At 41.1% G+C, this 66,346-nt stretch overlaps 1 long non-coding RNA gene across 1 annotated transcript; it reads left to right on the forward strand.

The window, feature by feature from the left end:
- The first annotated feature begins 15,391 nt into the window (after nt 1–15,391).
- On the forward strand, nt 15,392–58,554 carry LOC140497366 (uncharacterized). Its single transcript, XR_011964642.1, has 3 exons — nt 15,392–16,017; nt 38,417–38,562; nt 46,771–58,554. It is a non-coding gene; the product is annotated as an uncharacterized lncRNA (long non-coding RNA).
- The last annotated feature ends 7,792 nt before the right edge of the window (nt 58,555–66,346 follow it).

Below are 66,346 nucleotides of genomic sequence, written 5' to 3' on the forward strand. Positions count from 1 at the left end.
ACTCTGAATCTCTAAAACCCTAATTTCTAAACCCTAGGAGAAGACCCTACACCTCCTGATTTCTTTCTGGTTCCTGAGCTCTGACTCTGTGGGATTTGAGATTTTTCATACATGGTCCCTAGTCAGAGACCGGCTGGCCACTTGTTGGAAAAGAGGATTCCTATTCAGCTGTGGGTTGGACCAGGTGACCCCTTGGGTCCCTTCCAGTCCATTTGGACAGCTCTAATCATTAGAATTCACATACTGAGCCAGTCCCTGGATCCTTCCTCTCCCCCTGGTCCAATTTCTCTCCTGTGGAGCCTCATAGAATGAGCCTTCTTTCTTTGCCCCATGAAGGTTTGAGGGAGGATCTGGATGTTGGCCTTCAGACTAGTTTATCTCAGTCAGATTCCCAGAGATTTCAGCTCCTCCTTTGGAACCAGTCCCAAGTGCCTTTCCCTGGGCCTCAGGGGCTTTCTCCTTTCATGAATAATCTCTAAACTTGAGCAGGAGACTATAAACCTCCAGAATTTCCTACTCTGGAGGTTCCTTGACTCCCAGGTTTTGGAGATCTGCCACACCCAATTCCTAATAACTTATTTCCCTTCTTCTGCCACTGCCCTAGTATGGCATCCTTCTCCCTTCTTACTCCTAGCTCCAAACCCTCCCAAATTGGAAAAGGAGGTAGCTTGCTGCAGGGAGTAGAGTGAGATAGGAAGACCTGAGTTCAAATCCTGCCTCTGGAACTTATTAGATGCCTGACCATGGGCAAATGATTTAACCTTTGAGCCTCAGTTTCTTTCTCTATAAAAATGGAAAGAATGTAGTTAGTATCAAGTAGGTAGCCCACAGATTTGTGGTTTAGGGCCCATGAGATAAGATTTGTAATGTACTTTGTAAACCGTAAGAGTGCTTTATGAATGTTGGCTATTGTTATTAGGCTTTACATACCATGAGGAAAAGTGTGTAGATTGTGAAAGAATAACAGGGTAAAGTAATGGGAAGTATACATTTTACCCTGTGATATTCCTTCTGTCTTAATCTCAGACTAAAAAAGCTAGCCAGCGTCTTCTCTGTTTTCACAACCTCCTCTAAAGAAATATGGCTTCTGCTCACTTTTAACCAATCAGGAGTCCTCTGAAATCAAACTAGTTTGCCTGTTCTGTATTCTTTGGCTCTCTCTCTGCCAATCAGCAAAGCTCCTACTTATGTGCTGGACTCTTGGGTGTTCCACTTGCATCCATACTCAATCTTAGGTGTCTAGCTTTTCTGCCTTCAAATTAGGGAAACAAGGAGATAAAACCAAAGACAGTGATCCAATCACCTAGAAATATAGCATAATGATACTCCTGATGCAGTCAAAATACAACGCACAATAACACATAGCCATGAAAAAGCAATGTGAGTATTAAACCTGTGGCAATGTGACTTCTGGCCTTATCTCTTAATTGAAATTGCCTTTTCTGGGTCTCTGAAGTGCCAAATCTAATGGCTCAGGGAGCAAGCAGGACTGGGGACAGAAGGCACCTATAAGGGGGCATGGTGTCAAATTCCAGAAAGGCAGAAGCAGAGTCAGGGGAAGAATGATGTTTGACTGGCCTGTGCTCCTCTATAAAATGGAAATCCTAGAAGGAAAGCACCAATGGGAGAAGGAAGATGGCATGGTAGAAGGATATTCCTGGGTGAGAACTCCACAGGGAATGTGGATATTCTAGAGTGAAGACACCTGAATTGCTAAAGAAAGTTCCAGGGTGAACCTACAGCTGAGACAGTAGTAAAGTCAAGAAAATCATAAGTAGAGGCAAGAGGAGCATGAAATTGGGAACTGAAAAGAAGGATGTTTCAAGACAACTATCTTGTCCCTATGAAGTCTCCATTTTTCTAAGTTAAGCATTCCCAATTCTCCCAACACATCTTTGCATGACATAGCTTCTAATACCCTCCTGCTATCCTGGATGTCTTCTTTTGGGCACACTTCAGCTTGTCGATAAATATCCATTGGAATATGGTATGGTCTCATTCACTTTCCCTTCACTTTTAGCCTCCCAAATCCCAACCGAAAGTGACAGGAAAGTCCAGGTCCATAGAGCCTTTTAAAGCTGCTTATGACTAATTTTCCTAGGTTCTAGCTTTAGGCTATGTAGTTGTGCAGCAGGGACTAAATACAATGAGTCTTTAGCTTTTAGGAACGCGTAACATGGAGCAGACACTGGGGTTATTAGGGAATTTTAATAGGATAACCTCTAAAGACAAAACATAGATATGATGGTTTAAGTTGAAATCTTGCACACCCAAGAAAAAATAGTGCAGTGGAAGATCACTGGCACTGGAATCAGAGAACCTGGCATCAAATGCCACCTGTGACACTTAGTACCTTTGTGATTTTTTTATTAATCACTTAAATTTCCTAGGCTTCAATTTCCTCATCTATTAAAACAAAAGCAGTAGGACTAGATGGCTTCTGAGGTCCTTTCTCACTCTAGCTCTTGCTCTATTATACTAACTAATAGGACTCTCATGAGGGAAGATCCTCTTCCTTTTATCATCATTACTTATAAAGTAGGAGCTGTTTGTGTAGTATTCATGCCTGTACCCAAACTATGAAATTGAGCTTAAAGGAGTACAAGAGTCTGATAGTCTGGAAATTCCAAGTAGATTCATTCATTAAATGAATATTTATGGGACATTAGCTACAGTCAAGGCCTTGTGCTAGACTGTATGGTAGGTGATGAATGAGATACAATCCCTGGACTTAAGAAGGTGATCATCTAGCAGGAAGATGACATGAAGTGCTTCAATATGCAGGGTTTTCTCTTTCTTTCTTTCTTTCTTTCTTTTTTTTTTTTTTTGCCTAACCTTTCTTTCTTTTGGTCACAAGGGAGGGTTCAGTCTGGGGTAGTGTGATGATGGGAAATGACTACAATGTTAAGACAAAAGATATCTATAAAACATAAGTATTTTTTTAAATTAATAAATCTGTTACCTAATCATTGTGGACATTCCCTCCTCCAGAATGGATATTATCTACACATATTTGTAGATGAAGAAACTAAAGTTAAGAACTTAAGAACTCAGTGAGGCTCTTCAAATTATATCCACGTATAATTTAAAACTTGATGACTTCAATGCAAAGGTAAACATAGGGCATAATGGCCAAAACAGTGTAGAATTTAGTGATCCACCAGCCTCCAGATTTCCCCAGTAGCAGGGACTACAGGCATATGCCACCATGCCCCAAATAGTTCAGTTTTAGAAATGAAAGCAACCAAAGGTTTTTAGACTAAACAGAAGTCTCACATCCTCATCTTATGGATCCTTTCCTTTCCTTTCCTTTCCTTTCCTTTCCTTTCCTTTCCTTTCCTTTCCTTTCCTTTCCTTTCCTTTCCTTTCCTTTCCCTTCCTTCTTCCTTTCCCTTTCTCTTTCCCTTCTCCTTTCCCTTTCCCTTCCTTCTGGAATTAGGTTTTCCTATCTCACCCAGGCTGGAAGTGTAGCAGCCACTCATGGGCTCAATCCCAGTACTAAATGGCACAGAAGCTTTAACCTGCTCTATTTATGATTTGGGCCAATTTGCCCCTCCTTTGGCAGTCTGCAGGCCACTAACTTGGTGGGGGTGGGCACCATATTGATGCTGGACGTAGTACAGATACAAGATTGACTTTAGCTCTACCATAGTTCAGAACTCCAAAACTCAAGTGATTTACCAGTTTCAGTCTCCCCAGTAGTCAGGACTATAGGCATGTGCTTCCTTTTTTAGGTTAAGAATAAATTCTTTAAGAGGAGAATCAGGAATACTGTAGATAGTGAGTATCAAATTTTATTTAAAAAAAATTAAACTGTTTCTTAACAAACAGGGAGTGACAGGTTATCGATGTGGTAGCCATTTTGAACTATTTACAATTAGATCATTGACATATTAAAGCAAAGATCAAAATTACCAATAATTTAAAAGAGTGGAAATGAGAAAATATAAGTTACAATAACTCCAGCCTGAACTATTTAAACAAGCTATTGATGCCACAAAAGAGAAATAGATAAAAGAATGGACACTGAAAGAGGCTATTTCTATTTCCTAAGGTTAAGTAATGTAATCATCATGAAGTCAAAAGACTATAGAAATCACTTCAGAGTGCAAATATCTAATGTCTTTGTCATGAAGAAAAGTAAGACTGCTAAAGACAACATGAACTACAGTACCAAGAGCAATATCTAACACATTAGATGACAGAATCAGACAGTTCAGATCCAACAAGATTTGAAGATGTTAGAACACTGGGCTAGACCCAAAAAGTGAAATTCAATAGGTATAAATGTAAACTTTTACATGTGAACTGAAAGATTTAACTTCATGAGTAGCAGAGAGGAGTCACGATTAGAAAAACAGCTTGTCTGAAAAAAAAGGTCTGAGTTGTTTTGTTTTGTTTTTGACAGACTGGAAATTCAATGGTATATAGAATAGTTAATAGAATATGGAATATAATTCAATAGATGTAGAACAATAGTATGTTATACAAGTCAAACAAAAACAACAGCTTAATTAGAATGAGCTGTTTTGAGCAGCATAGATTCTAGTAATAAAGAGACAATAGTCCCATTGAATTCAGACCATATCTGAAGTATTGTATGCAGTCCTGGGCATCCCAGTTACGAAGGCTATTGATAAATTAGAAAAATTTCAAGAGAGTATAACCAGAATGATTATGGGTCTCCTGTTCATACAGTGTAAGTATTCATTTAAGAATGTGGAGTTAATCAGCCTAAGGAGAATATGACATGTCTTTCACCACCACCACCACCACCTCGTATTGTTAACAAGCTCCCCCAACACAATCACAATCTTTTCATTTTTTGTGTGTGCTAATAGAAATGTGACTCTCTCTGGAAGAGACTATGCCCTGACCACACTCTCCACATTAAGTGGTCCTTCTCTCTAGACATTGGGTCTTAAGGAGGAATAGGCATACTCTTCTTTCCTCTGCTACTTCCAGACCAGTCCCTTACCACCATAATAATGAATACTAGCTATAATAATAATTCACGTGGCCTTTTAAGATTCACAAATATTGCCATTTGATCTTCACAACAACTCTATGAGGTATTACAATAATTGTTAATATTTTCATTTTACAGATAAGGAAACTGAGACTGAGAGAGGTTAAGTATCTTGCCTAGGATCACACAATTATTTGTAAGAGTTTTAAAAAATAATGTTACATTTACTCTTAGAAGACAAAACCCAGAACAATGAGTAGAAATTGCAAAGAAACAAATTTAGACTTGATTTCAGAAAAGAAATTTTTCCCCTACCCATTAGAGTTAAAGAAAAGTGGAATATGTTATCTCAGGAGACTATGGGTTCTTTCTTGGTGGAGGGTCATTTGTTAAGTGTATTGTGGTGGAGGTTCTGTTGGATTAAGTGGCCGCTGAGGTCCCTTTCAACTCCACTGGTCTGTGATCCTGTCTTAATATATGAATTAATTTCCTAAATGTTATAGAGGAGAATGAGAGAAAGTTATTAGTTGCATCTCCTCATAAAACCAGAAGGCAGTGGTAGGAAAACTTGTTTACAGAAAGTTTGAGAGACTCAATCTAGATCATTCTAAGAATATTTAAGTACAAGACTGGAAATAAGACAACCAACAGATGAAAAAAGCATAAAAGATGTCTGAAGTGAATAGATTCATTCATTAAATGGGCATTTATAGAACATTAACAATGCACAACAATCAGTGTCTGTCAAGATTTCTACAGCAAATTATTTTCTCCATCAGTGATGGTGGAGGCATCTAATTTGAGCTTTCGCATCATAGTACCCAATGTGCTATGTGAGGAAGTAGAAATAGCCTGAAAGAAAAGACAGGAAGGGCAGCTGTGTAAGACCAAATAAACCCAACAGAGTTTTGTAATGGAAGTGACAATTTTAAGGATGTTGAGGGATTGATTCTCAAGATACCTAAAAGAGTTAATGAAATATGAAAGAATTACCCAAAACAGAGCACCAGAAAGATCAGAAGAGAGACAATAAGGGGAATGTTTATACTACCATGTTAAATATAATATATTCTATTAAAAATAAGCTATGCAAAAGAGTTGAATGGACATTAAATTTAAATAGATTGTAGATTCAAAGCTAGATGGGACTATAGCAGCCATCTAGTCCAACGAAGAAACTGAGACCTGGAAAACCTGAAGTGACTTTCTGCTCAAGGTCACACAGGAAGTAAATAAATAGCAGAGCTGGGGATTTGAGTCCAAGGCTTCTTACTCTAAGATCAGAAGTCTCCTTCCTATACTACATGGTCAATAGTTGTATGGTATCATATCTTCTTCAATACTTTGCCACATGCAATATCTTCTTTTATCCCTCCTTGCTGTTCCCTTCATTTGACCTCCTGTCTTCCACCTCCATGTCTTTGCATAAGTTGTCCCTCACGACTGGAATGATCTCTTAGAACCTGGAGCATACTTCAAGGTTTGTCTTCAGCTCTGCTTCCTTCAAGTTATGTCTTGATTCTCTGCGTCCCACAGTTGTGTGTCCCACTCCATCTCTAACCCAATCACTAGGTATTTATTTTGTATAAATTTTTATTCATCATCTACCAGTATGTTGTGCCTTCTAGTAGAAAGAAAACCCTCTGAAGACAACTATCTCACTTTTGTATTTGAATGTCTGATATCTTGCGTATTACCTGGCATCTAATAGAGATTGAATAAATGATTGTTAATTGATTGATTGATTGATTGATTCTCACATTAACTCTATGAGAATGGGAGTAACAGACCTACCTATGCATATTTGTGTTGAGTTCCTTCCCATCCCCCATCTTCTGGGTATGCAAGTCCCTTAAACACAAATTTTCTCACATATAAATTGAAGAGTTTAGGGTTGCTGCTCTCCAAGGTGCCTGCCTTCTAGGGTCAACATTTTATGATTGATTGGAATTAGAATTAGAACTTTGACCTCCTGATACATAGTCCATTGCCCTGTTACCTTTGAAGGAGTGTGTGTGTGTGTGTGTGTGTGTGTGTGTGTGTGTGTGTGTGTTTGAAAGTGAATTCATCACCAGTCTGAGGCTTTTGATGTGGCTTCCAATACTTTGAGCTCAGGATAACATGGCATCATAACATGATAACATGCTCATAGAAGGTAAAGAACTATCCATTGACGGACACATGAAGGGAATGCTAGATGTCCTATTCTAATAATGGTGATGATGATAGAATTTATATAATACTTAATGTTTTCAAAACATTTTCCAAATATCATCTCATATGAACCTGACAACAACTCTGGGATGTAGGTGCCACTATTACAACCATTTTACAATGAGGAAACTGAGGCAGACAGAAGTTAAGTAACTTACCCAGAATCATACCAGCTAATAAGTGTGTGAGACTGAACTTGAACTCAGCTTTTTCTAACTCTAAACCCTGTGATTTATCCACTGTGTCATTTAGACTCAGCACTGAAGTAGATACCACATAGTAATCTCAGTCATCACTGATGACACAGTGCAATGCTGACCCTTTGTCTATGTGTTTGGAATTCTGGAGTTTTTTCCCTGTTTTTTACTCTGGCTATGAGTTCCGTCTCCCAAGGTATCACAACACTGGCACATTTGAGAAAACCGAAGAGGGCTCAAGAGATTTCTCTCAAAGACGCTACTGTCTGACAATCTACCAAGTGGGGTAATTAGCAAATGCATCATGTAGATAGAGTTGAAGCTAAGTCTTCAAGGGAGGTAGGGATTCCAAGAAGAAGAGGATACTTAGCCGAGGGATGAGAGAGAGTCTGTACAAAGCCACCAAGGTAGCAGATGGAGACCCATGTACAGAGAATAGAAAGTAAGCCAGTTTGGTTGGAGCTTAGAGTATGTGAGGGAGAATGATGTGCAAACAGCCTGGAAAGAGAGGTTAGAATCAGATGGTAATGGACTTTTGTCCACTTGCGTAGTGTACCGAGTCCATTTTGTCAAGAAACACAACTCAATGCACAAAGTCTTTCCCAAGGTCACACAAAGCTGAGAAACAAACAAACAAAAAAGCACAGACACAGAGAGAGAGAGAGAGATACCTAAGCAAACAGACTCCCCAGGGTCTTCTATGAGAAGACACCTGTCTTTTTCTCTGTCTCCCAAAATATGCAAATCAGTTGCTGCATTATAACATACCAACTCAATCATCAGCCTACGGACTTGAGTTCTCTATGTTTTTGCCTACTGATTACAGGGACTTTTAGACTAGGAGAGTGTCCTAGTACAGTGCCCTCATTAAGGCTATGAGTAGTGGTTGCTACATACCTACTCCACAGATCAACTTCGCTACCTTCCTAATTATGGTAAAAGCCTAACCCTAAATGCCTTCAGTTTACATCCAGACCCCATTCTGCTGGTGAAACATGACCTGAAAGGGGCTATCTTATGGGGTGGGGGATCCCTGTCCCTGGAAGGCTTCAGGCAAATGTTGGGGAACCTCTTGCTGAGGATACTAGAGTAGGCTTATGCTTCAGGTAGATGTAGGCTTGAGTTATCCCTTTCCATTCTAGGGTCAGAGAGGCTGGATATATGAAATAGTGGAAAGAAAAGCAGGTATAAATCCTGGTCCTGTTCCTTACTACCTATAAGATCATTTATTTCTCATCCCTAAATCATTCCTCCCTAATAGATACATAAGTGATAGCTTGATAAAATATTTATTAAGCACTTACCATGTGCCATGAACTATACTAAACTGAAGGCAAGCAAGATAGTCCCTACCCTCAAGGAGCTTAAATTTTAATTCGGAGTTGGAGGATGGGAGCTAAGGTGGGCACCAGAACTTGGATATGGGGAGGAGCAGACCATGCAGTGTTGTGGAGGTGTGAACCTTGGTCAGATCTCACCCATCAAAGCTGAGGGATCCAGATCACCAGTGGGAAGGAGGTCGAGATGCGATTCCTTTAAGCAGGGAAGGCATGGTGAAACATGTGTTCTTACATGCCTGTCTTCGGTATTTACCTGTGTACATGTTGTTTGTCCACAATAGAATATAAGCTCCTTGAGGACAGGGTTTGAGGATTTGTTTAGTTTTTGTCTTTGAGTCTCCAGCACCTAGCACAGTGCCCAACTTATAGTAGGTACTAAGTAAATGACTATTGTAATGGATGAACAAATGATCATTTCTGGGTTTTAGTTTGCTCATTTGTAAAATGAAGGTGTTGGAACTCAAAGGTCTTTTTCAGCTCTAAAATCTTATGAAACCTCTATGAGTTTTGAAATAGGAGCAGAGGAACATACCAGGGTTTGTTCTGGGAGTGTGTGTGTGTGTGTGTGTGTGTGTGTGTGTGTGTGTGTGGTGTGCCCTTCCTGTTGTGATTGGCAGTCACTTGGTGTATCTCTGCCCCCTCCTCCCTCGGTGATGTCACTGGGCAGGAATAGCTTTTGAGCTCATCTTCTGGATTGATTTCACCACGTGGTGTGAAGTAGGTTAAGTGAGTTTGAGACACTCCATTCAAATAGCAGCAATGAGGCATTCAGAGCTACCAGAACATCCAGTCCTTTGTCAACAAAAGCTCTAATAGAGGGGAAAGCCAGCAACTTCCCCAAAGAGGAAATGACATCCTAGCCCCTGCCTCAGAAAAGCCTGACTAGCACAGGGCACACTACAGTCAGTGGGGATCCAAGAGCCAAAGGATTGGTACCACTCACTGGGGCTGTCTGGCTTCTATAATGTAGGAGCGTGGGAAGGTTTTGAGAAGTGTCTATTTGGGACAGAGGTCTGTTTCAAAGAGATGGCTGAACTTCCTGTTCTGACCTATGAGAAGTAGAGCACTGCCTCTCTATGGTCAGGCAGGGAGTTTGGCTTCTTACATAGCCTGCCTCTGTCTCTGACTGATTGCCGGGCACACTTTGCCTCCTCTAAGAGTTACTATCTGGGTGGTTACCAGGTATCTTTCCTTGGAGCTTTGGTGTGTGGCCTTGAAGGCAATTGTAAGAAAAAGAAATGATCATGATCATGTCTTGTCAATGACAGGATAATGCTGGTGGGGAACCAATGGGGACCTTTGGTGTAGGATGGGTGATTGTGACAGGTCCTAGCTGTAGACAGTAGATTGACAGCTGGCGTGAGGGAGGCCCAGGAATAAGCAGTGAAGAATTAGAGTTAAAGGGTAGGATTCTAATCCTGGACAGCCCTTAGTGGAACAGAGCTGGACAGTCCAGGGGGATGGAAATGAACTGAACAGGGAACCTATTTAGAGACAGATACAGGAACACAAAGCAATTAATGAAAGGTATATAAAGTGGAGGCAAGAAGTTAGTTATGGGAACATGAAGTTAAGGTCAAGTTAGACCCACAGCAAGTTTATTGCCTATTTGAATGTATAAATTATTGGTCTAGGTCTCCTTTTCTTCCTGCCCAGGAGGTATTATGTTCCTACTTCTGAGAGTCAGGACAGAATTAGGAGCAAAGGGTAGAAGCTGCAGAGAGGGAAATGTAAACTTGGTGTCAAGAAAAGCTTCTAATAGCTAGGGTTTCCCAAGAATGGGATGGCTAGCCTTGGGAAGGGGTGGGGGACAAACATTTATTAGGTACCTGCTATGTGCCAGGCACTATGCTAAGCTTAAGGGAGGGAGAGCTTGTTTATTTTACTGAATTTCCATGAAACTTTGAGATCAAAGAAAGTGTGGTCTAAAGGAAGCAAATAAGGATGCGCTGTCGAGGAAGGAGTCTGAAGTAACAGTTTTTAAAAGAGCATGAACTGGGATAGGGTGGAGTAAGAAGAACCAAGAAAATGATATACATAATGGCTAATCATTTAAATTAGAAATATAAAGTGAAGCTCAATATTTTGAATTTTAATTGATCCTGGTCTGGAGCAGAAATGAGGAAATGCACCGTTCTTCTTTTGTCAAAGAGATGAAGGACTAAGGGAGAGAATACTGGATATGTTGTCAAACGTGGTGTCATTTGGTACCGCGTCACTGGTTTTTCTTAATCACAATGGAAGTTTCACTAGAAGAGAGGAGTATTTGTGTGAATATGTGCACACATGCATGTATATATGTGTATATTTATATGCTTATACATAAAAGATTGCAATGTAAAAGGTGTCAACAAAACAACAAAAAACCCAACATGATTTTAAAATATAGTCAACAAACATTTATTAAGCACCTACTATGTGCCAAGTTCTGTGTTAAGAGCTGAGAATACAAAGAAAAACCCCAAAATAGTCCTTGCTCTCAAGGAACACACAGTATAATGGAGGAAATGACATGCCAACAAATATATACAAATGATATTTACATTGTACAGGAGAAAGTTGGAGTAGTCAGGAGCACAGGGGATGCCAGAAAAAAGAGGAAAGAGCTGGAGGAAGGAAGAAAAGTGCAATGCCACTCCCTGCCTTGCTAGGGACTTGGGAACATTGAGATTTTCTCTCCCACCCTTGCCATGATTGAATTTTGGGTACTGATGCAGCTCGTGGAAGTTTCATCATTCTTGTGGCTGTCTGGCTTGATATGGAAATGTTCTTCCAGTCTTTAGAGACTGTTGCTCATCCAGAGGCGGGGCAGAAGTAGCAGATGTCTCATCTCTCAGCATTCCTGTGGTGAGCTGCCATGATGACCCAAAGGTCAAGAAGCAGTACCTTTTGTGATCATTCAAGGGGTAACCCATGGTGTCTGGCTCTCCTGGTATGATGCTGTGGGGCTGGGACCAGGCTGAAATTGACATTTTTTTTGTCCCTGCAGGTGAGTAGTGCTGAAAAGTGTGCTGTGCATGTGTTTCCTGGAATTTATATAAGTTCTATTTTTAGTGAAATTGGTGTGTTTAGCCATTACAATGTGTCATCAAGTAATTAAAATTAAAATTGCTTGCTTTATCTTAGCTGAGGAAATTCAGAATGGGAATGTGAGCGCTCAGTTTATAAGAGACTGGAATTAGGTAATGGGTACCAGGTAGATGATTTTGAAAGTCCCTTCTAGTTTTGACTTTCAGCATTCTAAGTTCCCTCACAGCTCTGACAGGAGATATTCTAAAGTGCCTTCCAGTTTTGCCATTCTGTTCTAAGACCCCCTCTGGTTCTATGTTTCTTCCCATTCTGTGTTCCAAATGTATGAGCCTACTGAGGAATCAGGAAGAGGGCGTGATGGTTAATGAACTCCTAGGATCTCCTCAGGGAAGGTGGTGATTGCCAGGGTTTGGTAAACGATGGCATCAGGACCAAATACAGCCTGCCATCTGCTTTTATATGGCCTACAAGCTGGAAATTGTTAATATTAAATTAACAAAAAATACAAATGCACACATATATACACATATATGTGTATGTATATGTGTGTATCTATATGTACACATATAGATAGATAGATAGATAGATAATGTGTATGTATGTATATTCTTAGTTCACTGGGCCATTCATGAAGCTGTGGGTTTGGACCTCAGGCCATAGCTTGCTATCCCATGGATATTGCATGATGATGTACTTTGTCTTTACCATCTTGCTTTTCCTCAAGTGATCCTCTGACACTCTCATTACTCTCTCTCTCTTTATCTCTGGCTTTCAAGACTCAGTTCAAATCTTTTGCAGACTTGTCCTGGTCATCCCAGATGCTAATTCCTTCCCTTTTCAAATTACCTTCAATTTACCCTGTATACACTTCCTTACCTAGTTATTTAGATGTGGTCTTTCCATTCATCTATGAGTCCCTTGAGGGCAGAGACCATGTTTTTGCCTTTTCTTGAATCTCCAATGCTTCACACAATGTCTAGTGCATAGTAAGCATTTACTAAATGTTTATTGGGTAAAAACTAAAAGTTTATTGAGTTTCTTGGCTGACTCAATAGGGATTTTGCAAAGGGGATACAACACGGAAGGATATAGGTGAAGTTGGAGGGGTGAATAAGTCATGTCAACAGTGACTGAGGCAGATTGAGGAGACAGGTTGAGTCAGAGGAGTGGTCAGCTGCCTGAAGCTTAGACCCTAATACAACTCTTGGATTTCAGCCCTACTCAAAGCCCCTGGCACTGACCCGGCCCAGACTTCTAAATTTCTTATTGCTGATGCAAAGATCTGACCTACTCCTTTCTAACACCCCTCCCAAGTCACCCTTCCCTGGCTAGGGATTAGTCTGAGTTTTAACTCTATTATTTTATACCTTTGCTAAGAAAAAGCTTTGTCTGTACCCTATTGTCGTTCAATCTTATTTTGGAAAAGGCCAAAGGCCCTTTCCAAGGGATGGGGGAAGGGGAAGGTTAGGAATAGTGGAGCAGTGAGAATGGCCAGCCTCCACATCCCAGACCTATCCTCAGTCAGACTGGGAGGATCATGCACTTTGAGCTCGAGAGGGCACAGTCTCATCTTAGCTCCCATCACAGCTGGAGTGTGGGCTCTTTGCTCCCATCAGTGAGCAAGGCACTGGAAGAGCTCTCAGCCTTTTGAAAGGGGATTATAGAGGTGACAAAGCTGTTCAGTCCTTCTGTCATTTTTATCCTATTTCAGGCCTTCTTAGCTCTTTGCAGCTCCACCCCCTGCCCAGCTCTGCCCCCTCACTCAAGTCATCAGACCACCTGGGTTCCATTCTTCTCTGTTGTAGTTCAGAGACATCTCCCCTTGACAATATCCACTTTCAGGGATGCACCAGGAACATCTGTGGGTGAAATATAAGCACCACTTTCCCTGAACAGTCTCCATTGTCTTCCATTGGTATTAAGTCCCTCAGTACCCAGGAAAGGCAATGGGAACGTCTTCTGGAAGGTTGGGTTTGTCTCTAATTATGCAGATGTACTTTCAAGTCTTTCTATCTTGGTGCTGAGTAGTCTATGAACTACACAGTTCTTAGGTTGCATTCTTTTAAATGCTTGAAATGTGTAAAAATTTACATACTTTAGCATAGAAACAAACAGATGGAGCAGCCAAGGGGAATGACTGCAGCAAGTCATAGGATCACTGGGGCTCTCCAAGTGAAAATCACTTGTGGGAATGCTATAGAAGGCAATTCTGGGCAGGGCCAGCTTTAGCAAGAAGGGAAAGAGCCCTGATTCAGAAGCAAAAGGGCCAAGTTTGAATCCTAGCTCTTCCAAATGGGTAGCCTTGGGCAAGTCTAGACTCAGTGTCCTCAGTTGTGATGCTATTAGTTTAGATGATCTCTAAGTTATGTTTTAGCATCCATCATCCTATGAAACACTGAAACTCTTTCCAACACCAAGATTCTGTGACTTTGGGAATTCCTAGATCCCTATCTGTGGTCCTCCTTAGTCAACAATCACTTGGGAGGGGCGTAAAGGTGGTGGAAGGAGCTGAGAGGTGAGAAATGTTATATAACAACTGCAGAGTCAATCATTTTAATTTCCTGCACCATATTATGACAATCTCATGTAATCACATACTTCTATGGATAGACCATCGCTTTGAGTGGTGATGATGGTGATGATGAGGATGGTTATCTTAACAGTCCTTTAAGGTTTGCAAAATGCCTTGTATATCACATTTCATTTGATCCTCACAACCAATACTTCTTAGACTGTGGATCTCTACCCCATATGGGGTTGCATAACTGAATGTGGAGGTCGTGAAAAAATTGATAAGGGTAAAAGGTTTCTGAAGGCACAAGGACCAAAAATTAATTCAAAATCAAAGAAGTTACAACCCGAGGTGTTCTTGATAGCACTTGCTGTGTTGCATTGCACAACTTCGTTGAGGCCTTGGTTCTAAACACAGCATTGATGATCATAAAATCAAAATACCAATCAACTCTGAAAAACATTGAAGATGCTCTTTATCCTACAGTATCACATATTTCAAGACTTAACTCTTTATATAAAAAAAATAAGCCCATCCATCTTATTAGTATGCAAATTTGCTTTTGTCTTTAATAAATGGTAAAATTCTATGTATACCAAAGAATTTATGATTGATTAGCAGTAAATGTTTGATTTGTATATTTATTTTATATACCTATATACCCAGGGATGAGTAAAAATTTCTTAGGTGAAAAGAAGTCATGAATGAAAAAAGTTTAAGAAGCTCTTCTCACAACAACCCTTGAGGTAGATTCTCTTATTATCCCCATTTTATAGATGAGGACATTGAAGCTGACAGAAGATAAATGACTTTTTCAAGGTCTCACAGCTAATATCTGAGGCAAGATTGGAACTTACATCTATCTTCCTGACTCAGAGTCCAGTGCTCTATCTACTACATGACATAACTACCTCTAGAGATCTTCTAAATTCTGCTCTCTCATTTCACAGATGAGGAAACTGAGGTCTAGAAAGGGTGACTTGCCCAAGGTCATATGACTAGTAAGTTTATATATCTATACACACACACATATATATAATGTATGTATACACATACACGCATACATATATATATGCATACATGTATGTATAAATATATGTCTATATAAAATAAAATCTAGAACTCCGATTATGGAAAGACTTTCAACTTACCATGTTGTCCCTTGTCTATTGTGCTATGCTACTTATATCTTGGTGTCTTTGCTGACTTTCCTGGACTTTGATAGCTGCCTGCCTGCATGGTCTACTTTGTTTCTCCAACTTTTATTGGATGTCTAAGACTTAAGGTGCTACTTATCTACCTGTGCCCATATTATTCAATTGCTGCTTCCTATTTGAGTTGAGACTTCTATGGAGACTGTGGCTTTCCTTGTGCTTGGATTCTCCATAGCATTACCTAGCACAGGACTAGATAATAGTGAGTGTTCAATACAGTTGCGCTGGTTTTCCTCATATGTTCCATGGGATAATGTGAAAGCCACCATCCTAAGATTAGAGTAAGTGGTTATCTTGTCTTCATTAACCTAGTGAAAGTAATGACCTCTGAGACCTCACACCTGGCAAAAACAGCCTACTTTATAGTCCTCCTGGATGCCCATTCCTCTGGACACCATTTTTTTCTGGTCTAAACTTTTACAGAAATACAGGACATGAGACCTGGAAGAGATCTTATAAATCACCTAGACCAGCCCTCTCATTTTATAGAAGAGGCAGTGGAGCCCCGGAGCAGTGAGGTTCATCCATGTGCACATAGCTGGTAAGTAACAGAGCCTGGTTTTGAACAAGGTCTTCTGATTCCAAGTCCGATGCTTTTTCCACTATATTACTGGACTTCTGTTGGCTATTGGTGGTAATTCTCTTCTCTGAGACCTCCCAGAGTAGTCTGGAGCTTGGGGAAGAGTGCAGATTCATTTTTATTTAGCTTATTGAGCATCTACTATGTGTCGGGCACAGGGTATGCAAAGGAAAACGAATGAAACTGTCACTGCTTTCAAAGAGCTTACATTCTATTGAAGACAAAAAAAACCATATACACGTATATGGTGCATCAAATAATCATTCTCCACCAATAAGAAGAATCTTATGCAAATGGACTCCCGGATAACCTAAACTCAAAATATGTACAAAATAATTAGGGGCAATGGAGCATTAACAACTATAGAGAATTAGGAAAGCCTTATTGTGGAAGGTGGCATTTGAGCTGAGCCTAGAAGAAAAGTAAAGTTTCCAAGGGGTGAAACTAAGGAGGAAGAGCATGTCAGGAATGGGAAGTAGTTTGTACAAAGGCACAAGGGTGGGAGGTACAATTTTGTACTTGAGGAAAAAGCAAGTTGAGTGAGTGTAGAGTGTAGTGACAGGGAGATGGATGTAACATTAGCTGAGTGACTGAGTGAATCCTTCTGAACTTCAGTTTGCTCCCTGGGGCAGGTTGGAGTCAGAATATGAGAGGCTTTAAATGTCAAAAAGAAAAGTTTGTATTTTATTCTAGAGTTTCTTAGTGGCTTCTAGAGAACAACTGGAGCTTCCTGACCAGGATCCTAATGTGATTTTTCCTATGTGGAGGACAGATTAAAGGGGTTGGATGTGGCCTCTCCTAATTATCTGGATACCCATTAGGAGGCTATTGCAACAATTCAAACAAGAGGTGATGAGGACTGGAATTAGAAAGGCAGGATAACTTTGTCAGTAGAGAAAAGAAAAGAGATTTGAGAAATGCTGTGAAGATAGCATTGATAAGACTTGACAAATGATTCATTGCTTAACTGATTAGTTAAGAGGGGAGTGGAGGGAAGTGAGAGGAAAGAGTGGAGGATGCCCTTAGGTTTTGAACCTGACGAACTAGAGGAGTGGTGATGCCTTGCTCAGAAATAGGAAAGTTAGCAAGAAAGGGTAGTTTAGGAGGAAAGAGAATGAGGTCTGATTTGGATGTGGATGAAGACTTAAGGACATGAAGAAAATAAGTTTTTACCAATTCTTATGAAGTTCATTGATGGAAATTCCTTGAGCACCCCTCCTCTCTATTTCAGAATTTGTTTTCCCTGCCCCCCAATTATCTCTTTCCTTCTTTTCACAAAGAAAGAGGTGGCCCCTCTTCCTTATAATACTAACCCCTTTACCTATGTCTTTGACCTCATCCTCAGAATGGAAGAAGGAGTAGCTTTGGGCTACACTTAGGGTTGTTGGAGTTCAAGGATCATATGGTTTAAGAGCTTGAAGGAATTTCAGAGATAATCTAATCCCTTCATTTTATAGAAGCAGAAACTAGGACCCATAGAGGTTAGGTGACTTCCCCAAAGTCACAGCTAGAATTACTCCTCCTTGACTAGTAGGCTATTCTACTTGAGTATTAAGAGAAAGATTTAACTGTATCCTATTTCCCCTGGGCTACCCCATAGGCTAATCTTCCCTTCCTTTCCTCTCTTTCCTGTGCTCTCAACACCCAGGGCAGAGTGAGAATTCACAAGAGAGAATGAACACACCCTTGTGTTTCTAGGAATGAAACTCCCCAAGGCATGATTGATCACATGGTTCATAGTGTATTAGCTTAGTGTCTTAGGGCTCCCCAAATTCCTCTGAACCTGAGACCAACCAGTACCCTAAGGGTGTACGTATGACAGAAGGTGGAGGCAGGGAATGCAGCAAATTCTCATTAATTTTAATTACTGTCATTCTCTAGGAGAGTTACCATCCTGAGTCCCCATTCTCCAGCCTGAACTGGGATTCGTGCCAATTGTCTTCTCCATCATTGGGTCCCTCCAGCACTGTTTAATTATGGAAAGTTTTAATGCATTTTAGACTTTAAGAAAGAGTGGGAGAAGGTAACTATGGGTTTAAGACATATAGATGGAAACAGACACACCTACAACATGAATACACATATGCTCACAGAAACACCCACCCAAAGCAATACAAACACACTTCCTTACACAAGGTAGTCCATTGAAAAGAAGAGAAAAATTGAGTTTCAGGGCCCAATTTGACACTAGCCGGATGGTTAAGTAAATCATTATATACTTTGAGTGTTCAATTCTTAGGTGCTGTTTTGGAAAATGCTGTGTTAACACATACAACACAACACAACACACACACAAAAGATAACCCAAATATATGCATGCATATGCAGACCCTTCCCTACTCCCCACAACACACAAAGCCACATACGTATACAAGTACACACGAATTCACACACACACTCTGATGATTCTGGAGGTGAGAGTGAGACTGATGACTTTGCACAGCCCTGCCTCACTTAAATCTAATTCCCTTGCATGTCAAGACACCACCCTCCTGATACCATTGGTCCTCTTTAAGAATGAAGAATGAACAACAATACCAACATACACATAAACACATACATAGAAACACATTGATCAGTTCGTTGGCATGACTCAGTTTGGAGACAAACTAACCAAGCTAACTTAAAAAAAAAAAATCTATTTGGTTAATTCAGTCCAACTAAATTTTGAAGGCACATAGCAGATATTTGCCAAATATTTGTTAAATGAATGGATGGATGGAATAATGGACAGATGGACGGATGGACAGATGGATGAATGGAACTAGGTAACCACTTATTTGTGGAAAGACAGATTATAATTAATAATAATCAAGATCGGCTAGAAGATTTCTCTCTCCTCTCTGTCTCTCTTCTCTGTCTCTCTGTCTGTCTCTCTGTCTCTCTCTGTCTGTCTCTCTCTGTCTCTGTCTCTCTCTCCCCTCCATGCTGCCGGAGCACTTCATTTCTGCTTACCTTGTAATATTTACCACTTTCTATTTTGTATTTTTTTATATTTTAACTTATTTTATTCCCCACTCCTCCATGGGCTCTTGGAAGTTCTATCTCATTTACACTTATCTCTAGAGATTGTAAAGCATCTAATATAATTGTCATACGCAATAAGAATGGAGAAAAGAAAGAAGGAAGAAGAAAAGAAGAAAGGAAGGAAACAAACCTTTACATGGTGCCTACTGTGTGGCAGGCACTATGCTAAATACTTTACAAATATTATCTCATTGGATCCTCACAACAGTTCTAAAACATAAATGCTATTATAATTCTTATTTTACACTTGAGGAAACTAAGGCAAATAGAGGTCAAATTGGCCAGGTCACACAGCTACTAAGTGTCTGAGGTCAGATTTAAATGCAGATCTTCCTGACTCCTCTCTCAGAGCACTATTCACCAGGCTGCCTAGCTACCTCAAAGGGACTAACTCATATGGAGATTGAACCTGTGACCTTGGTGTTATCAACACCATGATCTAACCAGCTGAGCTAACTGTCCTCTCCATAGGCGCTCGCTGAATAATTATTCAATAAGTGCATGGATTAATGAATGATAGGCATGACAGATTCAAGGTCAATGTAATGATAGCTATTGTAACTTTAATTTGCCATTTATAGGTGTTCATGATGGGCTTTTAAGGAAGCTATTGAAAGCTTATGATGTGTTACATTTCTGACAGCTCCAGATGTGTAAGCCATGGCTAAAGTGTAGGTTTTGGCCAATACCAACCTTAGCTAGAAAAGAGATCTGGCAAATGTTCAAACTTATAATGCGCAAATGGCTTCCAAATTCTGTTATTGTAACTTAACACCTTTAAAATGTGTATATGTGTATGCTCAAAGGAAGGAAACCTACTATGTGCCAGTAGTAGATAGTAATAAGACAGAAGTAAGTGCCTGCTATGTGATGAGCACTATGCTAAGTGTTTTGGAGTTATTATTTTATTTAATCCTCAGAAACACTGGGAGTTGGTGCTATTGTGATTCATCCCTTTCCTATTTTACATATGAAGAAACTGAGGCAAACACAAGTTAAGTGACTTGCCTAAGGTCACACAGCAAGGAAGTGTCTGAATCTACATTTGAAATCAAGTCTTCTTTATTCTAGGCCCAGCCATTTATCTATTGTGCCACCTTCCATCCACTGCATCTCTGCAGAGAGACAGTTGTACTCAGGCACAAGGTTCAGCTAATGAGGTAGTGTCTTGTAATAGAAATAGTACCAGATTTGGCATTGGATGATGGATTCAGATCCAGTTTCTTATACATAAGAGCTGTGTGGCCATGGGAAAGTTTACCTCTCTGAGCCTCAATTCCTCATACGTAAAATGGAAATACAGCTCCTAGGTATGAGTTACAAGGAAAGCATGCAAATCATAATGTGAATTATTATTCATGGCATCTCAGAGTTCATAGGACCATAGATTTAGAACTGAAAGGAAGTTTACAGGCCAAATGGTCCAAGCCTCTCATTTTACATATGAGGAAACTGAGGCCCAAAGGACCTGCCCATATTTATACAGGTGGTAGAATATGAAATCAAACCTAGGTCCCCGGACCCCGAATTCATTGGTCTTTCTATTCCCTTCAATGCCCTTAAATGACATTTAATCCAACTTATCCTAGCCCCCAGATTCCTTCTATATCTGCTAGTTTTCTCTATACTTCTCTGGATTTTACCAGAATATAATCATTGTGATAATTCCTTATGTTTTCATAACATATTAAAATTGATACAGCACTTTCATAAGCATTGTCTCATTTGACCTTAATAGCTATGAGATATGGGCTGGGTAGGGATTTTAACTCTATTTTTCAGATGGGGAAACTGAGGTGAAAAATGTCCAATATTTTCCTTGAAGTTATAGTCCTAGTAATAAGTGGATCTTCAAAGAGAAACCAGATCATCTGACTCCAAGGTCTAATGCTCCTTTTATTCTCTTGAGTTGTCAATGAAATAGGTAACTGGTGTTTTGATGACTCAAAACATGAGTCTGAGTTACAGAGAAGAGTCAGGGAAATTCAAAGTTAGAAGGTCATATAGCCCAACTTATCCCGGAGCAAGAATCCTCTCTACAATATCTCTCACAAATGGCCACCTGACTTCGGCTTGAATCAGTCACAGTTATTGGCAAGACATCTGCCGCTGCTTCCAAAGGAAGTCCATTCCCCTTGGAGATGGCTCTCATCATGAGCACATTTTTCTTCGTCTCAGGTTTGATTTTGCCTCTTTGCCAATTTCTGTTCATTGCTCCCAATTCTACTCTCTGGAGACAAGCAGAAACAGTTATCAAATTTCCTCTCTCCCCACTCCCCCCATCTCCTCTTTTCTAGGCTGACCATCCCCAGCTCCTTCAGCTGATCATCTAATGATCTTTCAATGTCCTGGTTACCTTCCTTCAGTCAATCCTCATATCAACGTCCTTCCTAAAATGCGGCATCCAGAACTGAAGACAGTATTCCATTTTTGATCTGATGATACATGAACACTGTCACATCCTTGCCTCTCTTAATACAGCTAAAGATTTCATTTTGGTTATGTGGTACAGTGGACAGCACACTGAACCAAGAGTCAGAAAGACTGACTTTCTGAATTCAGATCTGGCCTTAGACACTCACTAGCTGTGCGATCCCAGGCAAGCCAATGAACCTCTCTCATCTGGTCCTTACAACTTCCATCCCTATGAGATAAATCAAATTAAATATATTTATCACCAGTTTACAGATGAGGAAACTGAGTCTAAGAAAGAAAAACAAGGAAAAACAGTTAAGAAGCCATATTGGTGTAACATGACCCAAATCTGGGTCTTCTGACACCAGATCCAGTGGTTTTTGTTGTTGGTTTGTTTTTACTTTTTTTTTTTTACATTCTTGGAAGTAATCATGTTTTGACAAATACAAATAAGCATAATATAGCATAACTGAAGGAAAACAGGTGCCACTAGCAACATCTGCTGTGACATGTATCTCTGCATGGTCTGCCCTATTCAGATCACAGGAAGGATAAATACTGAGGTTTGTACTAGGTGACATACTTTAGGAAAGACATTGATGAGTTGGAGAGCATTCCAAGAGGAATCTGGATGGTAAAGGGCTTTGAATTTGTGTTCTATGAGGACTGGGTGAAGGAGCTTGGGATATTCAGTCTAGAGAAGACAAGTCTTTTGGGGAGATGTGATCACTGTCTTCAAGTATTTGGAGACTTTCATGTGGAGAGAAAATTTATTTATTCTAATTGGCCTCAGAGGGAAGAACTAGGGATAATGGATAGGAAGTTGCAAATTGGTTCCATTTTGGACAATCTTCCTGACAAAGGCAACCATCTCCAAGTGGAATGAATGAGCTGCCTTATTATCGGTTCCTCCTCGCTAGAGGTCTCCAACGCAAGAAGAAGTGAGATAGCATGGGATAGTAGATACAGCTTTGGACTTGGAGTCAGAAGCTCTGAGTTCAAATTCTGCCTCAGTTACTTACTAACAATGTAACCCTGGGCGAGTCAATTCACCTCTCTCTGCCTCAGTTTCTTTATTTGTAAAATGAGAATAATAATAGGATCTACTATCCAGGATTGTTGTGGGGATCCAATGAAATAATGCATGTAAAGTACTTTGTAAACCTTGAAGTGCTATATAATTGGTAGCTATTATTAATGATGTGATAATAATAATGATAAAGGCTGCATCCCCACTTGGGTATGCTGAAGAAGTGATGCTTGTTCAGAACCCTGTTGAATTAAATGGTATCTGAGTGAAGTCAGGGAGGCAGATGCCAGTCAGGCAGCCAGGGTTTCAGGAATTAGGCAGCGTCCTGTGGGAAAGAGTACTGGATTTGGAGTCTGAAGACTTGGGTTTGGGTCCTGCCTCCATTTGTTCTTGCCTCAGGGATCATGAACAGATTGCTAACTCTCTCTGGGTCTCACTTTTCTGCTCCATAAAGTAAGAAAATTGAATTAGAAGATCCCTATAGTCTTTTGAAGATTGAAATCTGTGATTTGAGACAGGTAATCTCCATTCTTCCATGTAAATGAGTGGTGAGGAAACTGGGGGCTGTGGGTGAGGATCACTAAGTCAAAACTACCATAAAATGCAGGAAATAGAGAGAGATTAGGAGACGGTAAGTCCAGTAGGGTCGAGGGATGGGGAGACCTAAGCAGGTTTGTGGGCAGAGACGGGGAACAGTGAGCTGAAAGACTGAGATTAATGATCATAGATCAAAACTGGAACTAGAAACCATTGAGACCAATCTGATCATTTTATAGATGAGGAAATTAAGGTTAGAGTGTCATGCCTCAGGTCACACAGGGAGTAAAAGACAGAATGAACCATCCACCAACTCCAAATTCATTGCTGTTTTCACTATACCAGTGCCTTGCCTTCAATAATAGCCCAATGTTCATATTCATATTTCTATGGTGCTGTAGTCTCTATATAATAAAAAGATTCTTTTGTTATCATTTTCAGATAGTCTCATGATTCTTAGATTATCTCTCTTTGACTTATTTTCCAGAACTTGCATTTAAAATTATTTTTCAATCTTTTGAATTTGTTCCAGTATTTCTCATCATTTTACAGTCATTGACTTTGATCAATTCTAATTCTCAGTGAATCTACTATTTGAACTTGGTTTTGTATCTCCCGAACTAAGCAGTTTATTTTCCTTCCAGTTTTTTCCTTTACCACTCTCCTTGACTCAACAGTTCTTACCCCTACAGCTCTGATTTCATTTGTAATATTGTTTTAAAATTCTTCATTTTTTCCAGAAATTCTAGTAGATCTTGTGACCAAGTGCTTTTCTTTAAGGCTTTGCTTGTAGATCTTATTGAGTTATTTTCTTCTTTTGGGTTTTGAGTATCCTGGGCTATTTATTTCTCACCAGTTTCAGTTTACTCATTTTTATAATCTTATAAATTGAGAGGTTGTATCAGAGCCAGGCCCTATTCCCTCCTGGAAAGAATGGTGGAGATCTATTTGGTGCTACTATTTTTTATCTGACGTCCTTCCATGAATTCCTCTCAGGACAGAATTCTATGTTCTTCAAAGATCTCATTGAGCTACAGAGTCCTGAAGTTTAAACTGATTACTGGTTTCCCAGTCTGATTTTTTGTTTTCTTGACCCTGGTTTAGGATCAATACAACATAGCTCTATGTTCTAGGTGTCCCTGTGATCTATACTCCCATCTTCTTAATTACTCAGCACTTGAATCATCACTGGTCCACATAGCAGAAGGGTTCCTTACACTGTCCTCCAAGGACTTTCTGACTAGACTCCTTTTTTTTTTTTTTTTTACTGGCTGAAGAATTCTCTCTTTGTGCAATTCTGGGCTAGAAAAACGCACTTATTTAATACATTGAGAGGATTAGCTTTCAAACCACTGACAACTTTTGAGTTATCTAAGGTATAAACATCTAGCATACAAGTAATTGGGGCTCTCTATGACTTCCCATTGACATTTAGGTCAACACACCCTTCTGACCAGTTATAATATTATCATAATTGTGGAGATGAGGGGAGCAGTGCACAACTGGACCAACACTAAATCTTTGCTGAACATCTTTTCCATTCTCTTATCAAGTAAATTTCCCTTTGTTAAATGTCTACAGTGTTAAAGGTCTACTTGTCTACAGTCTGAACTACTAGACTTGATACCTGTGGAATTCACAGTTCACTAAAGCCCCCAGATCTTCACCCCATAAAGATGTCTAGCTCTATCCTGTTCCTTTGCAATTGAAAAAAAAATCCAAGTATGGGACTTTATATTTCTCTCTTTTAAATTGCATCATTAGTTTATTTTTCTAGAACATAAAGGCATATTTGAATACTAACATTGTCATCGAAATTGTCCCTCCCAGGGTTGTCATCTGAAAACTCAAAAAGCATGCCATGTAATTCTTCATCCAAGTCATCTATAAACACATTGAATGGCACAGGGCCAGGAAGGGAGGCTTCTGGCATCTCACAAGAGACCTTATTCCAGGTTGACATCAATTCCTTAATCTCTGAGTTCATTCATTCAATTAGGTCAAGATCCACTGAGCTGTACTATCATCTAGACTGCATCTCTCCATCTTCTCTGTCATGAGATCCTTTGTTAAATGTTCAGATGAAATTCAGTCTCACTATGCTTATCACATTGCCCTCAGCTGCCAGTCTAGTAATTATGTCCAAATCCCTCTTCTCTAAACTCCTGCTTCTACCACATATAGACTGAAACATCACCTAGCACTTAATTCCAGCTCAGACATTCTGTGTTCTGAGTTCCCTTTTACCTGTTACATTCTGTGTCCTAAAGTCTCTTCCAGTTCTGGTATTCTAGGCTTTATAATCTCACCATCTCTGATATTCTATGTCCCCAGATCTTTTATAGATCTGACATTCTATGTTCTAAGGTTCTTTCCAGTGTTTATATTCTATATTTCAAGGTCCCTTTTAGCTTTGACATTCTATGTTCTAAGGCTCCTCCCAATCCTTACATTCTTTATGTCAAGGTTCCTTCCTGCTCCAACATTCTACATATGAAGGACCCTTCATAGTCTGATATTTTAGTGTTCTAACATTCTATATTTTCCAATCCTTTCCAATTGGATAGTTCTATGATTCCAAGGTCCTTTCCTGAGCCCGTATAAAATCTGAATGTGCCCTCAAGGGCACATTTGTTCTTGGCTCTTCAAGTTGCCTTAGGCTAAGAGACCCTGAGAACTACCAGGGCAGGAACTCAGCTATGTCAAGGGCTGGAGGAAGTGGGGCACAGGAATGTGTAAGCTGGAATTCTCTGCCTTAGGCTAATTTGTTGCCAGAGGCCCAACCTGGCTGGCTGGCTGTCTGTGGCTGTCTGTCGGGGCAGCAAAATAAATTACAGTCTCAGAAGTCCAGGTCTACTCTGTGCTAGGAAATTATTCACCCACCACAATCACCTTCTGGAAATCATTCACCATGGGAAGAATTACAAACAATGCATCAGCTATTTGTCTCGCATGGATACGTTCCAATTAGACCAGAGTCCGTGGTGGGAGCGGCAGAAATTAGATGGAATCCTGTATCATTCCAATGAAATACATGAATAAGATTATTCTGGGGCTTTGAATATTAGCGCTTGAAAAGCAACTTTAGAGGCCATCTAGTTCAACGCCATTGTTTTTGAAGATGAATAAAAATGTGACTCCAAGAGAAGAAATTACTTCTCCAAGGTCACACAGTAAGTTAGTGACAGAGTCAAAATTAGAAAATGTAATTTGAGTCTCCTAAGAAACTTTAGAAGTCATTTAATTCTGCCTTCCTCCTACCTCAACTTCGTAGATGGGATAACAGAGGCCCACAGAGGGAAAATGATTTGTCAAAACCAAACAGCTAGTTAGTAGACATCCTGAAACTTCTGTACTTTCTGCATGTTATAACAAAAGAACCCACCCATCCTCTCGTCCCTAGGACGCAGTACTCAGTATACCTGCTCCATCTCCCCCAAAGTCATACTCTTAACTACAGAGCTAAATGACTCTCTCTTCAAAGTTTGACTTTTAATGCTAATAATGTCTTTTCTCTGTCACATTGTGTGAGATGTGTGTTGTGGAGTGAGGTGGGTAGGGACTCCCTGGCTCCTAAGGCTGTATTTCACAGATAGAATTCCTTGGACCTTAGCTCCAGATAGGGCTGAAGGATCTGAAAGAGACTGGGGAGGTAGTAAAGACTTGGGTGACGTCACCCTAGTTAGTGGATCTCCCCTGGGGCTTTGGGGAAAATAGAAATATCACAAGATGAGGGAGGGGTTGGGCATAGGAAAGTTGAAGGTTGTTGACCTGGATAGTGGATACCTATCTACATTCCATTCCATGGGACTCAGGTCTAGAAAGGATCTTAGAGAACATCTAATCCAATCATCTTTATTTTACAGATGAGAAAACTGAGACTCAGGCTAGTTGACTTTCCCAGGGTCACATATAGGAAGTGTCAGAGGTAGAACTGAAGTCATGTCTTCTTGGTTACAAGTTCAGCCACTTGCCTCTCTACTTAAATTTTGCCCCTTTTAGAAGCCTGGGATAAAATATCAGAGAAAATAAAACCACAAAGGGTTTTTGCACATTGTACATTGAAACACTTGCTACAGAGTAGAATGGTCTTTCCCTAATTGTCAAGAGAATGCCCACGCCTGTTTTAGAATTCAAAGGATCACAGAAAATTAGGTCTGGAAGGAGCTGCATTGATTATCTAATCTAAACTCCTTATCTTCCCAAGGAGGACCATGAAGTCCTCAGAGAGGGAGTGATTTGGCCAAGGTTACAGAGAGAGTAGGACGGCTAGGTGGTGCAGTGGATAGAGCACTGAACCTGGAGTCAGGAAGATCAGAGTTCAACTCCAGTCTCAGACACTTACTAGCTGTGTGACCCTAGGCAAGTCACATAACCCTACTTACCTCACTTCCTCAGTCAGTGGAGAAAGAAACAGCAAACCACTCCAATATCTTTGCCAAGAAAACCCCACGGACAAAATCTAAGGGGTAAAGTACAACAGCAACCACAGAAAGAGTAAGTGGTAGAGCTAGAATCAAGCCTCATAGGATCATAAGCATTGGAAGGGACATCAGACCACCTGATCCAATCCTCTTTCCTATTTAATATGAGGCACTTGAGGCGTTGAGAGACTCTAGAGTAGTGATAATGTGGGATAATAAAAAGCAGTGTTGGTTTCTTGGCAGGAGAGACTTGAATGTGAATCTTGCCTCCACCATTTCTATCCATGTGGCCATGTGTGAGTTACTAACTTCTCCAAGACTATTTCCTCGGATCCGAAATGGGAATAACAATGCCTATACATTACTTAACTCAGGGTTGCTATGGAGATTAAGTCAGAAAATGGATGAAAAGTGCTCTGTAGACCTTGAAGTGCTATATAAACACATGCTCTTCTTGTTAGCTGGTTTGCCAAAGATCACACTAGTAAATTAAGTTGCAGAGCCTGGATTTGGACCCAGGCTCTCCGACTCCAAGCCCTGGGCTCTTTTCATTGCTTGTGCTGCTGCCTTATAGCTGTGGAAATACTGAACAGTATTCCTAACCCTTCTAGGGAGATATTTCCTAATTCTATGTGAAAGGTGGGGGTTCACTTAATCAACTAACCAGTTACCCCACCCCCATTTAAAGAAAGGGACAAGATGTTATTCCCTGATACCTTTGTCAGGGGAAACAATCAACCAGCTGGTGAGAGCAAGAACAAGAGAAGTCTATTGAATCAATTAATCAATCTATCACAGGCTTTAAACTAAGTTAGAAAAGGGTTTCATCTATTCAGATGTCTTGGAAAGCCATTGGATGGGCTAGGATGATATCGCACAGGAAGTACATTCAAATTGGTTGAGGAAAATTGGTCATACTCTGTTGTTTTTTAAATGGCAGACCAGTTTAGCACCAGAGAGTTGAACTCAGTGATGGAAACCTCCAACCAAGCTCCTGAGAATTAGTCTCTTGGGGCAGGGGGAGGAGAACCTCTTTGCTTCAGTCTTGGCCTCAGTCTCTTCCCCTCAACCTCTTTGACCAAAAGACAACCTTGTGAATTTCAGAGGACTGGACGAATAGAACTTTAAAAAACTGATGTCCTAGCAGCATCCTCAGGACAACAACAGCTGGTGTTGGTGTCTGCACCTGGAACATAGGATAGGCTGCACTTCTTGAGGAAAGGTAGATTTGAGAACCTACAAAGAGCCCAGCAGAAAAGCTCCACTCTTCCTAAGCAGAACATCTTGAAGACTCTAGTGAAAGAACGTCCAACAGTTGTGTTACATCTGCCATAAGTGCTCTGCAAACTTGATCTCACTTTCCCCTGGACTCTGGTAGAACAATATGTCAGACTTTCAAAGTGAGGATGTTTTGTACCAATTCTCTTTACTACATCACCTTAGTAAATACCCCTTTCTAAAAGCTAATTAAGTCTGGTTCATCATTTGATATTAGCTGATAATGGGGAAAACACATCAGTTGGGGTTCCTGAACTGTAGTGTTACAAAACCACCCCTTAAACTCCTCAGGGCTACCCCTAAGACTCTGAAGGGTGATCTAGCAGTCTAGCTCTGGACACCCAACTTGTCAGTGTGAATGTGGATGGAGAGAATAAATCCAGAGCATGTCCTTCTTTTGCAAGAGGGCAGGCTCAGGGCAAGCATGCTATGTTAACTTCTGGGAACAGTATTCCCCTGGGAACCTTTGCACAAGTCAATAGCTTTCAGTATGCCAATTTAAAAGAAATGACATAAAACCTCTGTCCCTCACCTGCCACGGTAAGATTATCATCATCTTTTTTTTTTTTTTTTAAACTGGAATGCTTCTGAATGCTTTTGGCTTCTGCAAAATCTCCTGGAAGATGTAATTCCTGAAAGTGAACATGGTATTTATGGTCATGATGATTATTCAAGACATAGATGACTTGTATCTTTTGTTCTGTTTTCCTCTCTCCAGATTGGGATGAGGATGTTGTCATCCTCTCCAGGAAAATCCTCCTGGATTCTGCAAAAAAGAAAGAAATGATTTCCCCTCCATCTATGGGAGGAACCATCTCCTTCAGGTCTCTGGGGAGGGTGTGCCCCTATCATTGGCATAGATGGATGAGAAGAATTGGGATAATTCCAATCTTTGGCACCTCTTCCCAGTGCTGACCCTCCACAAACTGGCAGACTCAGTGAAATCTGTTTTCATTATGTCCTGTTTCTCCTTTTCCCTCTTTCATCATTGGCTCTCACTGGCTTCATGCTTGTGTTCATGGTCTCCCCCTGTCTTCCTGCACCCCTCCAAGCCCATTCTCCAATCAGATCTTCTCTTCTCCTCTCTTTCTGTGAAAATTTTCCACCCTGTTCTTTATTCCTCCAAGGCCCTACTCTTTCTACTCACTAAGATGCCAGCTAAGGTGCTCAGATGGGAATGACTGAGGGATTGAAAGGGGTGCTGGGTTTGCCACCAGAAGCCCGGAATCCATGCCAACTAGCTGTGTGACCCTGGACAAGCTATTTGTCTTCTCTGAACTTCAGTTTCCTTAATTATAAAATGAAGAAAATACTATTTGGCAGTACTTACCTCCCATGGTTGCCATGAAAAAAGCATGTCATAAACCTTGAAAAGCTATTGAAATATGAATTGGTATTCTTATAAATGGGAAGTTAGGTGGTACAGTACATAGAGTGTTGGGCCTGCAGTCAGGAAGACATATTTCTGAGTTCAAATCTGGCCTAAGACACCTACTATCTATGTGACCTTGGGGAAGTCTTAACTTAACCCTGCTTGCCTCAGTTTCCTCATCTGTAAAATGAGCTGGAGAAGGAAATGGCAAACTAGTTTTTTTGCCAAGAAAACCCCAGACAGGGTCACAAGGAGTTAGAAAAAACTTAAATGACAGAAAACAGAATACTTACAAATAGATTTGTGAGCCAGTCCTTTTAAGGACAACCGTATTTTAGCATATACCTTCCATAGAGAGGCAGCGTGGCTCAGTGGAGAGGCCTCCGGAACTGGTGTCTGAGGATCTGATGTGTGGGCAACCTTGGGCAAACTCCCCCATCTCTCTGGGTTTCTAAAGGAAGAAACCGTCTGCAGTGAGATGTCAGGCACTCTGAGAGAACCACTGGGAAAGGGATATATACATATCTGTATTTTTTGGCCCGGGAGCTTTTCCAGTGTCCCTCAAGTCACAAGAGGGTAGGGTCTTCCTACTCTGCTCCCATGGAAGGTTAGCTATACTTAAGGCAAATATAATGGAAAGTTCCTTGAACTGAGAATCAAGAGACCTGAATTCAAAACCTTGGCCTGTCATTTCTCAGTGCACAGTACTGAAAACATCACTTTTCTCTGAGCCTCACTTTCCTGTTCTGTGAAATGAGAGGTTTGGACAAAAATAATCTCTAAGGTCCCTTCCAGCTCACAGATCGTAAGATGCTATGATTCTCTTGATCCCAGTAGAGGGACGCCCGGGGGTGATCATTCAAGTCAGAAGACAAATATAGCATCTAAATACCTCATTCTGTCAGGTCACTGTCAGCTAGTTAGTCAATAACCACTTATTAAGACCTACTATGTGCCAGGCACTGTGTTAAGTGCTGGGGATAAAAAAAAACAGACAAAAGACGGTTAAGGAGCTCACAGTATAATGGGGAGAGACAATAAGCAAATTGTCAAAATTGCTAAGATATTATGGTTTGCTCATAGATGGGCCACTTGACCTGGATTCCAGTCACATTCAGAGGTCATTGCCCACTGGCTCATCACCTCTCTCTGAAGGACAGTGTTAGCTGATGCACCATCATACTTCAACATAGGATCATAGGAGCAGAGAATTCAAGCTGGGAAAGACCTTATGGGTCATCTAGTCTACTCATCTCATTTTACAGAACTATCTGGGGCCTAGAGGGGCAGTTAGGTGATTTGCTCAAGGACACAGTAAGTGATGGAACTGGGATTTGAACTCAGGTCCCCTGACTTTAAATCCAGCATACTTCCCACACTATTCATATTCAGGATCAGGAAGACATCGGTTCAAATCCCACCTCCAATATTTAATGGTTGCATGACTGTGGGAAAATTGCTTAACACCTCTGAACTTCAGTTTCTTCATTTGTAAAACAAAGGGGTTTGAAATAGATGGTCTCTGAAGTCCCTTCCAGATTCATAACTATGACCTTTCTAAACTTCACAGCCATTCAGTTGACCCCAGAGACCCAGGACTCCGAGGGTTGGACAACTACTTTTGCTCTTCCCTCAGTCAATTTCAAGGATGAGACTCAACAGACAATAAATGCGGGCAGCTGTCTGAAGTCCTGCATGGAAGGACTGGAATGGGAGACACTTCTCCACATTGCTTGTTACAAATGCAGATATTTTAATGCCAGAAAACTCTATCTTTCATGGCATGTAAAGAACTTGGTTTGTGGGGGTTTTTTAAAGTTATATATTAAGGTGAAGGTTCAAAACCTCTGGTAAATGCAGCATTTTGTGTGTGTGTGTGTGTGTGTGTGTGTGTGTGTGTGTGTCTTTGTGTGTATTTGTGTGTCTGGGTGGATCTCAGTCTGTGTGTGCATCTGTGTGTGTCCATGTCTGTGTGTATATCTGGGCATGTATTTGTATATGTCTATACATGTCTATCTCTGTGTGTGTGTATACAATTTTAAAATCTTACCTGGAGGGGGCACATATCCATATTTGAGAAGTGGAGCCTACTGGACTCATTTTCTTAACTGTGTGGCAGACAGAATGGGGCCTACAGTCTTGCAATCACAAGTCTTTCCAAAGATCTAAATGATTGGTTTCTCCTAACTTTTTATTCTCTGGATAAGCTTAAAAATCTAGCAGACTTCCCCCTCTCTGTAAGTATTTACATGTCATTTCTCTTATTAGAATGTAAACTCCTTGAGGGCAGAGACAGCTTTGCTTTTGTCTTTGTATCTCTGGCACTGAGTAAAGTGCCTGGCACGTGGTAACCACCTAATTATGCCTGATCATTAATCTGATATTTATTATTAGTAGTATTTATTATTATTAATTAATCTGATATTTATTATTATTAATCTGATCGTTAATCACAGCATCTTGATACATAGAAAAATATTGCACATCGATGTAGAAGGATTTTAACGTCCATAGAAGGTACCTTTGCTAGATAATGCTAAAAATTGACTACGCTTGGTGTACCTGTGGATTAACAGACCCCTTACAATAATTCCTAACTCTATGGAGGTCTTAGGCTCACAGGTAGAAGGCAATATTCCAAGTGTTCCTAGCGCTAAATATACCAATTTTAACAAATATTGTGAATGACAATAAAAAAAGTTCTATGTAGTGTAGACCACTGGCCTTGAAGTCAGACTACCTGGATTCACTTCCCAGGCTAAATTTCTACTTCTGACACTTGCTGGTTGACCCTCGGCAAGTCAATTAGTCCCTCTTTGTTGAGTTGTCTCCTCTTTAAAGTGGGGAGCACAATAAATGCCTGTGGCAATGGGTCATCCTGAGGAAAGTGTTTTGTAAATATTCAAGGATTATTTAGATGTGAGTTGTTGTTGTTTGTTATTGGAAGGATTTAAGAAAGAAGAGCATGTTCATTGAATTCTGTCAACTCACCTGGGAAATATGGCACCAGGACAACTCACCATTTCAGTCAAGTAATAAACAATTATTAGCTTGCCTAGTTGCCTCAAAGGTTAGTCTTATCAAAATTATCCACTAGTTTCTTCACACAGAAGAGAAAAAAAGGGATTAAACAGACTCAGACCTAAGTTCTTAGCTCAGCTCTGCCATGAGCTAGCTGCGTGACCTTAGGACAACCAACTTACCCCCATTTAACCCTCAATTTCTTCATCTGGAAAATGGGGATGATAATATTTCTGTAACCTATCTCTGGGAAAGTTAAGTTAAATAATATGTGTGTTGTAACTATAAAACACTATTTAAATGTTGCTACAGTGACATTCTTCATGAGAAAAATCACTGCATTCTGGAGAATGCAGATCAACCACATATGTTGGTCATGTTAAGTAGACTCTTCTTACCACCATTGTGAAAAGGAAGAGCTTCCTATTCTGACAAGTATTTTTCCAGCTGTCTTCCATCTTCTGCAGCCACTCACTAAACTCAAGGACAATTTGATGATTCGAAGCTCAGAGATTTCGAGGTAGAAAGTGCCTTAGAGGCCAGCAAGTCCAACTCTTTTTTTTTTATAGATGAAGAAACTATAAACCTCTTTGTGACTACAAAGAGGTTTAGTGACTTGACCAAGGTCACACAGCTAGTAAGTGTCTGAGACGGGATTTGAACTCAAGTCGTCCTGACTCAAAGTTAAGTGCTGTATCCACTGTGCCACTTACATTGGACAGGAGATATCTTGGCACCTTTGTGCCTCTAGAAATTCTGAACCAGGGCCAAGCCTAGAGGAACTAAGCTTGACTTTGATGGATATTTTGGGAGTTGGGTGTTGCATTCCTAAGAGACAGAAATTCAAGAATCCTGGCTGGGGGGCAGGAGAGAGGGGAGGGGTGGGCCAGAAAATCAGAGCCTTGTTTGAACTATGGAACTAATGTGGGTTGGGGGGGTGGAAATTGACTCGACCAAAGGAACATAAATTAAGGGTAAAAACATGTAAACAATAAGGTTTAGAAAAATCATTTTCCATGAAAAGCCAGTTTCCCCAGGTCAAATACATTTCCAACAACATTGCTTCCCAGTAGACCATGAAGACCTACCCATGGCCAAAATATGTAGAACTTTTAATATGCGCCACAGAAACTGAATGTTGGAGCCATGTCAAGCAGTCTCCGGAATTACAATACAAGTCAGACCACATAGAGTAATCAAAGTCTCTGTTTATTAAAATGCATTATTTATGACTTACAGAAAGTATTCCATGGCCTTGACAGCAGAGAAATGAACTAAAAAATTAACTCTTTGATATTATCAGGTTGAATCTATCCCTTCACTTTTTTTTACAGTCATGCACAATAATGGAATTTCATTCACAATGCAGAGGTATGATGAACTCCAGTACAGAATTCCCTTAGTTCCTTCACTAATAAATCTTCTGATTCATAGAATCCTTCTATGTACTCATAAATGACTTTCCAAAATGGTTAAAATTTTTCTGCAGAGTCTTTTTGCTCCAGGCCAAGATAGACAATCCTGAGAGTTTTGTTTTTTTAACATCCAATAACGTCTTTGGGCAGCTAGGTGGCATGGTGGATAGTGTCAGGCATGGAGTTAGGAAAACATCTTCATGAGTTCAAAATATCAGTCCTCAGTGTGTTAGCCCTGTTTGCTTCAGTTTCCTCATCTGCAAGATGAGCTGGAGAAGGAAATGAAAAACCACTCCAGTATCTTTTCCAAGAAAACCCCAAATGGGGTCATTGGACACAACTGAAAAATGACCAGCCATCTCTGACTTTGTCAAGCTGGCCCCATGAAATCATTGGACTGTAGGTTTAGAGCTGAAATGAGCCTGTGCCATCAACCAAGCCTTATTTTAAAATGTGAGAAGTGGGACCTAAAGAGAGAAAGCAACTGACCTATGATTACTTAACTACGAAGTGGCAGAAATATATCTGAACATATTGTATTCTCTGTAGAATGTAAGCTCCTTGAAGGAAGGGGAATTAGCCCCTGGAAGAATGTTTGACACATAGTAACCACTTATTAAATGCTTTTTGATTAATTGATTGAGGGACTGATTTATAGGTCCTCAGATTCCAAGCTCAGGGTTCTTTCCATAACTAGGCTACACTTCAACTCTTCATGTTATTTTTTCCTTGACCTTGGAATCTGACTTACAAATCTGGCTCACATGACATTCTTTATCCCTTCAGTGGTCACCTTCACATTTCAAGTCCTCTCTTTGTTTTCCTCCTTCTAAGCTACTGTGAATCTCTCATCTTTGATAGTTGAGATGGCTCTTAGTGAGTTTTCCATTTTGGGAATCAGGTAAATTAAAGTTTGAGCGAAAGTATTGAGCAAGTGAATCACCGTTGAGAACAAAGCTATGGAAAATGACTGAAAAGCCTGTTTGCTAAGGATCACGACTCATTTGCCCAGAAGGATGGACCAGAGCAAAAGAATGTTCTCCCCAGTTTAGGTGAGGTAAAAGGAAGGAAGGAATCAAACAAGAGAGAAGAGGGGAAGATAGTAAAAGTACACAGTCCTGGGACCTCCAGCCTTGCTAAGAAACATGTCATTGAAAAGATAAACTATCTTGTGAAAGTGATATGATGGAAGGAACATGGGCTTAGAAGTCTTAGAAGTCACATCCATGCCACCATCTTAGCTGTGGGAGAGGTGAGGTCAAGGGGAGATTTATTCTTCCCCTACTTTGATGGAAGTCCAAGGAAAAAGATGGCCAAATGGTACTGAAATGCCCAATGAAGAAGAATGATGGAAAAGACCTCTTTCCATTGAAAGTGTATTGGGTACTTCTTTTGCCTCAGTGACCAGTCTTCTTTGAGGCAGCACCTTATCTCACCCTACCCCTACTCCCCTGGCACTAGCATGAGGACCAAGGGACCATTCAGGTCCCTTGTCATCCCAGATCATCCCAAAGTAAAGTCTGGATCCGAGCCCCATGTGATTCTGAAAATGGCCCAAGGTCAAGTAGATGGAGGAGAAGGGTGTGTCCTGTTCATCCCCATTACATGTATAGCAGTTCACAGAATGCTTTATCTGCATTATCTCATTCAGTCTCTACAATTATCCTGTAAGTCTCATGGTACAAGAGCTAAGCTATGTCTTCTCTCAGAGCTGACCCTTGAAAGTAAGGAATCTGGTCTTTGGAACCAGCTCTTACTGTCATCATTATCACCCATTGCCCCTTAAAGCACCACTTAGGGTTTTCATACTCTATATTAGCCACCCAGCCCTTGCCACTGCCCCATTGCATTACTTGTCTGGGCTTGGACCGAATGTCATCCTCAATATCCTCCTCCCTCAGCATCCTCTTAGCCAGGCCACACACTCATACTTTCTAGTCCCCCCCCCAAACCCCAATAAACCTTAGTTCTCTGTTAGGGGACAAAACCTGGGAGAATAAGGCTGATAAATTAATCTTTGTTAATGCATTTGTTAATGCCATATCTTTCCCAGATAACATAATAATTCATAATACGTAGATAATGAGAGATAGAAGAAACTGTAAAATACAAATGTCAGAACTAGAAAAGACCCTAGAAAAAAGATCCTTCTTATATTTGTGTGTGTGTGTGTGTATGTGTATGTGTGATGAACCTCTTAGGCAGTCTAGTGAAGCCTAGAGACCCCTTTTCAAAATGTTTTTAAGTATATTAAATAAATTAATAGGATTACAAAGGAAACCAATTATATTAAAGTACAGTTGTCAAAATATTAAAAGAAGTTCACAGATCTCAGATTATGAACCCTCATTTAGAACACAGAATGTCATAGTTGGGGGGGGGGGCAGACCTTAACAGGACAGAATGACAGAGCTGGAAGGAGCCTTAGAACACAGAATGTTAATATCTGGAAGGATCTTTGAGATAGAATGTTAGCAATAGATGGGACTTTGGTATATAGAATGTTTAGAGTGAGAAGCAGGTCTTAGAACATAATATCAGAGAGAAGAAGCTTAGAGACCTCTTGGTTTAACTCTCTCATTTTACAGGTGGGGAAACTGAGGCACATAGAAGAGAAATCAGTTGTACAAGGTCTTACAGGTAGTAAGTGACAGAACCAGGACTGTGGGCTCCCAGTTTTGGGCTCATTTCCTTTTATCATACTTACATGATTAAAAGGAAATTAGCCTGTGAGATATCTTGAAAGGCTCTTGAGGAGTGGCATTACTACTGGGAATCTGAAGCCCCATAGCAATTAATCCCCTAAGGGAGACAGCGTCCATCAGATAAACCACAGTGAGGCATTTTACACTTTATAGGTTGCCTCAAGCTCTGCCATAGTTGCCATCCCAGCGGAAGGAATATTCACTGAGAGTCCCAAAAGCTGGACTGGACCCAAAACTCTGCCACTTCTTTGCCGTGTGACCCAGGGCATATGGCTCAACCCCCTGGGTCTCTCTCTTTCACCCGTAAAATGGAGATAGTAATGCTATTTAATCCCCAAAGCTCTTTGAAAACCTTAGAGGGCTATATAAATGTCAGCTCTAATTAGGTTGGTATTTATTTTCAAAATGAACATTAGCTTTCCTCCGGGGCTCTTAGCACATGAAAACTCTGTTGAATGGGGTGCCAAAGTAGTTTTGATACAACGGGATGTGACCATATCACCACTCCCTTCTTACTTACTTAAAAATCTTCTGTGGTTGCTTCTCTGTTGCCTCTGGGATAAAATTAAAAATGCCTCAGTCTGGCATTTAGGCCAACTGTCCTGTTGGCTATTTCTCATTCATAATGTTCCATCTCCCACCTCGAACCCTTTGGACAGACAATCTAAAATACATTCCCTCCTCACTTCTGTTTCATAGGATCCTTACCTTTCTTCAAAGCACAATTCAGGGGCCACTCAATGCACTCCTGATTCTTCCCTTTCCTTGTCATTAACAAACCTTTCCATAGTCATTTTATTGACCACAGTCATAGATTGTCTTGTGGGGAGAGAGTTCCAGTTCCAGAGGTCAGGGAAAACAGGGAAGCCCCTGGTGAACCCACTTCTTCACTTTTCACATAATAATGGTATAAAGTCTGGGCTGGGCAGGCCATTCTTATCCTTCCTCCTTCTAATCTCCATCCTCCTCAACATCCCAGGATAAACAAGTATGGGAAAAGCCATGATGATTAGATGGAAGATCATATTTTGTCTAATACAAGTTATCTGAATTGTGGACATAGCAAAGGTCTCCTTTGTTGTTGGTTTTTTTTAGGAGGGAAATTCTAATACCTTACCCCAATCTCTTTCCCATAGTCCAAGGGCATCAGAGCACATGTAATGTGCCATTCCATAAAGCCACCTTCCACCATCCACTGGGATAGCACTCATGTCCAACCCTTCAAGGACGGAGACAGGAAGGAGAGAGAAGGAAAAAAAAAGTCTTGTCTTCATAGAGCTGGGTGAGTGATTCCTCACGTCGCCTCATCACGTCATCTTTCCTTGGGGTGGTGTTCTCTCAGGAGTCACCCCGTCCTCCTTCTGACTGGGACAGACTGGATGACCTCATCTCTTGGCACAGGCCCTAATGAACCCTCCTGGTTCCTTGAATCAATATCTCTTGGCTTAGAATGCAATCCCCTTCCCTTCCCGTCTATCCTCTTTGGATTCAGTTTCTTTCAAACATGAATTTACCCACCTTAGTTTTCTACTTGGAGAGTAAGGACAATTGAAGAATACATGAAATTCTTTTCTTCTCTCTCTCTGTTTTTAAAATGACGATTTAAATCTGTATCAAAACATAAGAGATACCATTCCAGATTGATGTATATGAATGAATATATGATCACATATGTAATTGCATGTTAATAGTAAAGACTGATGTTTATAAAGCCTTTATAGGTACAAAGGATTTACACATCTATCATTCAATTTGATCCTCACAATGACCTAATGAATTAAATAGCATATTAATCTTTGCATTTGGTAGAGAAGAACACTCAGGCTAAGGGAGATAACATGATTTGCTGAAAGTCACACAGCTAAATATATCCCTGTATATATTATAACTAAGTGCCCATGCTGAATAGTAGAGGATTTATGATTTCACCAACTTGAGGGACTCCTGATATAGGAATTCCCTTCAAGGACAAATAGATTACAATCTATCTATGACTCAGTGAATAAATCCTAGGGAATTACCTAATGCAAATAGAGTAGACTTGAATGAATAAGTGAAGGAATGAATGAAAAAGGATTTATTAAGTATTTCCTGTGTGCCAGATATAGATGTATAAGCAAGAACAATAGGCCCTCCCCTCAAGGAGCTTACCTTTGATTGGAGAAAGGCAACACATAAAGGGGAGTTAGAAAGAAGAGAAGGGTACAAATATGGTGGCATGGTTTAGAAATGGTCAGTAATTGGGGAGGTAGCTTAGCAACCTCCCCACTAACTCTGGGGTGGTTGCTAATATGTAGCTCTGGCAACATATTAGAACCCTAAGTCCAAGGTACAGAGCCAACGTTCCTGAAGGAGAAGGATACAGAAGATAGTCAAAGTTCAGATGGCATGGCTTGGAAATGTGCTCATGGTCATACAGCTAGTAAATGTCAAAGGCAGGAGACTTGGTCCTTCTTGGACTTATAAGGACTCAGTCTTTTTTGACTTCAAGCTTAGTGTTCTCTCTAAAAAATGTTCTAAACATCTAAAAATGTTCAATAATGACCAGCGAAGCAATGCACACAGATACAATAAATGAGAAACTTGGAGTAATTTATTACTTTGCCAATCTAGGATTGTTGAACATTATTTTATGTACCAACAGTATTCATCAGTTAATTACAGGAACATTGTTATCAGAAATGGGAAGATCTACAAAGGACTGCTCTAGGAAACACTAACTGGTTTTAGCATTGGTTGAATAGCTATTGATATACATTTCAAACCAGAACTAGTGTCCTTAGGTTCCCAACAGGTGAATGACCTCCCCCAGGATTGGCCTGAGGCCCAACTGTGCAGAAGGGGAGGATTGATTTGAAGATCCATGAATTCCTCTTGGGCTGCTCACTGGCAGAACTGGCCTGTTGTTGTTCAATCATTTTCAGTTGTATCTGACTCTCCATGTCCCCTTTCTGGTGTTTTCATGGCAGAGATACTGGAGGCCATTTCCTTCTCCAGCTCATTTTACAGATGAGGAAACTGAGGCAAACAGGGTTAAGTGACTTGCCCAGGTTCACACAAATCTGAGGCCAGATTTGAACTCAGGAAGATGAGTCTTCCTGACTTCAGGCTGGCACTCTATGCACTATACCACCTATCACGAATCATAGCCATACTTGGCTTTCCTTCCTTGGGCCCTCACTCCTAAGTTGCAGGGAAGTTGAACTCTTTCTTCTATAATATAGAGATAATAACAATATAGGGATATCTGCACTGCTTACCTCATAGGGTCATCATGACCAATGTATTTAGCAAATCTTAAAATGCTATAGAAATGTGAATAGTTCTCCTCCTCCTCCTTCTTGTCTTTTTTTCTCTCCTCCTCTTCCTCCTTTCTTCTTCTTCTCCTTCTTCTTCTTTTTCTTCTCCTCCTCCTCCTCTTTCTCCTTTGTCTTCATTTTTGTATTTGGCTTCATCTCCCTATCAGATGACATTCAGTTTTATGCTGACAACAACAATCCAAAATGCATCTATGATGCCCTGAAGACTATTTATGGGCCAAAGACCTCTGGTGAATTTCAGCTACTCAGTGCTAATGGAACCATACTGATCAGTGATAAAGACATGATCCTGGAGAGATGAGCTGAACACTGTCATTGTGTTCTCAACAGCCTATCATCAACGTTAAAACCATTGACTGCATACCTCAGGTTGAAGTCAATTCCTCTCTAGCTGAATTTCCAATGGAAGAAGAGGTTTTGAATACCATTAGGCTCCTCTCTTGTGGCAGCATGCCTGGTACTGATTCTATTTCAACAGAGATCTACAAGTCAGAGGGTCTACTGCTCATACAAAAGCTGACTAAAACCTTCTGGGCTATATGTCAAGCAGAGGTTATTCCCCCAGATCAAGGATACCTCTATTATCCATCTCTATAAAGGAGAAAGAAACAGAGTGTCCTGTGACAATCATAGGGGGATCTCTCTTTCTCTCTCTTTGTCACTGCCAGCAAGATTCCTGCTAGAGTCTTTAATAGGTTGATCCTTCACCTGGAAGATGGTCTTCTACCTGAGAGCCCATGTGGCTTCAGAAAGGACTGAAGTGTTTGCTACCCCACAACTCCCGAAGAAATACCAGGAGTAGAACAGGGGTTTGTATACAACATTCATTGACCTGACCAAGTCCTTTGATACTCTCAATCATAAGGGCTTGTGGAAAATTGTGGTGGAATTTGGTTACCTGGAGAAGTTCATCAGTAGCGTACTCCAGCTTTATGATGGCATATTTTCCCAGGTTCTAGATAAAGGACAATGCTCTCATGCTTTCCCAGTCACCAATGGAGTAAAGCAGAGCTATGTGCTTGCTTTCATGCTTTTTAGCATGTTTTCTGTGATGTTGTCAGATACCTTCAATGAGGATGGACATGGCATCAGAGTCAGCTACCACATTAATAATAAACTATTTAACTTAGAAACGCTACAAGCCAAGATTAAAGTGGAGGGAGAGTTGGTGCATGACTTTTTCTTTGCAGACAATTGTGTACTCAACACAGCCTCTAAGGCTGAGAAGCAACATATCCTTTATCTATCTTTCTGTCTCTTGTGCTAATTTTGGCCTGACAATTAACACCAAGAAAATGGAGGTTCTTTACCAGCTGACACCACACCATCCATACATGGAACCATCAGTTACAGCAAAAGGAAAAATTCTGAATTCTCAGTGGCAATATACTTTCCAGGGTTGTCCACAGAGATGATGAGGTTGATGCATGTGTTGCCGATCTAGCTCAGCGTTTGGGAGGATTCAAAGGAAAGTGTGAGGGAGAAAGGGTATCATATTAGACTTCAGGTCTCCAGAACCATTGTGCTGACCTCATTGCCTGTGAAACCTGGACAGTCTACCAGGGTAATGCTAGTAAATTGAACTGCTTCCATTTGAATTGTCTTAGAAAGATTCTGATCACCTGGCAAGATAAGGTATCTGACACTGAGGTCTTTCTGGAGCTGAATTGTAAAGCATTCAAATTCTACTTCAGAGAGGCAACTCTGATGGGCTAGCCATGCTGTTCAAATGTCAAATGTACATTTACCTAAATGATTATTTTACAGAGAACTTACACAGGACAAGTGCTCTTGCATAAGGGTTAGAAGTAGTACAAGGACACTTTCAAAGTCTCTCTGAAGAACTTTAGTATCAATGAAACATGGAAGATGCTGGTACAGGACTACTCAGCATGGCATGCCCACATCAAAGAAGGGCATGCTTTGCTCTATAAGCAAAGCAGAATCACAGTAGCACAAAGGAAACACAAGATGTGCAAATCCAGAGATATCTCTATCCAAATGTTCATACAGACTATTTGTGCCCAATGTATATAAGAGCCTCTGGAACTCTCAGTTGAACACATTGTACCTTGATCCCCAAAATTATGCCATTGGCCCTCTTCAAGTATGAAGCATGAATAATCACCTCTCTACCAGGCTAGCACTATAATGACCATTCAAGGGTCAAACCCTACTGCTGATGAGCCATGGAGACCTTGACCTACTGTTTTCCCAGGACTGGTTTGCCTGTTGTTCAGCAGCCTGTTGGATCATATCTCCCTATTCCAAGGGGCTCTACCATATTAATGCTGGTCTTAATGTGCTCCTACCTTTTTTGTCTTTTTACACTTTATAGTTTTGACATACTATATCCAGTGTCCTTAACCTTCTTGCTGTTCCTTGAACAAGACATTCCATCTCGCTACTCCATGCATTTTCCCTCATTTTCCTTCATGAGTTTTCCTCTTCATGATTTCTGCCTCCTGGTGTCCTTTGCATTCCAACTAAAATCCCATTGTGTCACAGAAAGCCTTTTCTAGTTCTTCTTAATTCTAGTGTGGTCCCTCTGTTTATAATTCCAATTCATCCTCTACATAGTTTTGTATTTAGTTGTTTACATACTGTCTCCTCCAGTGGATTGTGAGTTTCTTGAAGGCAAGGATTATCTTTTGCCTTTGTTGGTATCTCTGGCATTTAGCACAGTGCCTAGCACATTGTAAGGTGTTTGTTGACTGACTATAGACAACCAATTGGCTTTAGCCCTACTGAAGTTCAGAACTCCTGGGCTCAAACGCTCTACCAACCTCAGCCTCTCCATCAGCAGGGACTATAGACATGTAACCCAACATGCCCCTTACTTCTGGCCAACAGAAGGAGAGATTCCAGAATACTGGTAGTCCTGAGTCCATACTCTGAAATGTGCAAGCATCGGGAAGTGACTATTTCTGGTTGAGAAGGGAGAGAAAGCCTGCAGATTAGTTTACCTAAATTAAATTTAAAAATTTAAAAGCCACCCACTCTGTACTCATACAAATCCAAGTTTGTTTTTGAGGGGATTTGAATGAATGAAGATTCTTTGATTCCTACATGGCTTGTGTCCCCACCCAGATTCCTTCTCTGACAAAGTAATAATCTGGTTCATTTTAACTTTCTTCTAGGGGTATTAGACTCCATTCCTGCCAAAGATCAGAGGCTTTCAATCAACATTTAAACAAAGTATTTCTTTAAGACAGTGATGGACATATAAAAGTCATTATCCCAACTTCATTAATGAAGCAGTAGGAAATAAATATATCTCACTTCAGGTGAATGCTGTTTTTTATTCCCTACCTCCATTGTACATGAAATCACTGATTTAGAGAGGGAAGGGATCTTAGAGAATGCCTATTTAGTCCCACCCCTTCATTGTACGGATGGGTAGAGTGAGGCCCAGAGAGATGAAATTTGCCCAAGATCAGTCAGATAGAATGGGCAGACTCAGAATTGGAACCCAGGCCCTGTGGACTCCAAATCCAGGGCATTTCCCATATAGCCCTGGGTTACTTCAGTGCTCAGGCAAATGGAATAAAAAAAAACAACCCAACTCAACCCTGTTTGAATTCAATAAAACCACTGTATGGGGGGGTGTTCTTAACTTTTGGGATTCCAAATCATTAGTTTAATTTTTCCTTCCTTTCCTCACTTTCCCATTGCCATTCTGTTCATCACAGCCATAGCTTGCTTTGTGGGGAGAGAGTTGCAATCCCAGAGGTCAGGAAGCCAGGGGTGGGGGTGGGAGGGGGGGGAGCCCCTGGCGAACTCACTGCTTCACATCTCACAATACATAGGTACCAGCTCTGAGCTGGGGACAACACTCTCGTTTCTTTCCTCTCTCCTCTCCTTCTCCCCTCCCCCCAACCTTAGCTGAACCATTTGATTCCAGTGCATTATTCCGTGTTATTGGTTTAAAAAAAAACCTGTTTAGGAGGAAATCTTCAAAGGAGAATGCCCAGCCTTTCCCATCCTCAGTCAACAAATAGCTGCTAGTGGAGATTTTGCTCTCTCAAAGACTATTATCGTATTCCTTGTCTATTTTCTCAAACTTTTAGTTGAAAGCAGCTCTCAGATGGATCCTTTCAAAATGTTTTCAAGTCTCAGTCCTGGACCCTTTGGGTCTCCAGGGACTTTCCCCTCCGAGGTTGCCGGCAGCTAATGCCCTCTGAAGTTGTGGCCAGTCTTATACCTGGGTGAAATCACTCCTCAGAGTGAAGAAATGGTTATGGCCCAAAATCAATAAACAGCTCAGTTTGATTCTCTGAAACGCTGTGCTGTCCAAAAGCAGGTGTAACCCTAGAATGAGGGAGAGCCTCCAATATGCTCTCACAACTCCTTCCTTAGGAAATGACATTTTACCCCCATGTCCTCTTTGGGGAAGGCAAGATTTTCCCTACAAGTGAAGGATCCCAGCATTTAGGGCCGGGAGGGACCCCAATGAGAAACTAGCCTCACACCCTCAGTCACGGAGAAAGATGTCAATGTCAGGAGAGATAAGATTGTCCAAAGTAATAAGTAGTGAGTAGAGCATTTGGAGTTGAAGCTAGGCCTGATTCCACATCGGATTAATTTTCCACCATTTTATGCTACATGGCTTCCTGAGTTATAAAGACTATTTTCAGTAGGTGCTTTAGTAAAAAAAAAAAAAAAGTTTCCTTTTTCTGGAAGGTCAGGGTCAGGGTCATACCAGAGATAACAGCATGGTAGAAGCTCCTGCTGGTGACTATTAGCTGGGGAGAACCAGGAAGCATTGGGAAATTTGATGTGGTCGGGGACTGGGAGAGCCCAGTGAGGGAGGACAACAGAGGGAGGACTCCCACACTTTACCCTTAAGAATTCCTGGCCTTTCCATCTGCCCACTGGCTGATTTTTATTTTATATGTTGCCTCTCTTGGTCAGAGTGGGAGCTTCTTGTGTCCCATTTCTACTTTTATCCCCAGAAGTTAGCACAATGTTTGGCACGTAGAGCTTTTAAAAATATTGTAAATGTATGATGGCTCAGGGGTGTGACCATTGGTCTAATCTGAAAACGAAATTTTCTAACCATGAGTGCCCTAACCCCAAGGCACTAAAGTAGGCAATACTTGCTCTCAGTGTTAATTACCCTGCCTCCTCTGCCTACCTAGGGGTTACTGATAGCAAGGTACTGTCATCTGCAAGGACAATTCCACTGATGAGAATTTCAGCTTCCATGAAGGGTGGCTAATAAAAAGAATTTTGATAGGGGAACAGGGCAAGCTTCTGATGGTCCTTCATTTGCTCCTCATTTCAAATCAGCCATGAGATGACCTATGGGTAAAATGAGGAAAATGCATGACCATAGCCCCCAATCCAGTCTTGCTTCTTTCTCTACAGGTGATCATATTTGAGGCTGGATTTTGTTATTCAGTTGTGTCTAACTTTTGGTGACTCCATTTGGGGTTTTCTTTGCAAAGATACAGGAGTGGTTTGCCATTTCCTTCTCCAGGTCAAGTTACAGATGAGGCAATTGAGGCAAACAGGGTTAAGTGACTTGCCCAGGTTGCCCAGCTTGTGAGTGTCTGAAGCCAGATGTGAACACATGAAGATGAGTTTTCTTGACTCTAATCTCAGCACTCCATCTACTTGTTCACCTAGCTGCCCCTTTAGTGAATAGTCCCCTTCATGTCCCCATTTGGAGTTTTCTTGGGAAAGATACTCGAAGGGTCTGCCATTTCCTTTCCCACCTCATGTTACCGATGAAGAAACTGAGGCAAACAGGGTTAAGGGACTTGCTCAGGGTCACACAGCTAGGAAGTATCTGGGGCTAGATTTGAACATAGGTCTTCCTGACTCCAGGTCTGGTGTTCTATCCATCTGCACTACCTAGCTGCACCTTTGAGGCTGAATAGAGGTTAAAACAAACTAGACCACTACTTACTGTTTAGAGAAAAAGGAATACCATGCCTATATCACCATCCTTGTAAAGGATGGGGAAATAGAACCATGCAGATTTAGGGAAGAACATGAGGACAATCAGAAAGGGGAGAGAGGTCAGTGCGTGTTTGGGGGTCAGAGCTGTCTAACTTGTCTGGAGCATGAAGTATGAGGAGGGTAAGGCAAAGCCAGAATCCAAAGGGGCACGAATGCCAGGCAAAGGAGTTGAAGTATTGTCACCATCATCATTGTTATTTCAGAAAATTCTCCTCTGGACTTCTCTGGAACAGGAGGCACCATTCGATCCTCTACCCTCAAGCCAAACAAATCTCAGTTTTCTCCCTCATTCCTGGAGCATATGTGTACACATCCAGTGGAAGGATTCTTGAACTGGAATTTGGAACATCCAGGCTATGGTCTTGGTTCTGCCATTTATTTGTTTGGTGATCTTGGGTAAGTCACAAAATGATCTCTTTTAAGTTCCCTTTCACTAGAGCAATTTAAGGAGAGTCTAGATGGTCATTTGTTGGGGTTACTGAAGAAGAGATTCCTGCATCAGATTGGACTAGAATGACCAGGGAGGCAGTGGGAAAAATGTTGAGCTTGGGGTCACAAGACGAGAGTTTAAATCCTGACTTTGCTTCTTATGATCTGTGTGACCTTTGCAAATCACTTAACCTCTTTGGGACTCAGTCTCTTTATCTGTAAAATAAAAGAGTTGTGTGACCTTGGGCAAGTCCCTTCACCCTATTTGCCTCAGTTTCCTCATCTGTAAAATGAGTTGGAGAAGGAAATGGCAAAACCACTCTAGTATCTTGGCGAAGAAAATCCCCAATGGAGTCACAAAGAGTTAGATGTAACTGAAGTGATTGAACAACAATGGAACTTTAAGGTTCACATAGCACTTTACAAATATTATTTAATTTGATTCCATCTTCACAATAGCACTATGTATACATACATATATAATACACATACTAGCTCCATTTTACAGATGAGGAAATTGAGACTGAGAGGAGCTAGTTAGCTCTGCTCAGGATCACACAGTTAGCAAATTTCTAAGGCAGACAGCACTCTCATCTACAGCCCCAGTCCCAGAGCATGTCTGATCTCCCATGGATGGAACTCACTGTTCCTCCAATTTCACTCGTCCCTTGGCATGTACCTCTACTTCTGGCTTCTGGCTTCCATGTGAATTTCTGTCTTGGCCCCTCTAAGTCTAGCTGCTGCCTGAGGTTTTGCCTAGCCTCAGAACTGGAATCTGCAGTTAGATCCCTGGAGTCTCTAGGGATTGTTTTACCTTAAAAAGAACAAGCATTCTTGTTCGCCCCCTTCCCTTCCATTTCCCCTCACCCTAGGCCCCCTGGCCCTTCAAATACACATGTGCCGACAGGTCATGGTATTCCAGGCACGGCAGCAAAGCAACATCTGTGGCCCCTGGAAAGAATTGACCTCAAGGAGGATCCTCCAAGCTTGTCTGGCTGGCTGGGATGGGCACAGGTATCAGTTGTACAGTGGAGGCCTGTATTTCCTCTAAAAGAGAAATCTGCCCTCTTTCTCTGCAGCCCTATTCATGAGGACTGCATTTTCCAAAGTTCCATAGTCAGAGTTCCACAAGCAATTGGAGATGAAAGCAATGAGGTCTTGAAAAGCAGCCTTGATCCAGGACCTGAGCACCTGGGTTCTAGTCCCAATTCTATCACTTACCTGTTTGGCCTTGGATAAATCATTCATCTTTCTTGGTCTCCATTTTCTCATGTGTCCAATGAGTGAGGTGACTTACACAATGTTGAAGATCCTTTCTGACTCTCATGGTATTTAATTACAAGGTAAAAAGTTGTGAAAATTTGAGAGGTGCAATGATTGGAACGTGGGCAAGTTTCACTGGGGATCTTGGCTCCCTTTACTCTCCCACACCAACACGTACACACACACACACACACACACACACACACACACACACACACTTGTGATAGAGACAACAGATTGACCACTCATAACCTCTTCAAAAGCCTGCCAGCTCCAGTTTGGCCCTGAAATAGAGGGATGGGCCCAAGACAAGGGTTTAGGAATCCTTACACAAACAAATTTAATTAAAGTTAGGCCAGGTAAGGCTGCAGCCATGACTAGATAGGAAGCATGCTCCCAAGATGAAACACATACCAGAAACCATCAGAGAAATTCATGAAGCAGAAACTTTGTACATAAAGATGCCTGCTAGATTTTTTTTTTAATAAATAGATTAATTAATTAACCAGCAGATAGGTAGAAGAATGGATTGTTGGGTGGATGAATGATGCAGTTCACATCTGTATATATCTCCCTGAAGATTTGAGGACCAAAGTAACTTAAAATGAAGATAATGATGACGATAACAATGACAGAACAAGACTCATGTTGCATTTATATGTTTATAAATGAATCAGTTTAGGGATAATATTAACTTGAATCCATTATACAATATTTATTAAGGCCTCCTTTCTACCATGCACTATGTCAGGCAGACAGAATTCCATCAGTCCCTGCCCTCAAGTCTTGGGTGATATTCTCCTGGGGATGTATGGTATGTATCCAGAGAAATATATATCAAATGTACATAAGGCAATTTCAAGGAGAAGAAACATTTTCTCTTTTCATCCTCATAACAACCTTGTGAAAGTTATAAAGGTAGAAACTCCCTAGTTTTGGATAAGAAAATTGAGGTTGTTACAAATGGAGTTAAGAAATTAAATTCTTAGGAAAATACAAATTCTTAGCAATACTAAGTTTCAGAGGCAGGATTCAAACCCAGGTTCTCCTGTCCCTAAGTCCGGCGCACCATATCAGGGAACATAGGTGTCCTCTCTCGTTACAAAGGAGGGAGAGTAGACTAGAAAAAAAAATACAAAGAGCAACTTACATTTTTTGCGAAGTTTTTCTTGTTAGAATATAAACCCCCTGAAGGCAGGCATGGTTCTACCTTTGTCTTTATATTACCTTTGTTTAGTACAATGCTGGGAATGCCGTAAGTGTTTAATAAATACCTGTTCATTGACTGATATACATTCTATAAACAGGCTACCACACTTTTGGAATCATTTGATCTTCACGACCACTGCTGTCACATGAGTAGGGCAGAAATTATTAATTTTAGTAGGTTGGAGAGTCAGTGGAATGCAGTGGAAAGAGACAGGCTGGGAGGTAAAGCCCAAGTACAAGTCTTTCTAGCTAGACTACAAAGGAAAGGATATAAGTACAAAGGAGGGGCGCAGGCGAGGGGCTATGACTCAAATAGCAGTGTGGTGTTATGGAAAGCATGTTGGTTTGGCAGAGAAGGACCCAGGGTATGACCTTGTAATACTCTAAAGGCCAGAATAGCCATGAGAGCCACTGGTCTTTCAAGTCCATAGCAGCCAAGCTGATGAGGAGCCATACCTGAGAAACAACCTACATTGATATCAATGAATGGAGCCCACCATGAAGTCATCAGGTCTTGAAAGTAAAGTAGCAATTCAACCGCCAGCATATCTAGAAGTGAACTTGGAGCCAGGGAGATAAATTTGAGTTCATTCTCCCTCAAAGCTGAAAGAATGAGTCAGAATTGGTTGTGTGTAAGATCTTGCCGTACTCTCTTGGTAAATACCCTTTTGTAAAAGCTAATTGATGTTAGGTAACTAAATGGTATTGTGGAGAGAGTAACTGGTGATTGATAATAAGGGGAATACAGTGGATAGGGGTTTATGGGCAATAGTGCTAGAAGACCTCCAACTCTTAGAACCCTGATATTTTGAATGTGAGTTGGAAGAATAAGCCTAGAGCCTGCGCTATAATGGGAAAGAGGATAATAGGAACCAAACATCTTCTTCCATAGGTGAGGGGGGAATGCAGCAGCATTTCTGAGAAAGAGGCAGGAGATTGTCCATTATGAATCCTGGAGATCCTTGCCAATTTTTAGGCTCTATAAGCAACAGGAACTAGGACTAGAGGGGAAAGCCTGGGGATCCAGTGCTAACAGAGCCATATGGCATAGTACAAAGGAGATTGGACTTGGGGTGGGAAGGCTTGGGTTCTAGCCTTCCTCTGTCCACTAACTTGCTTTTGGACTTTGAGTGAGTCACACTTAGTTCCACTTTCCTCCACTATAAAATGGTGGAACAGATCTAGATGATTTCCAAAGTCCTGTCCTCTTCTAACATTCAAGTGGTTCTGTGACTCTAAGTTGTCAATGTTTTTTTCTGTGCTTTCTGCACTCTAGCCAGACTGTCCTACTTGAAGTTTTCCTGGAGGTCAGCATCCTGCAACTCCCACTATTCTTTTGCACAGGCTGTACCCCCATCTGGAATGCCCTTCCTACTCACCTATACCTTTTAGGATCTCTATTACTTTCTTTCAAGGCTTAACTTGGCCATTATCTCGTTCTGGAAGCATTTCTGAGTCCTCCTCCCCCACAGTTGTTTGTACTCTCTCCTTCTTGCAATTATCTTGTCTATATCTGTGTAAATGTGGTCTTCCCCCTGCAGAATGTAAGAGCCTTGAGGGCAGGGACTTTTAAAAAAAATTGTGACTTTATATTCCTAGCATCTAACACAGTGCTTTGCACCTAGTAGGCTCTTAATGAGAGGTTGAACTATTTGAAATTAGTCCAAGAAAAGGTTCTGTTCAGGATAGGAGTTTTGACTCCATCTCCCCTCAGACCAGAAGCAGTGCTCTGAGCATCCACAGGTCCCCTTCTGGTTCTGCTCGCCCCATAGGGAGCATCAGGTAAAGACACAGTTCCAGCTTGCAGGATAAATTACAAATAGAGTAGGAGAAAATTGTTCAGGCCCCCTCTGTGTACCTTAAGTATTTAAATTCTTTTTCATAATTATCTTAAATAGTAATTATTTTAGTTACAGATAGGCTTATCTCTGACATGAAAATACCTGCCTCCCATTTAAAAAAAATGGAAACACTGGAATTATTTCTGTGCCTTGTTTCAATGGCTGTTTTCTGTGTAAATACCACCATAACCACAAGAAAAATATTCCGAGACAGGCTGTGGGCATTCGAGGTTTGAGAGGAATTATCCTAAGAGGGTGCTGAGTTCTCCTCGAACTCGCATTGTAACAGGAGGGAGGAAAATTCTTCCTTTGGGCTTCAAGGGTAAAAACAAGCAAGGGAACATTTCCAAATGCCACTCTAGGGACAGACTGGCCCCCTCTTCAGAAGACCTGGCTGGTCAGACCCCTAGAGGACTTTAGAGATCGTTCTGTTCAACCTCCTCATTTTATAGAAGTCAAGAGGCAGATTTACTTGCCCAAGTTCATACAGCTTAACAACTTTCATGGGCCTCAGTTTCCCTAACTGTAAAGTGTCTGAGATCCCTCAGATGTAGAGTCCTCACTAGCAGAGCTGGAATTGAGACCTATGTCCTTTGTTGCCAGAGAGAGTTTTCTTTGTATTATTCCATCATGCTGATATAGTCCAGAAACAATGATGACTTTAGGGTCAAAGAACCTGGCTTAGAAGGCTGCCTCTGTTATTTACCTGTTCACTAAATCTAATTTTTCCTTTGGATTTGGAGATTTTTAAGGTAGCACGGGAGAACTAGGTGGTACAAGTGGATAGAGTGCCAATCCTGGAATCAGGAAGATTCCTTTTCATGAGTTCTAATACAGCCTCAAACAGCTTTCCTGGCTGTGTGACCCTGGGCAAGTCACTTCACCCTGTTTGCTTCAGGTTCTTCATCTGAAAAATGAGCTGGAGAAAGAAATGGCAAACTACTTCAGTATCTTTGCCAAGAAACTCCAAATGGGATCAGGAAGAGCCAGGCATGACTGAAAAACAACCCTGCAATAACGAAAGGTTTTTTAGATTTTTCAGATTTTTCAGATTTTCTTGTCCTGCCTGGGCTTCATTTGGATTGGCTAACTGGCCATCCTAGGGCAGATGCAGTAGGTCCTAACCTGCTTTGTGGTTATCTAGCCCAGGGGTGGGAAACCCCTGGAAGGGGATTTGTTCTGTGAAGTTTGGATTCAGTTAAAGGGCCTCACTTGAGGACCTAGAGGACCACATATGGCCTCAAGGCCTCAGGTTTCCCATTCCTTGTTTAGCCCATACATTGGGAACCTCTTTATGGCTCTTAGGACAAGACATTGAAGCAAAAGACAAATGAACACAGTTCCACAATTAAATGAGTGCCTTGGGAAGTAGTAAGTTCCCCATCACTAGAAGTGTTCAAGTAAGGGCTAGATGAAAGATCGGCTTTGATGCAGATTAAGGTTCCCTTCTAATCTGAGATTCCAGAGTAAAGGAAGTGATGCTGTTTAGACCTGAGATGACTGACCTCTGGTGGAGCCTTTGCCTAGGTTCCCAAGGCAGTTTTGACAAGCTCCTTAGGGAAGGCTAGGCCCAGGATTGCGGACTTTCTTCGGGGAGAAGTGCTTAGGCTCAGTCTCTTTACTCCACCTCACCTCTTCCCCCCTCTCTGCTATCATCGGCTTTAGAGATTTAGAGTTGAAAGGGACCCTTCATCTGGTCCAACCCCCTCATTTCCTGAGCTCTGACAAAAGGAGCCACCTGCAGGGGGAGGGAATGGGGTGGGGTGGGGGGTCAGTAAATCAGCAGAGCCAAGGGAGAGACCTGTCCCCCAGCCTGGATGGAGGCTGAGGTGCCAACCAGCTTGGGCCCTGCTCTCAGTGGTTCGACTCATTCACCTAACACACAAAAGCTTCACAGGTCCCTGTAGACAAGGGATTTTAATGGCAATGGAAAGGATTTGTGGACACCGCTGGGAACCGAGGGAACCCGGGGCTTTGCTCAGTCCATTGGACACCGACCCCTGCTGCCACTTCCTTCTCTACCCAGCCCAGCCATCAATTACTCTGGTCAAGCCCATTGTATACTTCAACATTGCCATTGATAACGAGCTCCTGGACTGAGTTATTCTCCAGCTATTTGAAGACAAGTTACCAAAGACAACAGAAAAAGTCTGAGTTCTGAAGAAGTGAGACATGTGATTTGGATAAAAGGGATCCTGTCTTCACAGAATCTTTCATTCCTGGGTTGATGACTTCACATGACATAATGGCACTGGTGGCAAGTCAATCTACCAGGAAGAAATTTGCGATGATAACTTCATCCTGAAATGTACAAATCCTGCCATCTTGTCCAGGGCAAACACTGGGTCCAACACAAATGGTTTTCTGGTTTCCATCCTTTTAGGTTTCATTTCCCTTTTCCTTCCACAGATCTGTTAGATTTAATTTAAATTAAGTTTATGGTTATAAAAAAACCAAACAAAACTACAAAAATAAAAATAAAGGCAATTTAAGGAACTCCGACCTGGGAGTCAGGAGACCCAGTGTCTAGACTCACCCAATTGTTGTATGACCTTCAGCAAGGTGCTAAAGCCTCAGTTTCCCCATTTGTAAAATGTAGACAATAATTCTTGCCCTACCTGATTACTAGGGATATTGTATTCTGATAGATAAAGTATCTGAAAGCCCTTTGTAACCTGGAAAGCACTAGAGAAATATGAGGCCTTATTATCTGACCACAAGCTCTTATACAGGTAGGGCTTAGGAAAGGCTTTTTGATGGTTTTATTCATAAATATATTCTCTCTGAACTGGCTTTAACAAGTATGTGGAGTGAGATTTAGGGGGATGTCCAAAGGCCTTCCTCTACTTAGGTCTCACTCCAACTGATAACAATAAGGACAGAATGGCAGAATTTTTTAATTGGAAAAGATCTCAAGGGCCATTTAGTTCACCCCCAAATCTAAGAACAGGGCAGTACTGAATCTAGATGCATGGGATATGAGTTCAAATCCTGACTTTGCCCCCATCTTCCTGTGTGAGCTTGGACAAGCTGTGACTTTTCTGAGACTCTTTAGTAAATGAGTTATCTGTGGCTCTAAGAAGCTGTAGCATGGGCTGCAGCCATATCCTGGCAAAATCGTCTTGGCAGATGGGATGAACCAGGTTGAGGGTAACCAATGAGGCCTCAAACCTGTTGGTAAGTTAGGAGGGTGTCTACCCCAAGCATGTGAAGGCTTCCTCTGGTGGAATGGGCAGATGAGAACAATCTGTTCTACCAGCCATGAAAGTGACTGAAGCAAGTGCTGTGGAGCGCTTAGACTGAGCTTGGCCAGACATTAAACATGCCAAGGTCATCCACTGCATCCCTGACCATCTCCAGTCATCTTGACTGTTGTCTTATCACTGGACTTTGATGATTGTGGAAGAGAGAGTGGAGCTGAGGACCTTGAGCAATTCTGTCTCACTTAAATTCAGTTTATGTATGAATCAAGACATTGCCCATGATGTCACTGGTCCTCTTTGAAGATGAAGGACAATGACATTAAATATAATAGTAATGCAATAGTAAATGAGTAAAACAAGGGAATTGAATTAGACTGCTCGAAAGGTCCCCTCCAGCTATAAACGTATGAATCTGTGAACCAGCCTCCCAAGTAGTAATCCAGCCCACAGGGAAGTGGGACTGAGGTAATAAGAATTAGAATTTGCGCAGCACCTACTATGTGCACTGTGCTACGTGATTTATCTCATCTGATCCTTAGGAAAACCCTGAGAAGTAGGTACTGTTATGATCTCCACCTTATAGTTAAGGAAATGAAGGTTAAGTGACTTGCCCAAGGTCACACAGCTAACTAGTATGTGAGGGCAGATCTGAATTTAGATCTTCCCTGACTCCAGGCCCAGTGCCTTGTCCTCTGCAGTACCCAGCTACTTCTAGGTAGAAAACCACCATTTTTCTGAGACAGCTCATTTCACCTAGGGGATAACTCTAATTGTTAGTGCAGGGTGTGATTCATTCAGACAGCATTTCAACCTCGTAAATTGTAGGCCCTTTTCAGATTTGAATGGATTGTTTGGTAACTTGTAAAGGATGTGAACACTTTGAGTAGACTTATTTGTACCTGGGAGGCAGCTAAACAGTGCAGTGGATAGAGCACTGAGACCTGAATTCAAATCCAGCCTCAGATACTCACTAGCTATGTGACCTTGTTTGCTTCAGTTTCCTTATCTGTAAAATGAGCTGGAGAAGGAAATGACAAGCTACTCCAGTGTCTTTGCCAAGAAAACCCTAAATGGGGTTATAATGATTTGGACATGAAAATAACTTAACACTAACAACTTCCTGACTCTAGGTCCAATGCTTTATCCACTGAGTCACCAATTGCCTCCTGGGCAAATAGAGATTAAATGACTTGGACAGGGTCACACAGCTAGAAAGTGTCTGAGGTCAGATTTGAACTCAGGTCTTTCTGCCTCCAGGACCAGTGCTCTATCCAGTGAGTCATCTACCTGCCTCTAGTCTGGGTGTACTCATTGGAAATGTAGTTGAGAGTAGCCCCATTAAATGGGGAAAAGAAAGACAGATTTGACACTGAGGTGCTTTGCCAGATTGTGGTGGTTCAGAGTTCAAAAAGATAGACTGTAGAGAGAATTCTAGACTCTGTAATACAATTTCCAAGAGCAAAGAAGAAGTGTTCATATTGGGAAACCCATCTAGCCAATGAGTCAGTAGTAGGGTGGGGAAAACTCCATAACACCATTGCTGTATTTGGAGGCTTTCTCCTTTCCCCTTACTTCAAGTTTAAATTTATATCTTCCCCCTTTTGCCATCAGTTCTGAGCCTTCTTCCATATAAGAGGTCTTCAAATACTTGAGAATAACAATTAGGTCCCCTTGTTTTCTTCAGGCTAAATATCCCCAACTCCTTCAACAGACCCTTCTATGTCATTAACTCCAGGCCTGTCACTTTGCTAATTGTACTCCTCTGGACACCCTCAAGCTTGTCCTATAATTCCTAGCCCATGGTGCCCAGAACTGAACATCACATGGTACTCTTAGTTCAGCCAAATCAGCTTTCTCATGTCCTATTTTACACTGGGAGTCCTATTGGATCTGTGATCCACAAATCTCCCCCAGATATTCTTCAGAGGAACTGCTGAATAGACATGTCTTTCTCATTTTGTGTTTGCATAGTTGATTTTTAACCCCAATGTAACCCTTTACATTAAACTTCAACTTAATCTTTTTGGCCTAATGTTTTTTCATTCTGACTCTGTCATCCTGTATATTAGATGCCTCTCCCAGCCTTGTTATCAACTGCCAATTTCATAAGCATGCTATCTCAGACTTTATCCAAGTTACTAAAAGTGTTACATAGCCCAAGGAGAGGCTATATCTTTGGTGCACAACATTGGAGACCCCCTGTCTCCACTGTTCATTCACTGTTCATTGTTCAACTTTCTTTAGGGTTTCTTGGCAGGACACTGGAGTAGTTTGCTGTTTCGTTCTCCAGCTCATTTTACAAATGAGGAAACTGAGGCAAACAGGGTTAAGTGACTTGCCCAGGGTCACACAGTTAGTAAGTGTCTGAGGGCAGATTAGAACTCAGGAAGATGTCTCCCTGACTCCAGGCCCAATGCTCTATCCACTATGGTGCCACCTAGAGGTCTAAATTGATATGGAACCATTAATGACTCCCCTTTGCCTACCCCTTACATTGCCCCATTCAAAAAGTTCTGACTCTACTAAATTGTACTAGCTTCTAGTCCATATTTCATTGCCTGAAAGTGGCTGGCCAGTCTGGCTGAAACTGTCACTCTTAAGTTATAGTGAGAGCTCTAGGTGAAATATAAATGTTGGCAGCACATTAAGGAGCTATTAGCTATTAATATTTTAGTATGAATTAGATAATCTCTAACCCCTTCTCTAATGAAGAACAGAGCTCTGAAGGGGTGAGATTCAAGATTATTATGACAGGAGGAAAAAAAAGGAGAGGAGAATAAGGAAGGAGAAAATAAGGAAAAGGAAGGGGGAAAGAGAGAAAGAGAAGATAAAGGAAAAGGAAGGAATAAGATAAGTCAGATAAATGAGGAAGGGAAGAGAAGTGGAATAATGAAGCAGAAAAGAGTGATGAGGAAAAGAATGGATTGGGGAGAAAGAGAAGGTGGAGAAAGAATTAGAAGAAAGACGATAAGAAAGGAAGCTGGAGTGACAATGAATAGGGGAAAAAGAGGAAGAAAAGAGAGAAAAAAGAAGGTGCCTGGGGTAAGTAGGGGGAGAGAGGCAGGGCCAGGATGCTGGAGGGTAGTGAACCCCAGATGGTGCTGGGAGACTCTGAATTTAGGGGACCGGATATAAAATGAGGCTGCCGGATCTCCTCATTCTATCTTGAGCATCCCTTGCCTCCTAGGTATACCCCAACACATAAATGCTCAGTCTGAAAGAGTCTTCCGGCTTGGGGGGGGGGGGGGTCATCTCCCCGACCTCCAAAAGGGACAGAAAGGATTTCTTGTTCTATGGGCAAGTTCTCCTAGCTACCATCACTAAAGGGGAAGCAGGCAAACCCAGTGACTTATCAGGAAACCCACTAGCTAAGGCTCTAGCCTGACCTCAAGTGGTTTCGTTGGGAAGCACATCTGGGAAGGTTCCTATTAGACAGATGCCTTAATCCAGATCCAGGCAAACTCTGCCCTAGCCTGAAAGTAAGAGGCTTGAGTGACCCAGGAGTAGGGGAGCTGGGACACAGGCCTGACCTCTTCCAGCTTCTTGGGACCTGTATCTCTATACCCGAATGGAGCCCTGGGGCCTAAGGAGGCAGGAGATGGGGAGATTTTCCCAGCAGTCATGAAATGGACTGAATTCAATGTGATTTAGCAGTAAGAATACTGGACTTAGCTCTGGAAGTGGGTTCAAATTCAGACTTGAATACTTGTGACCCAGGGCAACTGTAAAATGAGTGGGGTTTACTAGTCAGGGATTCTTATGTTGGTATGAGTGAAATTCTTTAAAAAAATATTTTGATCACGGTATTTCAATAGAAATAGTTTCTTTTATGGTCCTGTATATTTCATGCTGTATATTTAAGTACATTATCCTGAGAAGGGGTCCAAAGGCATCACCAGACCACTAGAGGGGTCCTATGATCCAATCAATGTCACCCCACCTTCACGTTGGGGTGTTGGGAGAAATAGCCCCAGTTTCTCTCCTGGCCTAGATTCTGTCTTTGTTGGACCTTTAGAAATAAGTTGGGAGAGGATATGGCTGCCTTTCCTTAATAGCCAGCCTTTCTATATGACTTTAAATATTTCAAATATTTAATTTTAAGTATCAATATTTGAATATTATTCAAATGAATAATATTATTTGAAATTATTTGAAAGATATTTGAAGATATTTGAAAAATATTTGAAAATATTCAAATATTAATACTTTCAAATGTTATCTCATTCTCACAACAACCCTGGGGGGTAGGTGCTATTATTAACTCCATTTTACAGATGAAGAAACTGAGGCAGAGATTAAGTGACTTGTCCAAGGTCACATGGCTAGTGACTGTCTAAGGCCAGATTTGAAATCAGGTCCTCTAGGCCACCTAATCCCCTCTGTCATCCCTTAGTATCACCCTCACAGGTGTGTGACACAGCTTTACCTTTCTCATATTGTAGCTCTGATATTTTCATATTTAATTAAACTAGTTTATCTAAGTCTTCATTTATTTAACTATAAATATATTTTTATCTTAAAGAGAATCATTGTAGCAGAATTTGATAAGAGTAGAGAAAATTTGGAATTAGGAAGACCTGGGTTCATATCTCCCCTCTGACACTCAGCAGGAGGTGCCAGGGGACAGGCACTGTGTGATCTGGGTCAAGCCATCTTAATTTCTCTAACAGGCAGCTCTCTTGGACTGACCCATCCAAATACAGACAGGTTGTGTCTGTTGGTGAAGGAAATTTTCATGCATGAATTTCCATACAGGTCTTTGACAATCTGACCTTTCTCCTGTTTCCAGCAAGTCTACCTCTTCTGTTGTATCACCTCAACTCAAATGGTCTTTAAATTATGGTTATCTTGACCCTTCAAGTCCTGCCTCCTACCCAGTCCTAGGGACTTCAGTCTGGAGAACGTCTTGGGTCTTTCTGTTCTCTTTCTACTTCACAATTCCTTAAACTTGGATCTTTCCTGAAGTTCTCCCTCCCCCAACCCTCTCTGAAAGCCAAAGTCTTCTGGAGGCTGGTCCTTGGGATGATGAAAACAGTCAGAGTGTCTTGGGCCTCACTCCAATGGAGGCACCGATTGCCATTTACCTTTAACACCAGATGGTGCCAGGAGACATTCCAAGCCAAAATTTCTTTCTAGGACTTGGGCATCGTCTCTTGGAGGTCTGGACTCTGACCAAGACACATCACTCTAGAGGAGCATTGTGGGCCAGTTCTGACTCAGGCCAGCCCCATCAGTTTGGGTCTGCTATTGGTACAATAAAATACCTGTAGATCATTGAACTGCTAACAAAAGGAGGTTGACTTAGCAATGGCAGGGCAAGGTCATTCAGCAAAGGTATTCACATTGATTTATCTGAGCAAAGCTTCCTGGTATCAGTCAAAATGTTGACCCATAGTCAGAAATCTCAGGGAAAGAGAACATTGAAGCTTCCCCATGGCCTTCCCCATGGCCTCAGGTGAATAGGAAGCCACTTCAGCAGCTTGAATCAGTCCCTTGAGTCAATTAAGTCTCAAGGAGAGTATGAAAACCTCTTTAAAAAGAAAACTCAACAAACCTGAATGGGGTAGGGCCTTAGGAAAGGATAGTCTACCCCAGGTCCTGCCATTAAGAGGGATCATAGGATAGTAGAATGTAAAGCTGAAAGAAACCTTGAGGACCACCTAATGTTTCTTTCATTTTATAGATGTGGAACCTGGAATCCAGACAGATTAAGGCATATGGGTAATAAGTAAGAAGGTAAATTTCACCCCAAGGCATTTGACTCTAAATCCATCACTCTTTGTATAGGAAAGATGAGTCTTATTGGGATCACAGATTCAGAGCCAATAGGGATCTAAAAGGTGATTTTGTTCAAAACTCTCATTTTATAGATGAGGGAAGGAAAATTACTTGCCCAAGGTCACGCAGCTAGTAAGTAGCTGAGCCAGGATGCCAACTCACATCCCAGTAGTCAGTGTTTTTCTATAGATGCCATCCACCATCTTGGCCCTACAGTTCCAATGACAATTACTTGATGCCTTCACCTCTGGCCTCTACTTTCTTGTACCCATTCCTTGGCCTGATGCAGTAGAAAGGAGTTTCTCTCTTGGATTTATCCTGAGCACCATCCTACAGTAGAAACAGCACTTCCTCTCAAGGTAGCTCCATATCAGCCCAAGGTCAAAAGGTGGTTCCCTAATGGACACGAGTCCAGAAAATTGGCCTCTGGACTGTGTTTGCAATCCACACAACCACCTAGGGGCCATGGTGAAGGCCAAAGTGTACAAGCTGAATAATTTGTCACAAATGAAGTCTGTCTTTCGTGAAGATCCAGCAGACCACAAGCCTGGTTGTTAGTCCCAAGGACTGGAGCATGGGCGGAAAAGAGCTTCTGAAAAAGTTTTCCCCCAATTAGCTAAATGGGTTTAGCATTGAAGAAGCTCAGGTATAAATTTTACTTCTATTTACTGCCTAGATGACCTTGCACAAGTACTTTATCTCCAGTAGCCTCAGTTTACCCAGATGTAAAAAAAGAAACCTGGATTTGACCTTCAAGGTCCCTCTCAGCTTTAACATCTAAAATCTTGCATCCTCCCAGAGTGATTGACCTATAGATGCTCTGAAGGGACTTGGATCAGGGTCCTGCTTGTCTGTCAGGAGGTTGAAGAGTGAGAAAGGAAGGACAAAATCAGCTCAAATCGGGTGGATTTTTCTCATGGGAGAAAAACTTCTATCTCCTTAAAGAAAACTGTTCCACAGAGTATCCTTCTAGGATTGCTAGGTGGAACCATAGTGCACAGAGCCTGAACCTTGAGTCAGGAAGACTTCCTGAGCTCAAATCTGGCTTCAAACACTTACTGTGTGACCCTGGGTAAGTCACTTAACTTCTATCTGCCTCAGCTTTCTCTTTAGCGCCATTGGATGCTAAAAGTTCTAACCTCTTCTTCTTCCTCTGCTTCTACTCCAACCCTACATCTTTGCTCAGATCCTAAGGTTTGTGAATTGAGAGTTCATTGACAAGTGAATGATAAAGCTGAAATGTCCCAGTAAGAGTATAAAAACCCCATAGTGCTGAAAGTTATCCAACCAGTAACTGACCAGTCCTTCAAGATCTAATTCTGTAGGGTATTCTCCTTTTCCTCCCCAAAGAAAATACTCAGATCTTTCTCTTAGGAGCTATTATTCCATCATGAAGCCCTTGTCCTGTATTTATGTCAGTGATTTTTTGACCTCCCTTCTCCCCTCATCCCAGAAGTAGAACTTGACATTTGAAGAGATTATGACACCATGGAAAAGAGTGCTGGATTTAGAATAAAAACATTTGGGTTGGAACTCTGACTCTTCTATTCAGGGCAATTCACTAAACCTAAGCCTTTCTACATTTAAAAAACAACAGGGCTGAATCAGGTAACCTCTAAAGATACATCCATCTCTAAGTTCCTAATACTATGAACTCAAGTCTTGTTTTCAAAAAGTGTCCATCATGATTCGATCCGAAGTCAGAATCCTCCCAACCTTGTTCTGATTGCTTGTATTTTGAGCCTTCTAACATCTTCTTTTTTTTAAAGTATTTATTTTATTTTTAATATATGGAATAAAATGAACATTTCCATAGCATAGTATAATAAAAAATGATTGCACTTGAAACTGCAAATCTGTTATGTAGAACTTACTATTCCTTTTAAATATATAATAAAGTTATTGTGTAAATTTCTTTTTTTCCTTTTTTTCTTCTGTAACTCCCCCCCCCCCCCCCCCCGCCATGGCTACCTTTAGATACAAATAGATATGTATGGATATGGATATCTATATACATCATACTCACACATATATTTACATATATATACATATATGTAAACATCCCACACATACTTCTATTTATCAGTTCTTTCTTTGGATGCAGATAGTGTCTTCCTTCATATGTCCTTTGTAGTTAATTAGGGTATTTACTTATTTGCTCAAAGTTTTTCTTAAAACAATATTGCTGTCACTGTATACAGTGTTCTCTTGATTTTGCTCATTTCACTACCTTGGCTTGTCTGACTCAGTCCATTGGTCAGCTCCCAGTCAATTAGTAATAATCAGTAACATCTAGCTGGTCCATTTCCATCATACCTCTACATGAACAATACCACCGTATTATGTAGTATAGTAGAAAGAATACTGAATTTAAAACTATTCAATCTGGGTTTGAATTCTACCTCTGATATTGATGACCTGGTTTATCTTAGACAAAGAAACTTGTATTTAGAATCAGAGGACCTGGGTTCCAATCCCACCTTTGTCTTTCACTTGCAGTGGGATATTTATCTGGGGGACTAGGCTATGTGAAGGGACCAGGTTAATTCAGTTCCAAGGAAGGACCTAGCTAGAGATGAATATTGCAGATTCTATAGCTGGACTCTTACAGAAAATCTCCTTTCACCCAGGATGTCTTAAAAATCATACAACAAAACTCTATTCTCATACCTGATGTATATTAACATTATTCAATATCTCTTCTTTTGTTCTGCCTTCTAAAACTTTGCATAGTTTCTCTGAATATCCAACTTCCTCCAGTGCATTTAAATTAGAATTTAGTTTAACAACATGTGTTACACACAAAACTTTTCAAGGCCACAGCTCTCCTGTAAAGTAAGAGCCCCCTAATACTGTGAGATGTTGCTGCAATGTTCATTCATCCACCAGGTGGGATGGCCACCCCGGTGCTCGGCTAAACCTTGGAGGAGGCAGCAAAGTGGGAGAGGGCAGTCTGGTTCTAGAGACGAGACTGATTCACAGGGAAACAATTAGTAATTGAGACAGTTTGGTCTGAAGCACTAAGCTGCGTGGGGTAGCCAGTGAGGGCAAGAATAGTTCAGAAAAGACTTTGCCAAGTCTGCTGATGCCCAAGGGCTTTGGAAAGGCAAACTCAGGACTCTGCTGGGCAGGTCTTCCTGGGAATAGAACTGAAAGAGAATCAGCACCTGGGGGGAGCCCCAGATGGAAACACATCTGTTTGTAGCCATCAACTTCCTGGGACAGGGGTATCTCTGATTTGGATGCTGGCATCAGTCAAGGTAAAGAGTCAATGTGATACAATGGTCTTTGAAGAAATCCTGGATTGGAGTGCCAACTTTGGCACTTAATAACAATATTCACAGTCATAATAGCTAGCATTTCTATAGTACTTTGAGATTTGCAGAACACTTATACAAATCATCTCATTTGATCCTCACAATAATCCTGTGAGGTAGGTGTTATTGCTTTTTAAAGTTTCAAAATTTATTTTAAACTTTAATACAAAATAAGAAAAGAAAAAAGGATGTTGCCATGTACACAGAGGAACACGAGAGGTTTCAACATGAAGCAGGAAATTTCCATTTCAAGAAAACCTATATAATAAATATGACACATTATTTTCAAAGCTATCCATCTTTTCTTTGCTTCCATGTAGGTTTTCTTTTGTTCTGATGTGTACTTTTTACTTCAATTTTTTTTCCCCATCCTCTCCCTCCCCTCTCAAGAAGGCTACTGTTAAGCATGGACACACACACACATAGATATCCACAAATGTCCATATATACACATTTACTCAAATGCATATATGTAAGACCATATTATGCTTATATCTACTTGTCATCTGTTTTTCTGAAGATGGATAGCATCTTCCTTCATAAGTCCAAGTCTTTCCACATTTTTCTAAATTCTGCCAGCTCATCATTTCCTACACCACAACAATATTCCAACCCAATCTTTTTACATTCTGTCTGGGAGGTTGTCTGTGAAACCTTCCCCCTTCCCAATTTTCTGCATTCTCTCTGTCCTTGACTACATAGGGTTTATTTGTACAAAAAAATTTTAATTTAAAATAATCAGTTATCTATTTTACACTTTAATATTGTTGTTACCTTATGATATGGTTTAAGGTCTGATACTACTGAATCTAGCTCCTTCACATCTTTTCCCCCTGGTTTCCTTGAAATTTCTGATCCTTTGTTCTTCCAAATGAACCCTGTTATAATTTTTTCTGACTCAGTAAGATAATTTTTTAGTAATTTGTTTGGGATGGCATTACATACATAAATTATCATTTAAAAATTATGTTAGCTTTACCTACCCATGCATAACTAATATGGCTTTAATTATTTAGATCTAACTTTGTATAAAGGATGTTTTATGTTTATAGTTGTATGGTGGTAGGTGCTATTATTGACTCTATTTTATAGATGAGGAAACTGAGGCAGGAGTTAAGTGATTTTCCCAGGGTTTCACAGCTACTGTGTGAGGCCAGATGTGAACTCATTTCATCCTGATTTCAGGTCCAACGCTCTCTTACATGCACTGTGAAGCTGCCAAACTTGTGTGAGCCTAACAAAAGTTACTTAACTTCCATCAGCCTCAGTTTCCTCATCTGGGCCCTATCTGTATCAAAGAGTTTTGAGGCCTTGTATACCTAAAAGGGCTGTCGATAATATGAGTCACTATTATTGAATGCTAGATCCATAATAGTTCTGACATAATAATGTTCTAAGTTCAAAGTCACAGCATTATATGAGTCACTCCATTCAGGTAGACATTTATTGAGTCACTACCATGTCTAAAGCCTTTTATTAGACAATGCAGAGGAGGACACAAAAAAGAATAAGACAGCCTTACTTTGGCTCTAATGGAGCTGATTGTCTAGTAAACGGAGGAGAAGATATAAATAACTTTAATCTAATCAGGACTTGGTAAGTGATAAAGAAAGAGATGGAGCTTTGGAGTCTAAGAACCTGGGCTTAAATTCCCAATTTACCCCTTAACTTCCTGTGCAAACTCAAGCAAATCCCTTCCCTTCTCCCTGCCTCAGTTTCTTCCACTGTAAAAAAGAAGGGATTCAGAGTTGGGAGGGAACTCAGAGGGCCTGGAGTCTAGCTTCCTTATTTTATTGATTTTAGGAAATGGAGGCTAAGGGAGGCGATGTGATTTGCCTTAGGGGACACACAGGGCATTTATCACTTGGGATTTGACCCCAGGTCAAGAAAGCCTCCAACAGGGAAATAGCAATGGCATTTAGGCTGTATTTTGAGCCCCTTCCTCCATTCTCAGCATTGCTCTCCCAGGTCCCTTATGTTTTAGGGCAGAGCTGCCAAACATTGGCCCCTGGGCTTCATATAGCCCACATCACCCCTGAGTTAGGCTCAAATCAGATTAAAATGTAATTGGGAAATATTTACCAAAATAAATAAAAATATGATAAAACACTGATAATGTTAATATGTGGTTTTCTAAGTCAGTACGTGGCTCATCGGGATCCTGATGTAAGATTAAGTAGCTCTGTTTCTACCTGAGTTTGACCCCCCACTTCTCTAGGACAGCCTTTGCTTCTTGGATCGCCCCTCATGGAGAGGATCCCAATGTGCTGCTGTCTAACACAGACCTCCCCTTTATTCATCTGCCTGCCCTTTGGCTTTTGTGGCGGGCCCACAGCTGAAAGGCTAATTCAGGCTTCCCTTCCACCCCCCACCCCTGCCAGGAGATTTTTCATATCCACTATCTTGGCTGTTTCCTTTCTAGCAATGAGTGTGATATGATGAGGCTGCCCTCTCGATCTGTCATCCTGGGACCAGTGAAAGTAGGGGCTGCCCTTCCCTTTCAGCAGCTTGGCCCCTGCTTGGAGCTCTTCTGGGGATTGATGGGAAGTGCTCTTTCTGCTCCAGGTTTGACAAATGGTTGGCTTCCCCAGTGTGTTATCAGGGAAGCTGTCCTGGCTTGATTGGATGCCAGACTGTTTTCTGTAAGGACTCGCCATGGGAAGTGGAGCCCATCCCTGGTCAGGGATAGAAGAAGGGAATGCTTCAGTGCTGCTCCCTGGGGCTTCTCCACCCTATGAG

The sequence above is a fragment of the Notamacropus eugenii genome, chromosome 3 (assembly GCF_028372415.1).
Source record: "Notamacropus eugenii isolate mMacEug1 chromosome 3, mMacEug1.pri_v2, whole genome shotgun sequence".
Classification (NCBI taxonomy): domain Eukaryota; kingdom Metazoa; phylum Chordata; class Mammalia; order Diprotodontia; family Macropodidae; genus Notamacropus; species Notamacropus eugenii.